Genomic DNA, 72,089 nt, shown 5'->3' with positions numbered 1-72,089 from the left:
TGCATGAACACGGTCATCGGTGCGGTTACTCCTTGGGTCTTACCTCCATTTCTGGCGGACTTTGAGGATGTATTCTCGGAGAAAGGGTGTCAGGAACTACCTCCTCATCGCGAGTATGACTGTTCTGTAAAACTGCTCCCTGAGGCCAAGTTACCTAAAGCTAGGTTGTATAACCTTTCTGGTCCTGAGAGGCAGGCCATGAAGGATTATATTTCAGAAAGTCTGGCTAAGGGGCATATTAGACCTTCATCTTCACCGGTGGCTGCGGGGTTCTTCTTTGTTAAGAAGAAAGATGGAGGCCTACGCCCTTGCCTGGATTTCCGTGAACTTAATCGGATTACGGTCCGAGATCCGTATCCGCTCCCACTTATTCCCGATCTCTTTAATCAGATCGTGGGCGCCAAATGGTTCTCTAAGTTGGATCTCAGGGGGGCGTACAATCTGATTAGGATGAAGGAGGGGGATGAGTGGAAGACGGCGTTTAACACTCCGGAGGGGCATTATGAGAACCTTGTCATGCCATTCGGTCTGACTAATGCCCCGGAGGTGTTCCAACACTTTGTTAATGACATTTTTCGCCGCCTGGTGGGACAGTTTGTTGTCATATATCTGGATGATATCTTAATTTACTCGCCGGATCTGGTGTCTCATCAGGAGCACGTTAGGCAGGTGTTACAGATCTTGCGGGATAATAAACTGTATGCCAAATGGGAAAAGTGTGTGTTCGCCGTACAGGAACTCCAGTTTTTAGGCTTCCTGGTTTCAGCGTCCGGTTTTCGTATGGACCCTGGGAAAGTGCGGGCAGTTCTTGAGTGGGATCGGCCAGAGAATCTTAAGGCACTACAACGTTTCCTGGGGTTTGCTAATTATTACCGGAAGTTTATTCGTAATTTCTCGTCCATGGTTAAGCCTCTCACAGACATGACTAAAAAGGGGACGGATTTTTCTAGGTGGTCTGACAAGGCTTGTCAAGCATTCTCCTCCTTGAAAAAATGTTTTGCCTCGGCACCCATACTCATTCAACCTGATGCGTCACAGCCATTCATTGTAGAGGTAGACGCTTCCGAGGTAGGGGTGGGAGCAGTATTGTCACAAGGTTCGTCCCCTGGTAAGTGGCATCCGTGCGCCTTTTTCTCTAAAAAATTGTCATCCGCTGAGAGGAATTACGATGTCGGCAATAGGGAACTCTTGGCCATTAAGTTAGCTTTTGAGGAGTGGCGCCATTTTTTGGAGGGGGCAGTCCATCCGGTCACCGTCATCACCGATCACAAGAACCTGCTATATCTGGAGTCCGCGAAACGTCTGAATCCCAGACAAGCTAGGTGGTCATTGTTTTTTACCAGGTTTAATTTTGTCGTTACATATCGTCCTGGGTCAAAAAATGTAAGGGCGGATGCCTTATCTCGTAGTTTCCCTGGGGCCGGGAATACGGACGACCCGATTCCTATCCTTCAGGAGGGGGTGGTGGTTTCGGCAGTATGCTCTGAGCTTGAGGAGGAGGTATTGGAGGCTCAGGGGGACGCCCCTGTTGGACCTCCGGGGAGACTGTTTGTTCCAGATCAGTTGCGACAAAAGGTGATCGAGGCACACCATAACTCAGTTTTTGCAGGACACCCGGGGAGTAGAGCAACTGTGGATCTCCTCTCGCGTCGGTTTTGGTGGCCTAACTTACATAAGGAGGTGGTAACTTTTGTCGCGTCCTGTGGGGTTTGTGCGCGCTCTAAGACCTCACATACCCGTCCGTCTGGGGCCCTCTTACCTTTGAAAATCCCGGAGCGTCCTTGGACTCATCTGTCTATGGACTTTATTACGGACCTCCCTCCGTCTTTGGGTAAAACGGTCATACTCGTTGTAGTGGACAGGTTCAGCAAGATGGCACATTTTATCGCTCTTCCGGCTCTCCCTAATGCTAAAACTCTTGCGCAGGTGTTCATTGGGGAGATTGTGAGGCTTCACGGGGTACCCTCCGAGGTGGTGTCTGATCGGGGGTCTCAGTTTGTGTCCAAGTTCTGGAAGGCGTTTTGTGCACGGCGGGGGATGCATTTGTCGTTCTCATCGGCTTTTCATCCTCAGACCAATGGTCAGACGGAACGTATGAACCAGAGCTTGGAGACATATCTCCGGTGTTTTGTGTCAGAGAACCAGGAGGACTGGGCTTCTTTCTTACCTCTGGCAGAGTTTGCTCTTAATAATAGGCGGAGCGAGTCCACTGGTAAGTCCCCGTTTTTTGGGGCATATGGTTTTCACCCCCAGTTTTGTACTTTCAGTAGGGGGGGCTCTTCGGGGGTTCCTGAGGAGGAACGTTTTTCCTCATCACTCGCTTCAGTATGGAGAGGGGTGCTGAAGAATCTGAATACTATGGGGAACCGATACAAACGTATGGCTGATAGGAGGAGAGTGTCTGGTCCGGACCTAAGTGTGAAGGATCGGGTATGGTTGTCTACCAGGAATATAAAACTTAAGGTTCCCTCCTGGAAACTGGGTCCCAGGTTCATCGGGCCGTACAGAATCAGTTCTATTATTAATCCGGTGGCATTCCGTCTTGACCTCCCCCCTACGTTTAAAATTCACAACGTGTTCCACAGATCGTTGCTTAAGAGGTATGTGGCGCCGGTGGTACCGTCACCTTTACCTCCCCCTCCAGTGGTGGTCAATGGTAACTTGGAGTTCCAGGTATCGAGGGTCATCGATTCACGCTTTAATCGCCGGTCCCTTCAGTACCTGGTTCATTGGAAAGGGTATGGTCCTGAGGAGAGGATGTGAGTTCCTGCGTCGGATATTAACGCAGACCGATTAGTTCGGGCCTTCCACACGACTCACCCGGATAAACCTGGCCCTGAGGGTCCGGAGGCCCCTCGTAGAAGGGGGGGTACTGTCACGGGTGTGTTGCCACGAAGATCGTCACGATTACACAGCCTGACTTCTCGCAGCTGACTTTTTGGTGCTTTGTGTTTTTCGGCAGTGAGGGAGTTAATTCTCTCTCTCTCTGTGCTAGACGAGGTCAGCCTCGCCCAGCTGCAATCAATGCTGCTGTAGTGAGACTCCTTCAAATGCCTGCTGGTCTGTTAGGGAAGTGTCGGTGAAAGCATTTCATACAGACTTACAGAGCGGATCGTGGTATTTGGAGTTTCTGAGATAAGTGTATTTGGAGTGTATTTTCCCTTCCTCGCTTTATCATTTTTCTCCTTTCCCGTTGGTGTTCCCTCTGTTGTAGTTGTGTAGTTTTTGTATGCAAGGTGGTTTTGGTTTTTCCCTTGTACTGTCTCGTTCGTCTAAGTACTGTGTGTGGGCATATTATTACTTGTCCCCTTTTGTTGTGATCGGGGTCCTTCTCAGGACTAGATTACTTAGGTGCAGGGATCCTCAGGAGGTAGGGGTTACGCTGGCGGCCTGGACCTCTGTACCTTTAACAGTACCTCCAGGTTGAGGGATTAGTCAGGGCCCCAGCTTAGGGTCAGCTTAGGCCCCCTACCTCCAGTATACAGAGACAGCGTGACACGGACTCAAGGTCCGTGTGAGCAACCTGACATGTGTGTACACCCATTGAATACAATGGGTGTGTGTATGTCATACGTATTTGCGGTCCTTTAAAAACGGGCCTCATATGGACATAGAAAATGGATGTGAGAAGGGGGCCTGAAGCAGTATACCTAGATCCAGGGGTTTCCACCTTACCCTCATTCAGTATTGTCTCCTCAACCACCCCCACAACACTGTTACATCCAGCTTCAAGCATCCCCTATGACTATAAGTATCCTATCTCCAGCTTACAATACTTAAATTATCTCTAAACCCCCAAGGCCAGTATATGAGCATCCAGATCTGCTCTTTTGTACTGGGCTAATCATAGAAGTCACCATCTGGAGATCTGCTCCTCATAGCTGTTTGCTAGGCTTGGTGCTAATGCACTGGGCTGGCAGACGGTCGTGAGACACATTTCATGAGTCCGCAAGCCACATGTGTGCCCTCGAGCCACAGGTTGGGACACCTGCTGTAAAGAGAAAAAAATCCAAAAGCCAGAATTGTAATTTTTCGGCTACAGCAACTCTGTAAAAAAATGCAATAAGCGATCAAAACGTGATATCTACCCCAAATGGCATCAATAAACACGTCAGCTCGCCATGCAAAAATCAAGCTCTCACACAGCAATATTGACGGAAAAATGAAACTGTAACAGGTCTTGGAAAATGGGGACATAATCACATGTTTTTATGAATTTCCAATTTCTTTTTCTTTGAATAAAAAAAATATGCCGGTTGGGATTTGCTGAAAAGTATACAAATAGGGCAACACAAAAAATCAATACACCAGATGTGGACTTCTTATAAGGCTGGTTATTAGTGATGAGCGCGCGTGCTTGTTTAACCCTGTTTGTTAGGCAATCCCTGCATGTGCTGCAGCTATCTAACAGCCGTGACACATGCAGCCGCGGCAGATCAAACATAGATGCCAAGCACGCCGCAAATACTCGGCGAGCACCCGAGGGTGCTCAATTAATAGGTTAAACGAGCACGCTCGCTCATCAGTACTGGTTATCTATTAAGATACTTATGCTCATTTGCTTATTCTGTTTGGTGTCTTGATTTTTTGTGTTTCCCTATTGATTTATTTTCCCTGACGACTCCTGATCATTTCTGCATATACTTATAGGGTCAGGGACTTAATAATTGATGCACACTTTGATGTATAACATCTTTGTCTTTTCAAACATGGGCAGTGAATTGCTGTGTATTTTGTTATATTGACACACATCCAGGATTTTGTGATTACTACTACCTGTGCTGCACTTTAGATTAGGGGTGTAATAGGGTCCTATATATCATATCCTGTCAATATATTATATATTTATTGTGGACCCTTATATATATTGGCTGTTAAATGTGTAATTGGATATACACATTATAATATATGTTTTTGTGAGTTTTTAACCTAATCATTAAAAGTTCTATTTTAGGGGTGTATTTTTTGGTGGTTATTGAATAACGGCCATAACTGGTGTAAAATGCTGGGATCAGATGAGTAATCAATAGGTTTTCTTCAGAAAGTGAACTAAGTCCGCACCTCTGACTTCATGGCGCAGGGGAATACAGATTTGTGCATTGATCCAGTATATTGTACTTATGTGATTGGGCACTCAGATATTGTGTTCTCTCTTATATTCATTTACTCAGCACTTTTCTAGTCTTATGTTATGGTCTCACTTTGTAACTTTTTATTGGTGACTCTGGAATATGACATTCTCACATGTTTAAACATATTTCTAATCTCTGCCCAGGAGCCATCGATGTCCGGATCTACAGCCTCTGATAGCGCGATGGAGTCGCAGGACGATGCCGAGAGCTACATGTCGATGATTTCTGACCTGCTGGACAGCTTTATAGATGGTGTCAGTGCCAGGCTCTTTCATCTATTAGATACAGTATGTTTGATTTCATCCACAAAAACAGATGATTTTCATCTCCATTTTCATCCGTATGGCATTTACATGACCGAATACCATTTCCTATGTTGAAGAATTGTTTGTATCCATAAAAATCTTACACTATTCAGATGATCCGTATTGGATCCAATTTTTTTGCGCACACATAGACTTACATAGGCAAGTCTCATCTGACCTACAGAAGAAACTAACGCATGCTAAGATGTGTTTTTGCATGCAGATTCGGTCCATGAAAAACAAAAAAACCCATGCTCCTATCAACTAATTAAACTGCATTGGTCCTCGTGCCGTCCGTGTGATGTCAGTTATTTCATGGACAGCACTCAGACCGAAAATAAAATTGTGTGAACTTGGCCTTACGTTCAAAGGCGGAGACTGTTTTGCCAGAGTGCTCTGCTAGTTTTGCTGTCAAAATGGCAGAAACTCTGTAGATCGGAGCAAGTCCTTAAAAGGGTTGTCCGGTACTTTTAAAAAAATGCCAGTGTGTTTTAATGATAAATAGAAGCTTCTTTCTAAGTACCTTGTGCTGCTGATGCTGCCTGTGAGCGGCGCTATCGGTGGCCGCTCACAGGCAGCACGTGACACAGGCAGTGTGAGGACCATGAGTGGAGGCAGATCTGCTGTGTTCAAGTCAGTTAGTCAGCGGAAATATCGCATATTTGGTCAGTTAATGAGAGTTAAATCATTATAGTTCACCGAGGTCACTCTGCTCCGTGAGACATGTACACAAAGAAATATTCAGAAAAAGTAAAACTGTATGACTAGCGTATTAAGCAACTGACTAAAAGGGCACAAAATCATAGATATTTGTGTGTCTACAATTTTTGTTAAATGAAGCATAAAACTGCATCAAAACTAGAATATCGAAAAAACACAAATACACAGAGAAAAACCCCAATAATACAGTGCAGATCTGAGAGTGCACTAACATTTTACCTATACAATTTGTAATTTTCCTCTTTTCTTCTATTAGGATCAGGATGCGGTGGGTATGACGATGATGACAGGGTAAGAGCCTCATTGCCACCATAGTCTATATAAGTGCTCCCTTACCTATGGCCCTGCAGGCATCTCTAAGCTAGAAGTCCTAGTATGCAATAATATGAGGAATTTATTAAATAACTGAATCAAAGGGGTTGTTCAGCCCTGATGTAATTTTCGACAGAATACAAGCAGTATGTAATGTTCTACTGATAGGACCACTTGTATGAAAATTGCATACTTTTGGTCACATGGCAACTGCTGGAACCGACAGGCGAAGCCGAATCCTGACAGTGTGTTAGGATACAATGCTTTATGAAAATTCCACCAAGGCTACACAACTCCTTTATGATATTAAAAAAAATAAATACAAACTAATTCTTATCTGTTGTATTGCAGATCATCTACATGAAGCTGGATGATGGCATCAGGATCCCAGAGGATGAGGTAAGTGATGGTGGTGTTTGGCCAGCGTTTATCTTCATACTGAACTGAAAGGACATGATTTACATTAGCATCATGTAGAGGAAGAAAACTGGAATTGTCATTCTGTTTGGTTATAGTAGTTATATACAGATCCCCATCACTTATCACCCCCATCTTTCAGCCAATGCACTTTTTAGCTTCTCTGATTATTACACACAGGGAACGGCTCCAGGTCACATGCCCTGATTGCTTTTGCACCTGTGTTTTTGTCTAGTTTTGTGTGTTTAGCGCCTTTTTGTTTATACCTATTTAATTATTTTATTTGCGCCTTTTTTTAAGTTTATTCTTTATGTGCTTGCCTGGTTGTTTTTATTTTGTTTTCCGCTTTGTGGGCAAAGTCTAGTAATTCCAGATGTTTTATTCTGATTCATCAATTGAAACCATTTTAAAATTTGACACCACTTTACTCCAGTCCAACCCTGCTGTATTTTTCAATAAGCCACTATTGGGGGCAATTTTTGCAATTTTTGGTGCCAAAATTTACCAAACATAGTTCAAGACAGAGAAAGACCATTTTTTACTTAATGCCAAATTCATAAACCTGGTGCACCGTTTTGTCAGCACCCGGCGCACCTCGGTAAGTGCCGGGGCCCTGAGCAGGTGGAGGGGACCATTCGCCGTTGGGCACCCCGGCACGCTATGGGACCCATGAGCGGAGGAGAGTAGTGTCAGCGCCCACTCCCCCCCAACTTGCTCAGGGCCCCGGCAGCCAGTGAAACAATACTTACCTCTCCTCGTGCCTCCGCAGCAGCTCCGGTGTCTTCCGCGTCCTCTGACTGTGACATCTCAGGTCAGAGGGCGCAGTGATGTCTTTACACCGCGCTCTCTCCTGAGCCGTCACAGCGCAGAGCGGGAAGACGTTGGCGATGCTGGAGCCCAGAGCAGCGGCAGCAGGTAAAGAGTGAGGTGAGTATTTGATTTTTCTTTTTTTAATGTATGGGGGCATGGGGCATTATAAGGAAGGGGGGAAAGGTGACATCCTGCATGGGGCATTATAAGGGGGGAAAGTGACATACTGCATGGGGCATTATAAGGGAGGGGGGGTGTGACATCCTGCATGGTGCATTATAAGGGAGAGGAGGTGTGTGTGACATCCTGCATGGGGCATTAAAAGGGGGGAAGGGACATCCTGCGTGGGGCATTATAAGGGAGGGGAGGTGTGTGTGACATCCTGCATGGGGAATTATAAGGGGGGAAGTGACATCCTGAATGGGGCATTATAAAGGGGGGGTGACATCCTGCATAGGGCATTATAAAGGGGGGGTGTGACATCCTGCATGGGGCATTATAAGGGAGGGTGACATCCTGTGTGGGGCATTATAAGGGGGGGAGTTTATCCTGCATGGGGCATTATAAGGAAGGGGGGAAAGATGACAGCCTGCATGGGTCATTATAAGGGGGGAAAGTGACATACTGCATGGGGCATTATAAGGAAGGGGGGGAGAGGTGACATCCTGCATGGGGTATTAAAAGGGGGGGAAGTGACATCCTGCATGGGGCATTAAAAGGGGGGGAATTGACATCCTGCATGGGGCATTATAAGGGAGGTGGGGTGTGACATACTGCATGGGGCGTTAAAAGGGGGGACGTGACATCCTCCATGGGGCATTAAAAGGGGGGGGAGTGACATCCTGCATGGGGCATTATATGGGGGGTTGACATCCTGCATAGGGCATTAAAAGGGGGGAAGTGACATCCTGCATGGGGCATTTTAAGGGGGGGTGACATCCTGCATGGAGTGTTATATGGGGGCCAGTATTCTGTATGGAGCATTATATGGGGGCCAGTATTCTGTATGGAGCATTATATGGGGGCCAATATCCTGCATGGAGCGTTATAAGGGGGTCAGTATTCTCTATGGAGCGTTATATGGGGGCCAGTATCCTGTATGGAGCATTTTATGGGGGCCAGTATTCTGTATGGAGCGTTATATGGGGACCAGTATCCTGTATGGAGCATTTTATGAGGGCCAGTATTCTGTATGGAGCGATTCGCCGGTTTCTGAGCTATTGAGCTATTGTGGAATTTACAATAGATATCGATCATGTAATGTAAGAAGTGAAATCTTTGGCATTGTGCTATATATATATTTCTCTGCGGTATCTATGCATCATGAATTGTGGTATGTGTTAAAGGGTCCCACTGAGACTCTTTTGCCAAGAGCCCACAAAAACCTGGAGCCGGCCCTGCTTTGTAGCTCACACATCCCCAAAACATCATCGATCCACCTGACTGGATGAAAGATGCAAGAGTCTGTCTGGATCCCAGAAACTCACTCAGCTTTTATGCACACACATTGATTACAAGCAAACAGGTCACAGGTGAGGATGTTACCTTTAGCAGCCATTCAAACCCATTTGTGTCAAATTATGTGCATGTTATCAGGCCAAAATCACCTGGGTATGTGAACTTTTGATCAGGGTCATTTGGATGCCTTTGGTTGTCATTAAGATTTAAAAAGAGAAAACACAGTAGTTTGACAATAAATGTTCAGTCCTGTTTTTTTTCTGTATTGTGGTTTGGAGAGGCAAGGTCTCCAGACTGGGAGAGCTTCAGCTCAAGACAGAGCTGAAGGCTTGAACTACAACTTGTGTGGGCAAATCCCATACTCATATGGACTCTGCTATCGTTTATTCTTTTGTTTTGTCGTTTTGCCAGTAAGGCCGTGTTTAGTTTGCTGGAGTGCAGAGCTTTATGCCATTTAATAAAGCCTGCAGAGAAAACTGAGTCTACTTCCAGAAGCGGACGAGCGAGTCGTCTAGGACCTGCGGTCTTGTGACCGCGGGCAGGAAGAGGGATATCGGCGGCAGGGCGCCGCAGCCAGTGCCTGCACATGGGACCCGGCGGCCAGCACTGGATTCTGCAGGGGGCAAGGCGCAGCCCCCACTATGCTCCTCCATAACCCATACCATGGGCCTGTCTCTGCCTCCACCTCCCGGCCACTAACAATCACAGCCCGCCCCATTCCCCGGCAGAGCCCCCTACAATGTGAAGCACTCCTCATGCTATCCCCACCTCACCCTGCAGTTTGCACAGGATCCTGTTGCCCCTTTGCTGGCCAATTTGCCTGCTAGTCATATGCAGGTCATGGCAGCCCTCACAATGACCCCCCCGCTAGCCCCAATCTACCCCCTAGACTCACCCAGGGCCTGCCTAGCGCATTTATCACCAGGGATGCCTCCTCAGCGTCAGGAACTCCAGGAAGGACAACACCGTGCGACCAGGGAGGACGACTGGACGCGGGATGTCCGGCCGGTGTGGCGGGAACGCCCACGCGGCCCGGTGAGTATGACTCTTTGTCGTGTCCGTTTACACCCATACTAATGTCGGAGGGCACGGAGCACAGTCAGAGGGCAGGAGAGGTAGATCAGGTAGTAAGGGTAGGGGGGAACCCGGAAGGGGCAGGTATGCAGAACATGCTGACTATCCTAAAAATTGCATAGCCTCTCTGGAGGCGCACAACCTGCCACCAGCTACAGCGTCAGCCTGGGTCCCATTGGGTGATGAGGTGGTGCGGAGCGAAGGGGTAGGGCAGGGAGAGGGGGATCAGCAGCCAGCGGCGACAAGTATGTCACCGGTAGCAGAGCAGACTACGAAAGAGAAAGGGGATAAGATTCACCTGGATGATATGGGGCGAAGTTTACGTCTGCTACGAGGGTTCCCTGGGGGCACACTTAAAGAAGGAGGTAAAAGAGCAAATTTGAAGGGATGAGTACGTCGAAATTTTTTCCCTACTGCTGAGAAATTTAATTTAGACAAAAATAAGAACCACGATAATAGAAAGGAGGATGAAAAGAAATGGAAGTGGCGATTAATCCCACAAATTCTCGAATTGGTTGCAGGCTTTCTCTATCCTAGCAAGTATCATAGGCGAGAGGGCACGGGAGAACTGCTCGGCACTATTTTGCTACCAAGACGCTATTGGGGAAGCGTATAGAGTGAATGGTGGGCAAACATGGCTGAGATACGACAAACAATTTAGTCAAAGAAAGGCAGAAAAAGAAAGCGAGGTTCGGGCAGCCCTTTCCAAGCAGGGCCGGGTCATCCGGCCACCACGGAAGTAGAGGAAGAGATAGGGGAGAAGGGGGGCAAGCGAGCGGGCAGAGGTCAGGATTATGCTGGTAGTTCAATGAGAGCCAGTGCAAATTCGCCGCCAACTGTAAATACAGGCATGCTTGCTCCTTCTGTAATGGGTCATCACACCGGGCAGATAAATGTTTTAAAAAAGGAAGATGAGGGGGCCACTACCAGCTATTCCCAAAGGGGTGACGCCAGTGAAACTAACAGAAATGCTTACCTTCCGAAATAGGTTCCCAGACAGGAAAATAGCAGAGCTGCTGGCGGCAGGTTTTGAGGTGTGCTTTCAGATCCCCTCCATCACAGTCGAGGTCTCTGTTACCAATAGGATCCTAAAATCAGCCTACCAGTACCCGGTGGTAATGGCGGAAAAGGTAAAAAAGGAGGTTTCGTTTGGAAGAATGGCAGAGCCATTCAAGGAGTTAACATGAAAAAATGTTGTGGTGTCCCCACTCGGGGTTGTCCCCAAAAAAGAACCCAATAAACCAATAAATTTAAATTAATACACCATCTATCGTACCCAAGGTGTAGTTCAGTGAACGACGGTATCGCCGAAGAATTAAGTTCGGTGGTTTATACCTCCTTTGACAAAGCGCTCAAGTGGGTCAAAAAATTAGGGAAGGGTACGCTGATGGCCAAAACAGATACTGAAGGGGCGTTTAGGCTACTGCCGGTACACCCGGATAGTGTTCGATTACTAGGTTGCTTTGGGGAAGGAGCATACTATATAGATCGCTGGTTGCTAGTGTTGAGCATTCCGATACTGAAATATCGGGTATCGGCCTATATTCGCGGTATCGGAATTCCGATACTTAATTCCGATACTTTTGCAATATCGTATACCGGAATCGGAAGTTCCCATAATGCAATGAGCCATTTTCATTTTAATCAGCCAATGAGGATCCTAAGAAGTGTGGGCACATCCTGTTAGGCATGTAGGCATCTTAACTAATGGCATGGCTGTGATTGGCTGCTGAAATGATGTCATGATGCACTATAAAAGCCGCCGCCGCCATTTTGAGCTCACTCTGCTGTGAATTCAGTTAGGGATAGGACGCTGTTGTTCTGAGGGACAGTTTTAGCTACCTATTTGGTCTATTCTGCTTTACCCAAGCTACTTTATAAATCGCTGTGCCTTGCAGTGCTAGTGCACAGTTCTCTGTGCTGTTCACCACTTTCTGCAAGGTCTCTGTGTGTGAGTGCAGCTCACCCTGTAGTGTGTGCTTCAACCACGTCTGGTTGTAGTGCACTCAGTGTGTGTCACTGCCTCATACATTGTCCTTTTTTGCCAATTCATCATTTTTCCTGATATCTCCTATTAGTGTGGTGGTTCCATCCGTATTCAGCTAAATTGGTTCCAAACACACTATATAGGAGTAGATAGAGAAATTTTTTTGGTCTTGCAGCGCTAGTGCACAGTGCTCTGCATCTGTACTGTTCACCGCTGTCTGCAAGGTCTGGTGTGTGAGTGCAGCTCACCCTGTAGTGTGTGCTTCAACCACGTCTGGTTGTAGTGCACTCAGTGTGTGTCACTGCCTCATACATTGTCCTTTTTTGCCAATTCATAATTTTTCCGCATTTCTCCTATTAGTGTGGTGGTTCCATCCGTATTCAGCTAAATTGGTTCCAAACACACTTTATAGGAGTAGTTAGAGGAGCCTCTCTGCAGCATTGGGCCCTGCAGCCCCAGCCAGATTAGTATTAGCCTATTTTTTGCAGCCTCATCTATTGCATTGTAGGTTACCTTCCTACATTGTAATAGCTACAAAAAGTTTGTGATACTATCGTTATTACATCTTTAGGCACATACAGTGTCTTTTTGTGACAAAAAAAACCTAAATAAAGTTCACCAAACACTCCACTTTACAGTTGTGTAGGCCACATTAGCTCATATTAAAGTCTAGTCCACACTTTATAAAATTAGTGTTTCTTATACCTGTTAGCAGCTGTTCAGGAATAAGCACACTAAGCCCTTAGTACTTTTCTGCCTATCTTTATCAGTCTACGAAGATGAAGAAGGCAGGGAGTAAGGCATGTGGTCGTGGGCGTGGGCGTGGACGTGGAGTTTCTGCAGGGAGAGGACGTGAGGATTCTGTGCCTGCAGGGAGAGGACGTGGGGATTCTGTGCCTGCTGCGGGCACCAGTGACTCAGCATCCCCCAGTTTTACCAGGGAACAGTCCTTTATGCGCAGCTTTGTGGGAGCTAGCCGTACCCCACTGCTGCGCGAGGACCAAATTGAAGCCGTTGTCGGATGGATGGCAGCTAACGCATCGACTTCAATTAGTTCCAGATCCTCTCAGGTCCTGAGCACTGAAGAGCACCCATCTGTCTCTTCACCACCTGCCAAATTGCCCAGGCAGTCAGAGAGCCCTGGACAGGAGCCATCTCTACTTCTGTTCTCTGAATCTCTTGGCTTGGAAAGAGGGGGCCAGCCAAGCAGAATTCGAGAATTTGAAGAAGAGGTAGTATGCAGTGATGCGCAACCGTTTTGTCTCTCTGAATCTGAAGAGGCGGGTGGGCCAGTGCCTATGGTCAGCAGCACACCTCAGTACGCATCTGATGATGAGACTCAGGTGCCACTTTCTGGTGTGTACTGTGCTGTCGAGACTACTCAGGAGAAGCAGTTGTTTGAAGAGGGTGGTGTAGATGATGAGGTCCTTGACCCATCATGGCGTGAGGGACAGGAAGGTGGTGGGAGCAGCTCTGAGGAAGAGATTCCCCGAACAGCCCAAAAAGGAGGGAGAGGGAGGGGGCAGACTTGGTTGCCTGTAGCCTCCACTTCGGCACCCATTAGGAGCATGGCTCTTCCAAAATCCAAAGCGGGCGCTCCCAAGACTTGCAGTGCCTGGTCCTTTTTTGACACAGTTGCAGATGACATTTGCTTTGTCAAATGCAAGCTGTGTAATCTGAAGGTGAAAAGAGGGAAAAGTGTCAGCAACCTCAATACCACAAATATGTGGAAACATGTGCGGACCAAGCACATGGTGGAGTTACAAAAACACACTGAAGACCTAGGCCAACCTACAGCGCCACCTACCACCTCTTCAACTCGTGTTGTAGCCTCTTCCTCCAGCTCACACACAGCTGGTTCGGCTTCCTCACAGGATCGCCATGGAAGAATCTCTGGCACTGTTGTACAGAGACACAGTGTAATTCCACCCACAGCACCACTTTCCCAGTCATCCTCACACTCCCAGGCCAGTATGCAGCCATCGTTAGCACAGGCATGGGAGAAAAGGCGCCCATACTCGGCAAACCACCCCCGAGCACAGGCTCTGAATGCTGGCATTGCTAAACTACTGGCCCTTGAAATGCTATCATTCAGGCTGGTGGAGACTGACACATTCCGTAACTTTATGGCATTGGCAGTCCCACAATACAACGTGCCCAGCCGATTTTATTTCAGCAGGCAAGCCGTCCCTGCCTTGCAACATCATGTGGAGGGAAAAATTAAACATGCGCTACAAAATGCCGTCAGTAGCAAGGTCCACCTGACCACCGATGCGTGGACCAGTAAGCATGGACAGGGACGATACCTTTCCCTCACTGCCCATTGGGTAAATGTTGTGGAGCCAGGTACAGATCTTGAGTGTGGCGCTGTACGTGTTCTGCCAACTCCAAGGATTGCAGGAATCCAGTCTGTACACATTGACTCCTCCTCATACTCCAGTTCCTCTGAATCAGCGCTGCAGGAGCCGTCACGGTCTACCTCCACATCGACCCGTGAATGGTTATCTGTTATGGTGACCAATATGAGCACAGCCGTGGCCAAACGTCAACAGGCCGTATTAAAATTAATTTCTTTGGGGAATCGAAGCCACACAGCGCAGGAGCTCTGGAATGCCATCAAGCAGCAGAGCGACGTGTGGTTTGTGCCAGCGAATCTCCAGCCAGGCATGGTAGTGTGTGACAATGGCCGAAATCTGGTGGCAGCTCTGGGCCTAGGCAACCTCACTCACATCCCATGTCTGGCACATATGCTCAACTTGGTCGTGCAGAGTTTTTTGAGGGACTATCCGGATCTTGATGCACTGCTTCACAAGGTCCGCATAGAGTGCGCTCACTTGCGGCGTTCCAGCAATGCAAGATCACGCATTGCAGCTCTGCAGCGCCGATTACGTCTTCCGGAACATCGCATCATATGTGACCTACCCACCAGGTGGAATTCAACGTTACATATGTTGGAGAGGTTGTGTGAGCAGCAGGCAGCAGTAATGGAGTACCAGCTGCAGCAGGCGCAAACAAGTCGCAGTGCGCGCCGTTCACACTTCACCACCACTGAGTGGGCCTCTATGAAGGACATTTGCCACGTTTTGCATGCCTTCGATTATTCCACGCGGATGGTGAGTGCAGATGATGCACTAGTCAGCATGACTATCCCTCATATCTGCCTGCTTGAAAAAACACTGCAAGCACTAAGGGACGAGGTTTTGGAAGAGGTGGAGGATGAGGAGTCACAAATGCCATCTGCTTCTCTACAGTTTGCGCAACGTGGTTCCTCACAAAGGCCTAGGCAGGGGACACTTTGTGAGGAGGATGAGGAGGAGTCAATGGATGAGGAAGACATCTGTCCAGAGGAGGGAGGTACACAATGCTCTAGTAGTCAGTATCTAGAGCGAGGGTGGGGTGATGCAGAGCAGGCAGAGATCACGCCTCAAGCAGGGGACAGCGTTTCTTGGCCAGTTGGCAGTCTGCAGCACTGTCACGCTGTCTCTGTATACTGGAGGTAGGGGGCCTAAGCTGACCCTAAGCTGGGGCCCTGACTAATCCCTCAACCTGGAGGTACTGTTAAAGGTACAGAGGTCCAGGCCGCCAACGTAACCCCTACCTCCTGAGGATCCCTGCACCTAAGTAATCTTGTCCTGAGAAGGACCCCGATCACAACAAAAGGGGACAAGTAATAATATGCCCACACACAGTACTTAGACGAACAAGACAGTACAAGGGAAAAACCAAAACCACCTTGCATACAAAAACTACACAACTACAACAGAGGGAACACCAACTGGAAAGGAGATAAATGATAAAGCGAGGAAGGGAAAAAACACTCCAAATACACTTATCTCTTGTAACGGGTCCGGGAGGCGGAACCTCTGAGCTACTATACAAGGGGGCGGCCCTTGTAAGGGAGCGGGTGGCAGTCTCTGGATGAACGGACAGGGAGATACGGCTAGTGATCAGGGCAGTCTCTGGGTAATGGGTAGGTACGACCTGTGATGGCAGAGCCTCCGGGTAGGCTAGGAGGCAGATGGTAGATGTGTGCTCCCAGGTGAGCAAGCGAGAGTCTCAGGAATAACAGGTGGTCACGGCACGTGACGGCGGAGCCTCCGGGCTGGCAAGCAGGCAGGTAATGGAGAAGCGCTCCCAGGTGAGCGGGCAAGAGTCTGAAGTAGCTGATGGTCACAGCACGTGACAACGGAGCCTCCGGGCTGGCAAGCAGGCAGGTAACGGAGAAGCGCTCCCAGGTGAGCGGGCAAGCTGGTCCATAGACAGACTGACCGGAGTTGTAAGGCAGACCGTCGGACCTCAGGCAAGCAGGCAGGTAGCTGATGTGCGCTCCCAGGTGAGCGGGCAGGCTGGTCCTTTAGACAGACTGACAGGAGTAGTAAGGCAGACCGTCGGACCTCAGACTGGCAGACAGGTAACAAGTATTCAGGCAGGAATCAGGCAGGTAACTGGCAGGTAACTGGCAGGTAACTGGCAACGGGACCTGAGGGCTGAAGCACAGGTGAGACACAGGTGCAAACAACATTGCTCGGGCACCTCCATTTTGGAGGAGGTGCCTTATATATGATGAAGTCCTCCGGCCATTGGCCGGGGACTCCTTAGAACGGCGCGCGCGGCCCCTTTAAGAGGAGGGGAGCGCGCGCGCGCGCGCCCTAAGCACAGGGGCCGGGAAGGAGCGCGCACTGAGAGCAGAGCGGGAGGAGGACGCCGGGAAGGAGCGCACGCTGACAGCAGAGCGGGGGGAGGACACCGGGCACGGAGCAGAGCGGTGAGGGGAGCAGCGTCCCTGCCTAGCAGAGGGCAGGGACGCCGGCACTACAGTACCCCCCCCTTTAGGCCCCCCCTTTTTTAGGCCAGACAGAAATTTAGCTAGGATGAGAGGGGCATGGATGTTCTCCCGGGGCTCCCACGTTCTCTCCTCAGGACCAAACCCCTTCCAATCTACCAGAAAAAAGGTCTTTCCTCTTACCCTTTTGGTGGCAAGAATGTTCTCTACCTCAAACTCGTCCTCAGCAGAAACCGGAGCAGGAGGCGTACCTGTAGACTTGAAAAAAGAATTAAGTACCACGGGTTTGAGGAGAGATACATGGAAGGAGTTAGGGATCCGTAAGTTGGCCGGGAGTTTCAATTTATAGGCCACCGGATTGATCTGACTGATGACCTCCAGTGGACCGATGAACCGAGGCCCTAACTTATAGGAAGGGATCTTGAGCCGGACATATTTGGACGAGAGCCAGACTTTATCCCCAGGACGGAATTGAGGAGGATCCAGACGTTTTTTGTCAGCATGTCTTTTCATACGCTCGGATGACAGAAGGAGTGCGGACCGGGTACTCTCCCATATGGAGGAAAATTTGTTAACAAGAGATTCCGCAGCCGGATTGTCCACCGAGGTGGAGACGGGAAACGGGATCCGAGGGTGCTGACCGTAGACTACAAAAAACGGGGATTTGGAGGAAGATTCGCTCTCGTGATTGTTGTACGAGAATTCGGCCCACGGCAGGAGATCCACCCAGTCAGAATGGTGGGCATTAACGAAGTGCCGGAGGTAACTGGTCAGGTTCTGATTGATCCGCTCCACTTGACCATTAGACTGTGGGTGGTAAGCGGAGGAGAAGTCCAGGGTGACGTCCAGCAATTTACAAGTGGCTCTCCAGAAACGAGAAGTGAACTGTACCCCTCGATCCGACACGATGTGACGGGGCAGGCCATGAAGACGGAAGATGTGGCGGATAAAGTCTTTAGCCAGCTCGGGTGCAGACGGAAGGCCTGGCAGGGAAATGAAGTGAGCCATTTTGGAAAAGCGGTCAGCGACCACCCAAATGACCGTACAACCGGCTGAGACGGGTAGATCAGTAATGAAGTCCATCGCTATATGCTGCCAGGGGGCAGCAGGTACTGGCAGAGGAAGAAGGCGGCCGGCCGGCAGGTGTCTCGGAACTTTGTTGCGGGCGCAGGACACACAGGCAGAAACAAAGTCTATTACATCCTTGTGCAGGTTAGGCCACCAGTAGTGCCGGGTAATAAGCTGGAGGGTCTTTTTCTGACCGGCGTGGCCAGCTAGTTTAGACGAATGACCCCAGTGTAGGATCTTCTCCCGATCAGGTACTGATACGAATGTCTTACCGGGAGGGAGACGATTTAGACTCACGGGAGCCACCTGCATTACTCTGGCGGGATCGATGATGTGTTTCGGATCTTCCTCGAGATCAGACACCAGAAAGGATCGAGACAAGGCGTCCGCCTTGACGTTTTTGCGAAAATGAAGGAAAAAATCAAAACGAGCAAAAAACAAGGACCACCGGGCTTGGCGCGGGTTAAGTCTCTGGGCATGCTGGAGGTAAGCCAAGTTCTTGTGGTCAGTGTAAATTATTACCGGGTGAAGAGCCCCCTCAAGCAGGTAACGCCACTCCTCCAATGCCAGTTTGATGGCCAATAACTCTCGATCTCCTATGGAATAATTGCGCTCCGAGGAGGAGAAGAGTTTGGAGAAGAAGCCGCAAGTTACCATTCTCCCGGAAGAAGATTTTTGAGTAAGTACCGCTCCGGCTCCAGAGGAGGAGGCGTCCACTTCCAGGAAAAACTGCTTGTTGCCGTCCGGGCGATGCAGCACCGGGGCGGAAGAGAAGGCCTGTTTTAAGGAAAGAGAGGCTTCCTCTGCTTCGGGCGGCCACTCTTTGGGATTAGTACCCTTACGGGTGAGCGCGGAAATTGGGGCAGTCCGAGAAGAGAAGTGTGGTATGAAGAGGCGGTAGTAGTTGGCGAAGCCCAGGAACCGCTGAATGGCCTTCAACCCCTCCGGTCGGGGCCATTTCTCGATGGCAGACAGTTTCTCTGGATCCATTCGTAGGCCGGTCTGAGAAATAATGTAGCCCAAAAACGGAAGCGAGGTCTGCTCAAAGAGGCACTTCTCGTATTTAGCGAAGAGGTGATTCTGCCTGAGCCTGAGCAGGACTTGACGAACGTCCCTCCGGTGAGTCTGGAGATCCGGAGAGAAGACCAAGATGTCGTCCAGGTACACCACTACGCAGGAGTAGAGAAGGTCCCGGAAGATGTCATTGACCAACTCTTGAAAGACGGCAGGAGCGTTACAGAGACCAAAGGGCATTACCAGGTATTCATAGTGGCCGTCCCTGGTGTTGAAGGCCGTCTTCCATTCATCCCCCTGACGGATACAAACCAGGTTGTATGCCCCACGAAGGTCCAGTTTGGTGAAGATCCTAGCCCCCCTCAGACGATCAAATAATTCTGGAATGAGCGGAAGGGGGTACTTATTCTTCACCGTGATCTGGTTTAGGCCTCTATAGTCTATACAGGGACGGAGAGAGCCGTCCTTCTTTTTGACGAAAAAGAAGCCTGCTCCCGCCGGGGAGGTAGATTTCCGGATGAATCCCCTGGCCAGATTCTCCTCAATATATTCGGACATCGACCGGGTCTCAGCAGCGGATAATGGATAAATACGCCCACGGGGAGGAGTAGTACCGGGTAACAGGTCGATGGGGCAGTCGTATGGTCTATGAGGAGGTAATGTCTCTGCCTCCTTTTTATTAAAGACATCAGCATAAGACCAATAAGGAATCGGAAGTCCAGGTAGATTAGCTGGGGTAGGAGAGGGACGGACGGGATGGACGGGAACCAGGCAGGTTTTATGACAGTCTTGTCCCCAGCGAAGGACCTCTCCGGTTTGCCAGTCAAGCACGGGTGCATGTCACTGGAGCCAAGGCAAACCTAGCAAGAGGGCGTGAGAGAGTCCAGGCAGAACATGGAAGGAGATACTTTCAGAATGCAGCATTCCCACCTGCAGAGTAATGGATTCGGTGATGAGTTGGATGGGGCGAGGTAAGAGCCCCCCATCCACGGCAGCAACAGACAAGGGTACAGCCAGAGGTTTGGTGGGGATGCGGTATTTTTCTACCAGGGACTGTGAAATAAGATTCCCAGCTGCTCCAGAGTCAAGTTGGGCTAGTTCGAAATAACGGTTCTCCCCGTAGACGATAGAAACTGACAACAGCAGGGATGGAGAGGATTTATTCTTGTCTAGGTGGACCTCTCTGAGCGAACCTAGACACAGGCGTTTCCCGACCTCTCCGGGCAGGCACGGATCCGGTGCTCCTTACTGCCACAGTAGAAGCAGCTCCCCTCGGCACGGCGTGAGTCCTGACGGGTTTTGACCATCTTGGTCTGGTCGACCTGCATAGGCTCAGGAGAGTGTACCTGGGGAGAGACGGAGGAAATGACGGGTTTCTGAAAAGTAGGAGCTAAACGTGGAATCCTCCTCTCACGGGTGACCTCTTTGGCACGCTCCTGGAACCGTAGGTCAATCCGGGTGGCAAGAGTTATTAGATCATCGAGAGTGGTAGGAATGTCCCGACCAGCAAGTTCATCTTTAATACGGCCAGACAGACCCTCCCAGAAGACGGATACCAGAGCGTCGTTATCCCAGGCCAGCTCCGAGGCAAGGGTACGGAACCGTATGGCATATTGGCCCACGGTGAGACCTTCCTGACGGAGGCGTAGCAGCGAGGATGCGGATGAGGTCTTCCGTCCGGGTTCGTCGAAGACTTTCCGGAAAGCCGAGAGAAAAGCAGGCAAGTTGGACACCAGGGGGTCTCCTCTCTCCCATAGAGGATTTAGCCAGGCCAGGGCCTCCCCGGTGAGATGGGACATGATAAAGGCAATTTTGGCCCGGTCGGAGTTAAACTGATGAGACAAAAGTTCAAAGTGCAGGGTGCACTGATTTATGAAGCCCCGAGCCTGGGCGGAGTCGCCTCCGAAGCGAGGAGGTGCAGACAGCCGGGATCCGGGGTAGGATACCATGGTATTAGTGGGTAGCGGAGCTGCCGGGTTGCGAGTCATGGTACTGGCAGTGGTTGCAGGTGGAGCAGACAGAGTGTCCAGGCGAGAATTAACATTCCGTAGGTGACCCAGGATGGACTCCTGTTGGGACCTCTGACGGGACAGTTCATGACACAGGTCCGAGAGCGAGGGAGCTTGGGTGCCACCGGGTTCCATGGCCCGAGCAAACTGTAACGGGTCCGGGAGGCGGAACCTCTGAGCTACTATACAAGGGGGCGGCCCTTGTAAGGGAGCAGGTGGCAGTCTCTGGATGAACGGACAGGGAGATACGGCTAGTGATCAGGGCAGTCTCTGGGTAATGGGTAGGTACGACCTGTGATGGCAGAGCCTCCGGGTAGGCTAGGAGGCAGATGGTAGATGTGTGCTCCCAGGTGAGCAAGCGAGAGTCTCAGGAATAACAGGTGGTCACGGCACGTGACGGCGGAGCCTCCGGGCTGGCAAGCAGGCAGGTAATGGAGAAGCGCTCCCAGGTGAGCGGGCAAGAGTCTGAAGTAGCTGATGGTCACAGCACGTGACAACGGAGCCTCCGGGCTGGCAAGCAGGCAGGTAACGGAGAAGCGCTCCCAGGTGAGCGGGCAAGCTGGTCCATAGACAGACTGACCGGAGTTGTAAGGCAGACCGCCGGACCTCAGGCAAGCAGGCAGGTAGCTGATGTGCGCTCCCAGGTGAGCGGGCAGGCTGGTCCTTTAGACAGACTGACAGGAGTAGTAAGGCAGACCGTCGGACCTCAGACTGGCAGACAGGTAACAAGTATTCAGGCAGGAATCAGGCAGGTAACTGGCAGGTAACTGGCAGGTAACTGGCAACGGGACCTGAGGGCTGAAGCACAGGTGAGACACAGGTGCAAACAACATTGCTCGGGCACCTCCATTTTGGAGGAGGTGCCTTATATATGATGAAGTCCTCCGGCCATTGGCCGGGGACTCCTTAGGACGGCGCGCGCGGCCCCTTTAAGAGGAGGGGAGCGCGCGCGCACGCGCCCTAAGCACAGGGGCCGGGAAGGAGCGCGCACTGAGAGCAGAGCGGGAGGAGGACGCCGGGAAGGAGCGCACGCTGACAGCAGAGCGGGGGGAGGACACCGGGCATGGAGCAGAGCGGTGAGGGGAGCAGCGTCCCTGCCTAGCAGAGGGCAGGGACGCCGGCACTACATCTCTGAAACTCCAAAAACCACGATCCGCTCTGTTAGTCTGCATGAAATGCTTTCACCGACACTTCCCTAACAGACCAGCAGGCATTTGAAGGAGTCTCACTACAGCAGCATTGATTGCAGCTGGGCGAGGCTGGACCTCGTCTAGCACAGAGAGAGAGAGAATTAACTCCCTCACTGCCGAAAAACACAAAGCACCAAAAAGTCAGCTGCGAGAAGTCAGGCTGTGTAATCGTGACGATCTTCGTGACGACACACCCGTGACAGTACCCCCCCTTCTACGAGGGGCCTCCGGACCCTCAGGGCCAGGTTTATCCGGGTGAGTCGTGTGGAAGGCCCGAACTAATCGGTCTGCGTTAATATCCGACGCAGGAACCCACATCCTCTCCTCAGGACCATACCCTTTCCAATGAACCAGGTACTGAAGGGACCGGCGATTAAAGCGTGAATCGATGACCCTCGATACCTGGAACTCCAAGTTACCCTTGACCACCACTGGAGGGGGAGGTAAAGGTGACGGTACCACCGGCGCCACATACCTCTTAAGCAACGATCTGTGGAACACGTTGTGAATTTTAAACGTAGGGGGGAGGTCAAGACGGAATGCCACCGGATTAATAATAGAACTGATTCTGTACAGCCCGATGAACCTGGGACCCAGTTTCCAGGAGGGAACCTTAAGTTTTATATTCCTGGTAGACAACCATACCCGATCGTTCACACTTAGGTCCGGACCAGACACTCTCCTCCTATCAGCCATACGTTTGTATCGGTTCCCCATAGTATTCAGATTCTTCAGCACCCCTCTCCATACTGAAGCGAGTGATGAGGAAAATCGTTCCTCCTCAGGAACCCCCGAAGAGCCCCCCCTACTGAAAGAACAAAACTGGGGGTGAAAACCATATGCCCCAAAAAACGGGGACTTACCAGTGGACTCGCTCCGCCTATTATTAAGAGCAAACTCTGCCAGAGGTAAGAAAGAAGCCCAGTCCTCCTGGTTCTCTGACACAAAACACCGGAGATATGTCTCCAAGCTCTGGTTCATACGTTCCGTCTGACCATTGGTCTGAGGATGAAAAGCCGATGAGAACGACAAATGCATCCCCCGCCGTGCACAAAACGCCTTCCAGAACTTGGACACAAACTGAGACCCCCGATCAGACACCACATCAGAGGGTACCCCGTGAAGCCTCACAATCTCCCCAATGAACACCTGCGCAAGAGTTTTAGCATTAGGGAGAGCCAGAAGAGCGATAAAATGTGCCATCTTGCTGAACCTGTCCACTACAACGAGTATGACCGTTTTACCCGAAGATGGAGGGAGGTCCGTAATAAAGTCCATAGACAGATGAGTCCAAGGACGCTCCGGGATCTTCAAAGGTAAGAGGGCCCCAGACGGACGGGTATGTGAGGTCTTAGAGCGCGCACAAACCCCACAGGACGAGACAAAAGTTACCACCTCCTTATGTAAGTTAGGCCACCAAAACCGACGCGAGAGGAGATCCACAGTTGCTCTACTCCCCGAGTGTCCTGCAAAAACTGAGTTATGGTGTGCCTCGATCACCTTTTGTCGCAACTGATCTGGAACAAACAGTCTCCCCAGAGGTCCAACAGGGGCGTCCCCCTGAGCCTCCAATACCTCCTCCTCCAGCTCAGAGCATACTGCCGAAACCACCACCCCCTCCTGAAGGATAGGAACCGGGTCGTCCGTATTCCCGGCCCCAGGGAAACTACGAGATAAGGCATCCGCCTTTACATTTTTTGACCCAGGACGATATGTAACGACAAAATTAAACCTGGTAAAAAACAATGACCACCTAGCTTGTCTGGGATTCAGACGTTTCGCGGACTCCAGATATAGCAGGTTCTTGTGATCGGTGATGACGGTGACCGGATGGACTGCCCCCTCCAAAAAATGGCGCCACTCCTCAAAAGCTAACTTAATGGCCAAGAGTTCCCTATTGCCGACATCGTAATTCCTCTCAGCGGACGACAATTTTTTAGAGAAAAAGGCGCACGGATGCCACTTACCAGGGGACGAACCTTGTGACAATACTGCTCCCACCCCTACCTCGGAAGCGTCTACCTCTACAATGAATGGCTGTGACGCATCAGGTTGAATGAGTATGGGTGCCGATGCAAAACATTTTTTCAAGGAGGAGAATGCTTGACAAGCCTTGTGTTATGCACACGCCCGGGCTAGAGCGGCGTGTGCATGTGATTGGTAGTGATTCCACTGGACCGTGCCGGAGAGTGAATACCTGGAGGGGCGTAACTAAGTATCTGCCCGATCCGACCAAGGTGGCACGACGGCATACGACGCCAGAGCACCAAGGAGGAACCGAGCAGAGGGACCAGGTGCTACTCCAGGACAGACCCCGGACACGGCTGTTGACCCACACAGGGGAATACAGGAACTGACTGGTAGACTGGCAGGCAGGCGGGTATGCAGGCAGGCGGGTATGCAGGCAGGCGGGTATGCAGGCAGGCGGGTATGCAGGCCGGGGGGTAAAGGTAAGCACAGCTAGAGTGCAGACAGGGAGGCACTAGCAAGTAGGAACACAGGCGGGATAGGACCCAGTACACACCGGGATTCAGGAACAATACAGGCAAAGGGGTACAGGCAAGCACAACAGGCAGGAGATAGGTACGAGTTCAGACTCTGTAGAAAAAGGAAGGGAACGGGCATAGAGGCAAAGCAGGTAAAGGATAGGAGAGAGTTCAGACTGGAACTGAGTGTACGGAGGAGACCGACACTGCAGCGGGATACAGGAGCGGGTCTGGGAAAACTGCCCCCAGAGAGGCGGAACGAACAGGCAAGGAGCGTGTTCAGACAGGACAGACTAAAGAACACAGAAAGGACTCAGTTCAGACTCGGGAACTAATACCGTAAAGCAGGAGACATACAGGACACAGTTCAGACACGGGAGCTGACACCGCAAGGCAGGAGACATACAGGACTTAGTTCAGACACGGGAGCTGACACCGCAAGGCAGGAGACATACAGGACACAGTTCAGACACGGGAGCTGACACCGCAAGGCAGGAGACATACAGGACACAGTTCAGACACGGGAGCTGACACCGCAAGGCAGGAGACATACAGGACACAGTTCAGACACGGGAGCTGACACCGCAAGGCAGGAAACATACAGGACTAAGTTCAGACAGGCCTGGAAATAAGCCTCCAGGAAAGGCGGACAGGGAAACAAAGACGGGACCTGGCACCTTCAGAGTGCAAGCACACACTGAAAGAAACACATATGCTCAGGCAGGGATAGAAGGGAGCTGCTGAGCTATATACCAAGTGACAGACAGCGATAGGCTGAGGACGCACAAGGGGTGTGACCCACAGCAGGTACAAACAGCAGGAAGTGATCGGGCGCCGCCCTAAAGCAGCAGAAACAGACACAGACACAAACAGACAACATGGAGGGAAGCCAGAGAGACATTCTGGACAGGAGATCAAGTGCGCCCTCTTGCACAGTGGGAGATGGACCACCATGCAAGGACGCCGCCAGGTATGTTACAGTACCTCCCCCCTTACGCCCCCTCTTCTTCAGGCCTGCCAGAATCTTCCGCAGGGAGTTCGAGGACCAGTCGTTCACTGGGTTGGAGGGGAACAGAGACTTGAGAGTAATCTCTGCTTCGAGGTACATCTTGTCAAGCTCACAGGAAGAAATAGACGGGTTATCAGGTACATAATGAGGAAAAGTCACTGTCTCTTTGTTATCTGGTGGTACCCCGGAGGATTCAGGAAACAACTGGAGGTCCTCCGCCGGGTCAGAAGAGTACTGAGGCTCAGAGAAAACATCTGCTTCAGAGTACACTAGGTCGGACTGACTGGAGGAAGCAGGCGAGGTATCAGGTACAGGAAATAGGAAAGTCTCTGTCCATTCACCACCAGGTGGCACCCCGAAGGGTTCTAAACACAACTGGAGGTCCTCCGCCTGGTCGGAGGGGTGTAGAGACTCGGGAGTAACTTCTGCTTCGGAGAACACTAGGTCGGACTCACTGGAGGAAGCAGGCGAGGTATCAGGTACAGGAAATAGGAAAGTCTCTGTCCATTCACCACCAGGTGGCACCCCGAAGGGTTCTAAACACAACTGGAGGTCCTCCGCCTGGTCGGAGGGGTGTAGAGACTCGGGAGTAACTTCTGCTTCGGAGAACACTAGGTCGGACTCACTGGAGGAAGCAGGCGAGGTATCGGGTACCGAGTATAGGAAAGTCTCTGTCCATTCACCACCAGGTGGCACCCCGAAGGGTTCTAAACACAACTGGAGGTCCTCCGCCTGGTCGGAGGGGTGTAGAGACTCGGGAGTAACCTCTGCTTCGGAGTACACTAGGTTGGACTCACTGGAGGAAGCAGGCGAGGTATCGGGTACCGAGTATAGGAAAGTCTCTGTCCATTCACCACCAGGTGGCACCCCGAAGGGTTCTGAACACAACTGGAGGACCTCCGCCTGGTTGGAGGGGTGTAGAGACTCGGGAGTAACCTCTGCTTCGGAGTACACTAGGTTGGACTCACTGGACGAAGCGAGCGAGGTATCAGGTCCAGGATATAGGAAAGTCTCTGTCCATTCACCACCAGGTGGCACCCCGAAGGGTTCTGAACACAACTGGAGGTCCTCTGCCTGGTCGGAGGGGTGTAGAGACTCGGGAGTAACCTCTGCTTCGGAGTACACTAGGTTGGACTCACTGGACGAAGCGAGTGAGGTATCAGATCCAGGATATAGGAAAGTCTCTGTCCATTCACCACCAGGTGGCACCCCGAAGGGTTCAGAACACAACTGGAGGTCCTCCGCCTGGTCGGAGGGGTGTAGAGACTCGGGAGTAACCTCTGCTTCGGAGTACACTAGGTTGGACTCACTGGACGAAGCGAGCGAGGTATCAGGTACAGAGTATAGGAGAGTCTCTGTCCTTTCGCTACCAGGTAGCACCCCGAAGGGTTCAGGAGGTCTCAGGGAGGACAGACCCTGGCGTGACTGCTTGCCTCTAAGTCTAGCACGTCTGGACTGCCTCTTGAGGTTGGAAGAAGTATTCCGGAAAGCGTAGTCACCCTGTGAGGATTCTGGGTGGGCCGTAGTCTCATTGGGCTGGAGAACTATTGCGCTACCCACACACATTACCTGACGGGGCTGCTCCGGGATATTGGGAAGTGAAGCTTCAGCAGGGGCTTCAGAGTTAGGGTCCTCGAAGACCATACGAAAGGCCACCAGGAAGGCCTGCAGGTCAAGGATGACAGGATCCCATGCTTCCCATAGGGGGGTGACCCATTTCAAGGCATCACCCGCTAGGTAGTCAATCATAAAGGACACTTTAGGCCAATCGGAAGGAAAATAGAGAGGGTAGGCCTTAAAGTGTAGCATGCATTGCTCCACAAATGCACGACACTGTCTTGGATCCCCATAGTAACGTGGCGGATCCGCAGGAACGAGGGCTGATAGATCCATCTGGACGGGTGCGTAATTCGCCTGGAACTCAGCTAAAGGAAAAAAAAATTTATTTATTTATTTTAATGCATATATCCGCTGGAAAACTTCTCAGAGGGTGAAGGCCGTGGGGCTCAACGGGAACCATGGCCTGAGCATGCTGTTATGCACACGCCCGGGCTAGAGCGGCGTGTGCATGTGATTGGTAGTGATTCCACTGGACCGTGCCGGAGAGTGAATACCTGGAGGGGCGTAACTAAGTATCTGCCCGATCCGACCAAGGTGGCACGACGGCATACGACGCCAGAGCACCAAGGAGGAACCGAGCAGAGGGACCAGGTGCTACTCCAGGACAGACCCCGGACACGGCTGTTGACCCACACAGGGGAATACAGGAACTGACTGGTAGACTGGCAGGCAGGCGGGTATGCAGGCAGGCGGGTATGCAGGCAGGCGGGTATGCAGGCAGGCGGGTATGCAGGCCGGGGGGTAAAGGTAAGCACAGCTAGAGTGCAGACAGGGAGGCACTAGCAAGTAGGAACACAGGCGGGATAGGACCCAGTACACACCGGGATTCAGGAACAATACAGGCAAAGGGGTACAGGCAAGCACAACAGGCAGGAGATAGGTACGAGTTCAGACTCTGTAGAAAAAGGAAGGGAACGGGCATAGAGGCAAAGCAGGTAAAGGATAGGAGAGAGTTCAGACTGGAACTGAGTGTACGGAGGAGACCGACACTGCAGCGGGATACAGGAGCGGGTCTGGGAAAACTGCCCCCAGAGAGGCGGAACGAACAGGCAAGGAGCGTGTTCAGACAGGACAGACTAAAGAACACAGAAAGGACTCAGTTCAGACTCGGGAACTAATACCGTAAAGCAGGAGACATACAGGACACAGTTCAGACACGGGAGCTGACACCGCAAGGCAGGAGACATACAGGACTTAGTTCAGACACGGGAGCTGACACCGCAAGGCAGGAGACATACAGGACACAGTTCAGACACGGGAGCTGACACCGCAAGGCAGGAGACATACAGGACACAGTTCAGACACGGGAGCTGACACCGCAAGGCAGGAGACATACAGGACACAGTTCAGACACGGGAGCTGACACCGCAAGGCAGGAAACATACAGGACTAAGTTCAGACAGGCCTGGAAATAAGCCTCCAGGAAAGGCGGACAGGGAAACAAAGACGGGACCTGGCACCTTCAGAGTGCAAGCACACACTGAAAGAAACACATATGCTCAGGCAGGGATAGAAGGGAGCTGCTGAGCTATATACCAAGTGACAGACAGCGATAGGCTGAGGACGCACAAGGGGTGTGACCCACAGCAGGTACAAACAGCAGGAAGTGATCGGGCGCCGCCCTAAAGCAGCAGAAACAGACACAGACACAAACAGACAACATGGAGGGAAGCCAGAGAGACATTCTGGACAGGAGATCAAGTGCGCCCTCTTGCACAGTGGGAGATGGACCACCATGCAAGGACGCCGCCAGGTATGTTACACCTTGTCAGACCACCTAGAAAAATCCGTCCCCTTTTTAGTCATGTCTGTGAGAGGCTTAACCATGGACGAGAAATTACGAATGAACTTCCGGTAATAATTAGCAAACCCCAGGAAACGTTGTAGTGCCTTAAGATTCTCTGGCCGATCCCACTCAAGAACTGCCCGCACTTTCCCAGGGTCCATACGAAAACCGGACGCTGAAACCAGGAAGCCTAAAAACTGGAGTTCCTGTACGGCGAACACACACTTTTCCCATTTGGCATATAGTTTATTATCCCGCAAGATCTGTAACACCTGCCTAACGTGCTCCTGATGAGACACCAGATCCGGCGAGTAAATTAAGATATCATCCAGATATATGACAACAAACTGTCCCACCAGGCGGCGAAAAATGTCATTAACAAAGTGTTGGAACACCGCCGGGGCATTAGTCAGACCGAATGGCATGACAAGGTTCTCATAATGCCCCTCCGGAGTGTTAAACGCCGTCTTCCACTCATCCCCCTCCTTCATCCTAATCAGATTGTACGCCCCCCTGAGATCCAACTTAGAGAACCATTTGGCGCCCACGATCTGATTAAAGAGATCGGGAATAAGTGGGAGCGGATACGGATCTCGGACCGTAATCCGATTAAGTTCACGGAAATCCAGGCAAGGGCGTAGGCCTCCATCTTTCTACTTAACAAAGAAGAACCCCGCAGCCACCGGTGAAGATGAAGGTCTAATATGCCCCTTAGCCAGACTTTCTGAAATATAATCCTTCATGGCCTGCCTCTCAGGACCAGAAAGGTTATACAACCTAGCTTTAGGTAACTTGGCCTCAGGGAGCAGTTTTACAGAACAGTCATACTCGCGATGAGGAGGTAGTTCCTGACACCCTTTCTCAGAGAATACATCCTCAAAGTCCGCCAGAAATGGAGGTAAGACCCAAGGAGTAACCGCACCGATGACCGTGTTCATGCAGTTTTTATTACAGAATTTACTCCATTGGCTTATCTCTCTGGTTTGCCAATTAATAACCGGGTTATGCTTAGTTAACCAAGGAAGGCCCAACACTATAGGAGTGGGAAGACCCTCCAACACGTAGCAAGACAACAGTTCTTTATGTATCGCCCCCACTTGAAGTTTTACGTCATGCACAGCTTGCAAAAAACTTCCCTGACCGAGAGGCTTGGCATCGATCGAGAATATGGGGATGGGTTTAGCCAACTCACTCAATCGCATACCTTGAACCCGGGCAAACCGAGCATCAACCAGATTAGCCCCGGCCCCACTATCCAGAAGAACAGATATCCTCTCAGTTCTCGTACCCACCACCACCTCCGCCGGTACGAGAAACTGAGACGAACCTAGGGACGAAATACCTACTCCCAGATTGCCGTCCACCACACAACCTGGGATCAACAGTTTTCCGATGACTCTTCACTCTGCAAGGAACGGGATGGACACCCCCCAATAAAATGTCCCTTTCTCCCGCAGAAGAAACACCTTCCTGTCTTATGGCGCACCACCGGTCCCCTCCCCCGAAATGATGTCCCTCCTAATTGCATAGGCTCCTCTGGACTGACCAGGGGAACCACCATATGAGGGGACCTTGTAGGAGGTGGAGTCATCACAGGGGGTAGAGTTATCCCGCACCTCTCCCGAAGCCGTCTGTCAACGCGAATAGCAAGGGCCATAACGGCTTCCAGTGACGCGGGAGAGTCATACTGTGCCAACACATCCTGTAATTTGTCAGATTAACCTTGACAAAACTGGCTCCTAAGAGCCGGGTCATTCCACTGGGTGTCCGTGGCCCACCTACGGAACTCCGAACAGAATTCCTCCGCCGGACGATCTCCCTGCTGGATCCTACGTAACTTAGACTCAGCAAGGGAGATCCGATCTGGGTCATCATATACGAGTCCCAGAGCAGCGAAAAACCTATCCACTGACTGGAGAGCCGGGGAGCCCGGGGGAAGAGAGAACGCCCAAGATTGTGGGTCCCCTTGTAGGAGCGAGATGACAATTCCCACCCTTTGTTCTTCACTCCCCGATGACCGAGGCCGCAGCCGAAAGTACAACTTGCATGCCTCCCGGAAAACATAAAACTTGTCCCGCCCCCCAGTGAACCTGTCAGGGAGAGCTACTTTAGGTTCTGGTCTGGCTTGCTCCTGAGGATACAAAACCTTGGACCTAACGTCCGCCAGCTCCATGGACAAACTCTGCAACTGCCGAGCTAGACCGGCTACTGGATCCATGGTAGCTGGAGAAAAACTAAGGGGTCGGTGAAAATGTCACGCTGTCTCTGTATACTGGAGGTAGGGGGCCTAAGCTGACCCTAAGCTGGGGCCCTGACTAATCCCTCAACCTGGAGGTACTGTTAAAGGTACAGAGGTCCAGGCCGCCAACGTAACCCCTACCTCCTGAGGATCCCTGCACCTAAGTAATCTAGTCCTGAGAAGGACCCCGATCACAACAAAAGGGGACAAGTAATAATATGCCCACACACAGTACTTAGACGAACGAGACAGTACAAGGGAAAAACCCAAACCACCTTGCATACAAAAACTACACAACTACAACAGAGGGAACACCAACGGGAAAGGAGATAAATGATAAAGCGAGGAAGGGAAAAAACACTCCAAATACACTTATCTCTGAAACTCCAAAAACCACGATCCGCTCAGTTAGTCTGCATGAAATGCTTTCATCGACACTTCCCTAACAGACCAGCAGGCATTTGAAGGAGTCTCACTACAGCAGCATTGATTGCAGCTGGGCGAGGCTGGACCTCGTCTAGCACAGAGAGAGAGAATTAACTCCCTCACTGCCGAAAAACACAAAGCACCAAAAAGTCAGCTGCGAGAAGTCAGGCTGTGTAATCGTGACGATCTTCGTGGCGACACACCCGTGACAAGCACATGGTTGATTTCATGCTGCAGTGCCTGAGAAACGACCGCCGCATCGCCCACATTCTCAACACGGCTGATTATTGGGTGTCCACCCTCCTAGATCCTCGCTACCGGGACAACTTACAAAGCCTCATAACACCGTTGAACCGGGAGTGTAAAATGCGGGAGTACCAAGACGCACTGGTGCATTCCATCATGTTCTCCATTCCAACCGAGAGCAGTGCTGCTAGTGCTTTACAAAGCAGCTCAGTGCGTCGAGGCAGTGGAGGAAGCTCTGCACAAAGAGGGAGCAGAAGCAGCGCCTCAGCACAAGGCAAGACCAGTAAGGCCGAAATGTGGCAAAGTTTTGTGTCCCCGCCGCCACAAATGTCTACACCATCACAGACGGCTCCAGTCAGCAGGAGGCAACGTTTCCGTCAGATGGTGACAGACTACATGTCTTGCCCTCTTTGTGTACTCCCAGACGGCTCTTCTCCCTTCAAGTTTTGGGTCTGTAAGCTGGATACATGGCCAGAGCTTAGTCAGTATGCATTGGTGGTACTAGCTTGCCCTGCTGCTAGTGTATTATCGGAACGCGTCTTTAGTGCCGCAGGTGGTGTACTAACAGACCGTCGCATGCGACTATCCTCCGATAACGTTGACCGGCTTACTTTTCTCAAAATGAACAAGGCCTGGATCTCTCATGAATTTGCCAGTCCTCTTCCAGAATAAATAATTGGTTGGCAACAGTATCCAGGTCTCCTGTTCTGTTCATGTTTCTACCACCTGAACTGTAATCCCTGAGCTCCAACACCGCCAGTTGGCGCTTGGAAGTGCCATCTGCACAGTCAACACTTGCTGCCGTGTTATTGGGGTTCAGTAACGTCAGCTGTTCCCCTGCTGTGCGGACGGCAATTTCTCCTGCTCTGTCCACATCCACTGTACTACTGATTTAAAACCTCCTCCAAATACACCTCTGGTTCCTCTGTTTTCAGTATTATCCCTGAGCTCCAACACCGCCAGTTGGCGCTCGGAAGTGCCGTCTGAACAGTCAACACTTGCTGCCATGTTATAGGGGTTCAGTAATGTCAGCTGTTCCCCTGCTGTGCGGACGGCAATTTCTCCTGCTCTGTCCACATTCTCACTACTACAGATTTTAAAGTTGCTCCAATTACACCTCTGGCTCCTCTGTTTTCAGTATTATCCCTGAGCTCCAACACCGCCAGTTGGCGCTTGGAAGTGCCGTCTGCACAGTCAACACTTGCTGCCATGTTATAGGGGTTCAGTAACGTCAGCTGTTCCCCTGCTGTGCGGACGGCAATTTCTCCTGCTCTGTCCACATTCTCACTACTACAGATTTTAAAGTTGCTCCAATTACACCTCTGGCTCCTCTGTTTTCAGTATTATCCCTGAGCTCCAACACCGCCAGTTGGCGCTCGGAAGTGCCGTCTGCACAGTCAACACTTGCTGCCGTGTTATTGGGGTTCAGTAACGTCAGCTGTTCCCCTGCTGTGCGGACGGCAATTTCTCCTGCTCTGTCCACATTCTCACTACTACAGATTTTAAAGTTGCTCCAATTACACCTCTGGCTCCTCTGTTTTCAGTATTATCCCTGAGCTCCAACACCGCCAGTTGGTGCTCGGAAGTGCCGTCTGCACAGTCAACACTTGCTGCCGTGTTATTGAGGTTCAGTAACGTCAGCTGTTCCCCTGCTGTGCGGACGGCAATTTCTCCTGCTCTGTCCACATTCTCACTACTACAGATTTTAAAGTTGCTCCAATTACACCTCTGGCTCCTCTGTTTTTAGTATTTACCCTGGGCTCCAATACCGCTAGTTGCTGCTCAGAAGTGCCGTCTGCACAGTCAACGCTTGCTCCAGTGTTATTGGGGTTCAGTAACGTCAGCTGTTCCCCTGCTGTGTGTCCGGCAAATTCTCCTGCTTTGTCCACATCCACTGTACTACTGATTTAAAACTTGCTCCAATTACACCTCTGGCTCCACTCTGTTTTTAGTATTTACCCTGGGTTCCAGCACCGCCAGCTGGTTCTCGGCAGTGCCTTTGGATTAGGTGCCTTCTTCTCGGTATCCAAGTTCCACCAACGTCTGCTGGTCCTTGGTAGTGCTTTCTGGCACAGGTACCTCCTGCTTAGTAACCGAGTTCCAGTACCGTCAGCTGGTCTTCGGCAGTTCCATTGGCTCTTGTACCTTCTGCTACCCATCCGGGTTCCAGTACCGTCAGCTGGTCCTCGGTAGTTCCATTTGCTCTTGTACCTTCTACTACCCATCCGGGTTCCAGTACCGTCAGCTGGTTCTCGGCAGTGCCTTTGGATTAGGTGCCTCCTTCTCGGTATCCAAGTTCCACCAACGTCTGCTGGTCCTTGGTAGTGCTTTCTGGCACAGGTACCTCCTGCTTAGTAACTGAGTTCCAGTACCGTCAGCTGGTCTTCGGCAGTTCCATTGGCTCTTGTACCTTCTGCTACCCATCCGGGTTCCAGTACCGTCAGCTGGTCCTCGGTAGTTCCATTTGCTCTTGTACCTTCTATTACCCATCCGGGTTCCAGTACCGTCAGCTGGTTCTCGGCAGTGCCTTTGGATTAGGTGCCTCCTTCTCGGTATCCAAGTTCCACCAACGTCTGCTGGTCCTTGGTAGTGCTTTCTGGCACAGGTACCTCCTGCTTAGTAACCGAGTTCCAGTACCGTCAGCTGGTCTTCGGCAGTTCCATTGGCTCTTGTACCTTCTGCTACCCATCCGGGTTCCAGTACCGTCAGCTGGTCCTCGGTAGTTCCATTTGCTCTTGTACCTTCTACTACCCATCCGGGTTCCAGTACTGTCAGCTGGTTCTCGGCAGTGACTTTGGCATGGGTACTCCCTCCTGCCCAGCCTGGTTCCAGCACGCCAGCTGTTTCCGGGTAGTGTCAACGTCACTTTGCCTCCAATGCGTTGTCCTGTCGTATTACGGTCGGGTTAGCCGACTCTATGGTGCCTGCAGTTTAGGTGACTCCTATGTGGGCTGCGGGATCTGGCAATGAAGGCTGGTTCCATAGTGCCAATAGGACAAGCACCCCCTGTAGGACTGTGGGTTTTGGTAACTGCGGCCGGCTCGCGGCCTTGAACTTTTTTTTACATGGGTACCTTCTGCTACCCATCCGGGTTCCAGTACCGTCAGCTGGTTCTCGGCAGTGCCTTTGGATTAGGTGCCTCCTTCTCGGTATCCAAGTTCCATCAACGTCTGCTGGTCCTTGGTAGTGCTTTCTGGCACAGGTACCTCCTGCTTAGTAACCGAGTTCCAGTACCGTCAGCTGGTCTTCGGCAGTTCCATTGGCTCTTGTACCTTCTGCTACCCATCCGGGTTCCAGTACCGTCAGCTGGTTATCGGCAGTGACTTTGGCATGGGTACTCCCTCCTGCCCAGCCTGGTTCCAGCACGCCAGCTGTTTCCGGGTAGTGTCAACGTCACTTTGCCTCCAATGCGTTGTCCTGTCGTGTTGCGGTCGGGTTAGCCGACTCTATGGTGCCTGCAGTTTAGGTGACTCCTATGTGGGCTGCGGGATCTGGCAATGAAGGCTGGTTCCATAGTGCCAATAGGACAAGCACCCCCTGTAGGACTGTGGGTTGTGGTAACTGCGGCCGGTTCGCGGCCTTGAATTTTTTTTTACATGGGTACCTTCTGCTACCCATCCGGGTTCCAGTACCGTCAGCTGGTTCTCGGCAGTGCCTTTGGATTAGGTGCCTCCTTCTCGGTATCCAAGTTCCACCAATGTCTGCTGGTCCTTGGTAGTGCTTTCTGGCACAGGTACCTCCTGCTTAGTAACCGAGTTCCAGTACCGTCAGCTGGTCTTCGGCAGTTCCATTGGCTCTTGTACCTTCTGCTACCCATCCGGGTTCCAGTACCGTCAGCTGGTCCTCGGTAGTTCCATTTGCTCTTGTACCTTCTACTACCCATCCGGGTTCCAGTACCGTCAACTGGTTCTCGACAGTGCCTTTGGATTAGGTGCCTCCTTCTCGGTATCCAAGTTCCACCAACGTCTGCTGGTCCTTGGTAGTGCTTTCTGGCACAGGTACCTCCTGCTTAGTAACCGAGTTCCAGTACCGTCAGCTGGTCTTCGGCAGTTCCATTGGCTCTTGTACCTTCTGCTACCCATCCGGGTTCCAGTACCGTCAGCTGGTCCTCGGTAGTTCCTCAGCTTTCTTGTACCTTCTGCTACATTTCCAAGTTCAAGCTTTTTGAAATGGTTCTTGGTAATCACTCTAGATCTCCCTGACGAGGACCCTGAAGACGAGGACCCTGAAGACCAACCCTAAGAAGACGAGGACCCCGAAGACGACGACCCTGAAGACGAGGACCCTGAAGACCACCCCGAAGAAGACGAGGACCCTGAAGACCACCCCGAAGAAGTCGAGGACCCCGAAGATGAGGACCCAGAAGACCAACCCGAAGAAGACGAGGACCCCGAAGACGAGGACCCCCGAAGACGACGACCCTGAAGACCACCCCGAAGAAGACCAAGAAGATGACCCTGAAGAAGTTGACCAAGAGGACAAAGAAGAGAAGACAAGCACCAAGATACAGAAGAACAAGAGACAGAAAACCAAGAAGCAGAAATACAAGAAGCTGCAGAACAAAAAGCGGAAGAACATTAAGCATAAGACTAAAAATCAGAGCAAAAGATAATATCTAAATTATAAGCAGAAGATGACTAAGCAGTGTATGGGGGTGAGTCCGTTCCTCCTCGTGGTGCCCCTGGAAAAGACCTGCTGCTGCAGGCCAAACTGAACGCGGACAAATCCTGTTGTAAATCTTTTGTGACGGGCAGAACGAAAGGTGTAATGTCCAACCTTTTATAGATAACAACTAGAGGAATGCCTGCCACAAATAAGAATATGATGAAGAAGAAGAAGATGAAGAAGATGAAGAAGTAGAATATGATGAATGTAAAAAAAAAGAATAATACGAAGAAGGTGAAGAAGAAGAAGATGAAGAAGGTGAAGAAGAAGTGGATGAAAAAGATGCTGAGGATGATGAAGGAGAAAGTGTGGGAGAAGTAAAAAAGAAGGTGAAGCGCATGGAAGTAGTGAAACATAAATATCTGACAAAATATAAAAATACTTAACATAGTCAATATTTCCGTAACTCAGAACGTCTTAAAAAAAAAAATTAATTCCTGCTGTTCCATTTGATTGGGCTAAACCTCTATGCCTTTATTGTCTCCGCCACCTCCCCCAATACATTCTACATTATTCTTAGTTGTTTTCCTTCATGTAGAATTAACCTACAAGGAAAGAAAGGGTTTATTTTCATTCCGATATTTCTGTCCCATTGACTTGCATTGGTTTCCGGTATCGGAATCGGCGATATCCGATACTTTTTCGGTATCGGTCCGATCCAATCCGATCCGATATTTCCCGATATCGGAAGGTATCGCTCAACACTAGCCAAGAATAAAGCTGCTGAAAGAAAAAGGAAGGATATAAATAACCTGCGCGTTACGCCAAGTGATTATGGCTTCATCAGGGGTATGAACATCAACTCAGACATGAACTTGCTTTCTTGTAATTTCCTTCTGTGTTCTTTTCCCAATAGGCTTAAGCAGGTGGCGCCCAAACTACAAGTGAAGAACATAGGAAAAGTTAGAACCAGATATACATTCATATATACACTGGGAAAATCGTGAAGGATCAGTCAACGATTCAATTAGTTAAAACACTTCTACCCAATAAGGGTATGTGCCCACGATGCAGAAATGAAGCAGAAAATTTCTGCAGCGTTTCTGCATCTCCCTTGCCAGAAAAAATGCATGCAGATTGTGCATTTGACTCGCCCCCTGGGCCGAGGGACACCCGGAACCGGGCTTCTGGGGGTTGTAGTCTCCGTGGCGGTGACCCGGGCCCGTGGCTCAGTGTGGTCAGGCCAATGGCGGTCTTTTGTGGGGGCTTTTATGGGATAATGTCCGACTACGCCACCCGTGGATTGCGGTCAGTGCGAACCGCCGCTGCAAGGCAGACCGCTGGGGCTGATGGTGTATGCAGCTGAGGTAGTGTGACTCCCGACGGGAAGAGTGAAGCCCCAGGGCAGTGTAGTAGACGGTGGGGGTTATGGTGCACGGGCGTCCCAGTACCAGTAGTGCTGCATACGGTGAGAAAGCACAGAGACAAGGCGTTGCAGTTCAAGCTTTTTACTCACAGTTCTCATCCAGTTCACTTGTGCACAGGTAGCACCGCCCGAGCCGTGCTGCTTCCACCAGGCAGGGGGCTCGGTCAACCCCCAGGTAATTCCAGAGTGTGGCACAGGACTCCCTTCTATCCTTTCGTCAGCCGTGCCCCACCAATGACACTACTTTTGTCCAGCTGCCTCTGATCTTCTCCTGGGAGGGCTGGGTACCCACTTCCCTGACCCTATGTGGTGTGCCTTTCTAGTAGGTGTAGTAAGGGGTCGCACCACTAAATGATTGCGACCACCGGTTCTTGGTTAAGAATTAGTCGCCTCCACCAACTTGGGATCCGGTACCCTGTTCTGCCAACCCGTCACCTGTAATCTCCTGGGTCCTTAGGGTTCCTTCTGCCTTCGTGTCTCTGGGCCTCTCTTGGTGTTCTGTTCCTTCTTACTTTCCTTTCTGTTCCTTTCTGTTTCTGTCCTTTCTTCTAGCTCTGGCCTTCACTCTAGGCCTGCCTCGTGGAGCTGGGCCCAGACTGAGCCACAGCTCCCTGTCAGCCCTCCTGGTTGAACTCCTTTTCTCTTCTCCTCCTGACTGAACTGACTCTACTCGACTAAGATGAAGACACCTTATATACCTACCTCTCTGTGTATGAGCCCAGGTGACTTCCAACCAATGGGCTCCTACCTATGCCCAGAAACCGTCCCCCCCTGCTCCTACATCACTGGGTGTGCTTCCCCCTCCCCACTCCAGCCAGGGACATGATTTGTCGTGCCTGCATTACTGTACTAATGGGAGCACCGTTGAGCTGTCCCTCGGAAATGGGGTGTGTGTGATGCATGCAGCTAACCGAGCCCCGATAGCATCACTTGGAAAGTGCTTGACAACTAGGTCACACTATATAAATCCATGCAAACAGCATGGATTTATATAGTGTGACTGTAAAAAATAAAGCTATACTTACCGATCCCCTGCCGCATGTGCTGCCGCGTGTGTTGTCGCGGTCCTTCCGGGTTGCCGGCATATCGCGAGACAGTCTGCGGTCACATGATCGCGACGTCATCTCAGGTCCTGGAAGATAAGCGCTGCCGGCCGGCCCGCGAGAAGGTAAATATAAACTTTATTTATTATTTTATTCTTTTTTTCACAGGTACAATGATACCCAGGTCTGGATGAGAGTCTTCTCTCCTCCAGAACTGGGTACCATCCGCACATAGAAACGCATATAATCCACATGTACAAACGTATAGACACGGATTATATGCGTCTCAATGCAAGTCAATGGCGGCAATTCCGCTGCGCTTCCGCAAAATTAATGAACATGCTGCGGATTTTTGAGCGCCGCAGAAACGCTGCGGAATAATCCGCAGCATGTGCATTGACATTGCGGAATGCCATTGAGGACCATGTGGTGCAGATTACCAAGCGTTTTTAATGAGTTTCCACTGCGGAAATTCCGCAGTGGAAACGCATGAAAAACGCATCGTGGGCACGCAGCCGAAAGGTCTAGATTTTAGAGTATGTGGGTTGCCTTAAAAGGGTTATATAGCATCTATAAGAACTATGTTTTTTTTACTATGTAGTATCAACAGTGTAAAAAATTGGTTTCGATGACGAATGCTTCAGCAAAGGCACATGCTTGACAGCTGCTCCATTCATTCCCTAGGTAGCTGCTCGGCTTTTTCCGGTAGACTCCCAGCGGTCATGCATCTGACCTGCGGCACATATTTTGTAACAGGGATAAAAGTTCTCCATTGGGGATAAAAATTCCCCGTTCTGCCAATTGGTGCATGTTGCATCTTTGTGGACTTAAAGATATATTTTGTGCATTTTGGTTTCATTAAATATATTGCACCATTTGGCTTTTACAGACTATTTGCTTCCCTGCACATTCAACTTTGATGTGGTCAGTGGTCTTAAACCAGCTGAGATGAGGTCAGAAAAAGACATAAAAAAAGGTACTCTCCTTCTCTTGTTATAACAGTTCTCTCCTATTGAACTGTTATAATAAGCTCACTGATGGATTCTTAGACAGTGCAAGATAGAGACTACAAAAGGCAAACGGTGCAAAATTTTTAATCAAATCCAATTCCAAAAAATTATTTTTAGCTAAAAATGCATGCATTTAAGTATTTAAAAAAATTGTCTTTATTGATGGACAACCCCTATAGAGCAATTAGGGTCTATATCTGTAGCTAGTGCCGAAAACATTAGGAACCATATTTCAAATAAATGGGGTTGTCCGTGCTTTTATACTTTCTTATCACTGGTCAGTAATAGACCATGTTATACAGTCAAGGACCATGTTATACAGTTGACTTAGTCTTATGGCCACGTCACACGATAGATAATTGCTGCCAAGTATATAATGTTAAAAGGGGTTATCTAGGACTATTACATTTTTTTAACTATTGACCTAAGAACTAACAGGTAGGTAGTTGCTAACTACCAGTCTGTTGTGCCCTGCACCGATCTCTGCTGACACAGAGCGGTCACAGCAATTCAGCGGCTTCTGCTAATATCATGTCTACAGAGCAGCGGCTTCTCTTCTGCTCTGGTCTCTTGATGGATCGTGACTGCTGACGTCATGCTGATTGGCAGCCGACTCACAAGTTGCCTAACGTCGGTAGCCACGCCCCATCAACAGAGCAGCCTGGAAGAAGAAGAGCTGCTCTGTTGACTTGGAGCAGCTGAATCGCCGGCGACAGTGGTCGGTGACCTCTCCGAGCCGGCACCGGATACAACAGGCAGATAGTTGCCACTGTTAGTAACAACCTGCCTGTTAGTTTTTAGGCTTATAGTAAAAAGATAAAATAGTCCTGGATAAACCGTTTAAAGATCCAGCAACAAACCTTCCATTCACGATCTTTCATAAGCCTGATTTTTGGTTGGTCAGTCATGTAAGATTTACAAACAGTACCATTGGGGCTTCAGGACTGGAGAACGGAGACTCCTCATGAGATCTATTTTCTTTATTGACAGCGTCATCACCATTTCTGTGCGCAAACTTCTGCTTCAAGGCTTTGGCTATAATGGCTGCAGGGTCTGTGGGATCATTAAGTGAACATCTCTTCTTGTCTTTCCTGGTTTAGGGTTTCCCACCAGGGGATCTAAAGCGAAAAATCGGTGAAAATAAACATCACTGCCATTCTGTAATTGACAGGCTATAACTTAGCTCTTCATACAAACTACTTTTCATTCATTGCTGCTATGTCTAATAAGATTTTTTTTACAGACTTTTTCTAAAAAAATGAATCAATCACCTGCTATCCATTTTCTGAAAAGACTTGTCTAAGATCCTATTAGTGGGGCTAATACAGCATATTTATAATTAGGGACAGACTACTCTGAAATGTTAAACCTAATATAATTATTGAAATCATGTTTGCATAAGTTAATTTTAACTTTGCAAGTTATCACCTATCTGTGAAGCCCAGCTGTGCTTGGTATCACAGACCCAGGAGGGTGTATTGAAGGATTCCTCCACAAGAGGCCCCCATAACCATTCACACATCTCCACCTTCCACCTCAGACCACCAGAGGGAGCTCCTTAGGGAGATATATAAGGGAAGGTGGAGCCAGGCAGCAGTTAGTCTAGACTGGAGACGACAGAAAGCAAACCTGTTGTGAGAGTTCCTGCAGTGCAAAAGCCTGAGAGAGGTCAGTCTGCAGTGGAGCACATTCTAGACTCACGTGTAGCTCAGTGAGGTGAGCTTTAGGTGTGCCGGCGCCATAAGATCGGTGAAACGCGGCACGCTGCCGTTAGTGTGAGTAGCCTATTGAGGGTCCGAGTAGGCCGAAGGCGAAGAGTAGAGAGTTAGTTCATAGGGGGCAGAGGAGCTTAACTAGCTCACCCCGAAGAAGAAGTAGTTACCGGACACCGGGTCCGAAGCTTGCCAGGATCTCCACGACCCAGTAAGATAAACTGGAATCCCTGGAGAACTACAGGTCCCAGGATCGCTAAAGTGCTGATACGTACCAGAGCCAGGAGACACATAGGCCCCGTAGGTTGGGAGCGTGCACTCCAAGAGAAGGCCCTACCACAAGGTCAGCCAGCGCAGGACAGAGACAAAGTTAGGCCTAGCTCCAGGCAGGTCAGAAACTTACTACGCAGAAGCCAGAACCAGGAGGCCCTAAACCTGCTCATTGGGGAGGATCCGGACATACACCCTTCACCCTACAGTGCTCCGGGCAGTGCCTGAAATTCCACCAGTAAAAGGTACTGAAGTGACTATTGTGTCCGTCCCTGTTCTTGATCTGGCCCGGCGGAGTCTCTTTGTCCTGCATCCCCGTTCCTATACTGCCCTGAGGCCCAGCTCTACCTGTGGGGAGCTATACCATCAAGCTGCCTTATCACCAGCCTCAGTGGACTGCGCAGCGCTGGTGATCCTCACCAGAAGCCACAGGTGGCGTCACGAACTCTTTCTTTTACAAGACCAACCCTTTTAAAAGAGAGGCTCAGAGTACGGGCCCGGGAGCCGACCACCGCGACATCCCTAAAGGCCCGGGTACCGAGTCATCCCCATTCCCCTGGGCTAGTCATCTCTTTCCTGGCGTCACAAACAGGATCACGTGCCCACTGCAATGACACCGTGTTTTGCCCGTTGCCACCGGGTACTGTGCGCCTTTATTTTGAACTGTGTACGAAAAGTTGTGGTGAAGATAGCCGCCATTGTTGGGCCGTTGAGCGAGAAGAAGGGCGTAACCGCGGGAAAATAAGGGGCGTACCTGCAAAAGAGCACGAAGTCCCGGACACACCCCACGCCTTGATGTCAAATCAGGAAGCGCCAGGTCCTGTACGGAGCGTCGCTGAACGCTCTGACGTAGGATGCAAGCGACGCAAGGTCCTGAAGACAACCGTCACCTGCGGAGCTGCAGCCTACCGGAAGAAAAACCAGAAGGTAGGCCACGGTTAACTAGGGGGGCGCTAAGATGTCCGTCGAACAGCAGAACGCCGACCTACCGGTCAACGTCCCCGATAATGGGCAGGCCGAAGCCGCCGCTCCACCAGCAGCGCCTGTAACACCTGTTATTCCTATGACTTTACCGTACATTCCTGGAGAAAAGTGGCTCCGCCAGTACAACGGCAAACCAGATACCCTGTCTGGATTTAAGCGGAAGATATGTGGTATTTTGGACATGTACTCTATGACCGGCAAACAAAGAGCTGCCGTTGTATTAGGACAGCTGACTGGTGCTGCGGAGCGGGAAGTGGAAACATGGTCGGCCGCAGACCGGGGATAGTGTCCGCAATATTCCAAAAACTACATACTGTCTTTGAGGACCTTACTGAGGCGGACCTCCGGATGAGGTTCTACAGCTGCTCCCAACAACCAGAGGACTATGTTCGTGACTACGCCTGGCATCTTCAAGGGGCCCTGCGGGCTCTGAACCAGGTTAGTCCGACCAGCTTTGAGAATGAGAACAAAATGCTGAAGGAACAGTTTGTCCGGGGACTGAAGTCTCCAGAGGAGAGCAGGACTGTGCGTTGGTGGTCCCTGGATCATCCAGATGCCACCTTTGACAATCTAAAGGACATGGCTATAAAAGGACTACAGCCCCTGGAGACAAATGCCATCCAATGTTACCAGGGTGGGGCAACCCCAGAGCCTGCAACGCCCACCTTTTCTCCAGTGACTGCTGAAGCTAAGGTTCCAACAACGTCCCCTAAAGACCTGGACAGTCTGCGCTCAGAGGTGCGTCAGTTGAGTAAAACCCTGACCACCGTGCTGAGTGCCCTGCAGCTGTGGACGGAGCCTGAGGGAGGAGGGAAGATCCTGCTAGCTGATAGCCCTGAGGATGTCCCCTGGATGCGGAGGAGGAGGAGGCCAACACCACCCTCGCCGAGGACCAGTGACCAACGCCGTCCACCAAGGGAACCGATCTGTTACCGATGCCATAAGACCGGACACATCGCCCTGAATTGTCCCTTAAACGAGAAAACCCTGGGTCCGAAGGCCGCCACCCAGGAGTAGACTCACCAGGTCCATCAGACTGGTACAACAGGTTCGTCGGAGGAAGACCTTTCCTGTCCATTGTATTGGACGGGATCCCGATGCATGCCCTGCTGGACACAGGATCTCAGGTAACCATCATACCTGAAGTCCTCTACAAGAGGTACTGGTCCATGGACGATCTGCGTCCGCCAGCTCCAAATTTGTCTGTATATGCATCAAATGGACTCCCCCTTAACCTACTCGGGGTTAAGAATGTGACTGTAAGGTGGGGAGAGTGGAGCTGAAGGACCAGGGACTTATTGTAGTGAAGACTAACCCTGATGACAGCAACCCATATATGGTACTAGGCACTAATGTTGTTGGTAACTGTTTGGGAGAGGTTGTGTTCTTGCTCCAAGAGATCGCTGACACTGCCAGACCGAGACAGAGGAGGGCGCTGCAGAGAGAGATCCGCGTCTTGATGTATCAACAGCAAGTACAATTAACAGATGGTGAAATCGGTAACGTGAGGGTAACAGACCCTATACCCATTGTTGTTCCCCCAATGAGTGAAATGCTCATCTGGTGTAGAGCTGCCATAGGTCTTAGAGGACAGAGCTACCAGGCGGTAGTAGAACCCCCTTGCTCTGAGCACAGACCCACGCTCTTAACCGCCAGGGGGGTGGTAGATGTACGTAATGGGAGGGTGCCTGTCCGTCTTCTTAACCTAGGGGAAGATGAGGTCAAACTGCCACGTTATGCCACTGTTGCTAAACTACATGCTGTCAACAACAACTGTATCCATGTGGCGGAGTCCTTAACTTCACCAGAAGAAGTGGAAGATAATGACCCTGCAACCCAGGTGGAGGATTGGTGTCAACAGCTCCATGTTGGGACAGACACCACTCCTGCCCATCAAAAACAGGGTGTACACCGGGTGGTTCAAGAATACTCGCAGGTGTTCAGTAAACATCCACTTGACTTTGGGAGGGTTAAGGGGGTTCAACATCATATCTCCACAGGCAACCATTCCCCAATTAAAGAACGTTATAGGCCTATACCCCCAGCTCACTACCAGAAGGCAAAAGAAATGCTGCATGACATGAGGAAGGCGGGAGTAATTAGGGATAGTTGTAGTCCCTGGGCGGCTCCCCTAGTGCTGGTTAGGAAAAAGGATGGGAGCATGAGAATGTGTGTAGATTACCGTCAAGTAAATCGCATTACACATAAAGATGCATACCCTTTACCACGCATAGAAGAGTCCCTAGCTGCCTTAAAGTCTGCAAATTACTTTTCTACCCTTGACCTCACTAGTGGTTACTGGCAGGTCGCTGTGGCTGAGGAGAATCGGGAGAAGACGGCCTTCACCACCCCGATGGGACTCTGCGAGTTCAACAGCATGCCGTTTTGACTCTAAAATGCCCCCGGAATGTTCCAGAGACTGATGGAGTGCTGCCTGGGACACCGCATCTTCGAGACTGTGTTACTTTACCTGGATGACGTAATTGTGTACTCCAGAACGTACGAGGACCACCTGAAACACCTGGCAGAGGTATTTGAGTCACTGTCCCGGTACGGGATGAAGTTGAAGCCCTCAAAGTGCCACCTGCTCAAGAGAAAGGTACAGTACCTGGGGCACATTGTCAGTCCGGAAGGGGTAGCACCAGACCCGGAGAAAGTTACTGCCATCCAGAAGTGGCCGGAGCCGAAGAACCTCAAGGAGGTGCGTCAGTTCTTGGGACTAGTCGGATACTACCGGAGGTTTGTAAAGGACTACACTAAGAAGGCAGCTCCTCTGCAAGACCTCCTGGTAGGGCAGTCCCCCAAAAGCAAAAACCCTCCATTCCACTGGGGTAAAGAACAGGCTGAATCATTTCAAGAGATGAAGGAGATCCTGACAGGTGATGAGATCCTAGCCTACCCTGACTACAGCCAAACATTCCTGCTGTATACAGATGCCAGCAATGAAGGCCTGGGCACTGTCTTAAGTCAGAAGCAGAATGGCCAGGAGAAAGTCATCGCGTATGCAAGCAGGAAGCTCCGCCCGACCGAGAGGAACCCAGAGAACTATAGCAGCTTCAAGTTGGAGTTCCTGGCCTTGGTCTGGGCCATCACAGAAAAGTTCAAGCACTACCTAGCCTCCAGCAAGTTTACTGCCTACACTGACAATACCCCCTTAACTCATCTTCAAACAGCCAAGCTGGGAGCCATGGAATAGCGATGGATGGCTCGGCTGTCAAACTACCAATTCACCATAAAGTACCGGGCGGGCCGCAAGAACGCCAACGCCGATGCCCTGTCCAGGATGCCTCACCAGTCAGACACAGAAGAAGAAGTGGATGACCTGGAAGAGGTTGAACTACCTGCCTTCCACCGGAATGGGATGGCCCACGAGCTACGAGCCTCCAGGAAGCAACGCGGTAAGACGTTAAACCCCTTGCCTCACCACAGCTGGAAAGAGACCCAGGACAGCGACCCGGTTGTCAGCCGTATCAAGGAGCTGATAACCCAAGAAGGTTCCTCCCTGGAGAAGGATGCGGCTCTCCAAGCAAAGCAGCTGTGGAATGAGAGAAGCCGGCTGTTTATCTACCGTGAGAAGTTGTGCCGGAGGTACGTCAATCCCAAAACCCTCGAGATGGTGTGGCAGATAGTGGTCCCCAAGACGGACATCCAGATGGTGTTGGAGGCCTACCACGATCAGGCGGGGCACTTTGGCTAGAAAAAGCTAGAGACCCTGTTGAAGTGTCGATTCTACTGGGTGGGGATGCGCAGCTTCATTGAGAGGTGGTGCAGAGACTGTGGACCCTGTAGCCTCAGAAGAAAAGACTACAGCAGCCAGAAGGCACCCCTGCAACCCATCAAGACGACTCGCCCTCTGGAGATCGTGGCCCTGGACCATGTCAAGTTGTCACCCAGTCAGTCAGGATACTCCTATGCCCTGATCATGGTGGATCACTACTCCAGGGTCCTGGTGGTCTCCCCTATCAAAGACCTGACAGCAGAGACAGCAGCTAAGACGTTCCAGGCGTACTTCTGCAGGTCCCATGGATAGCCTGGACAGGTACTGACTGACCAAGGCACGGCCTTTGAGGCTGAATTGTTCAAAGAGTTCTGCCATCTGTACGGGTATAAAAAGATCAGGACTACACCGTACCACCCCCAAACTAACGGTCTCTGTGAAAAGATGAATAACATCATCATCGATCTACTGAAGACCATACCACTAGAAGAGAGAAGCCAGTGGCCAGACCTACTACCTGACCTAGTGGATCTGTATAATCACATACCAGTAAGTTCCACCAATTGCACTCCGGCATATCTCATGCGTGCAAGACCAGGGAAGTTGCCCATGGACCTGAAGCTTGGTGTGGTAGAACCTGAAGCTGATGTGACCACTGAGGACTGGGACACGACCAGACAGGAGCAGTACAGGAGAGTCCAAGCCTGTGTCGAAGACAGTCTCACTCGGGTGAGGGATAAACAAGAGGCACAATACAACAGAAGTGCACCAGCAGAACCCTTCACACCAGGAGAAGTGGTATTGAAAAGGAAGCGGAGGAAACACAAGCTTGATGACCAGTGGGAGAGAGAACCCTACACTGTGTTGAATTCAAGGTTTGACAACAGGAAGACGTGTTTGATCAGCAAAGATGGAGGAAGAACAACTGCGACAATATCTAGGGACCACCTGAAGTTGTGTCCACATCTACTAAAGACTCAGGAAGAAGTGTCTTTCACAACCCAGGAAGAACCTAAAGAAACAGTGATACACACTGACCTTGGAGACTTCCCAGCGGATTGGCCTCAAATAGGAGGTGCAGTAATCATTCCAGTACTCCAATTCTATGAACAGCCAGAAAACCCTCCACAGCAAGTTGAACCTGTAAGTGCTGCAGAAGAGCCAGCTCAAGAAGTATCCCCGGATGAAGGATCCCCGGCAGGAGCGGAGCAAGAGGGCCCAGCCAATGGTAGACTTGCCAGTCCAAGAGAGAGGTTAAGGCAATTTTACAACATGGTTACATGTAAAACTGGTAGGGTAACTGGGATACAGATACTGACACTCCACTAACCACAGCACTATGCAGATCAGTACGCAGCACAAGAGGTAAACCTCCTGCTAGGTACACTGAGTAAAGTAGCAAAATTTCAGAGAATGTAGATAGTTACCCCTGGGGTATTGAGTATTAAATTGTAATGTATTGCATAACTGTTTGTTTTCATGCATGCTTATCAATTTGTGCTTTTTCCTATTAATTCTTTATTTGCATAATGAACTGCATGGCTGAGGACTGTGTGCAGCCCAAAAACTCTTATTGTATATAATTGCGCTCCCTGGAGTGCCCCTTTCAGGTGACCTCAGAAGGAAAACCTATCTGGAGTGGCTCTTTTGGAGGTGCAACTCGGATCTTCATGCCCTGCAGCCACCCCAGGGCCTGCGTAGAGGGTTTAGGACAGGTCCCTCAAAACTACCAAAGTACTCTACCTTGTGAGATGGACATCCTGTATGGGAACCTCACCATAGGAGACTTGGATTCTGAGGACACTCTGTATTTGTATTGTTTCTGCAACGTTTAAGATCCGTGCCTCCCATAAAGGGAAGAGTGTTCTAGTATTGCTTATGTTTCCTATTGTTACTGTTGTTATAAAATGTACTTCAGCCCGGGAGTGCTGAGTTTAACTAGGGGGGGGAATGTGAAGCCCAGCTGTGCTTGGTATCACAGACCCAGGAGGGTGTACTGAAGGATTCCTCCACAAGAGGCCCCCATAACCATTCACACATCTCCAACTTCCACCTCAGACCACCAGAGGGAGCTCCTTAGGGAGATATATAAGGGAAGGTGGAGCCAGGCAGCAGTTAGTCTAGACTGGAGACGACAGAAAGCAAACCTGTTGTGAGAGTTCCTGCAGTGCAAAAGCCTGAAAGAGGTCAGTCTGCAGTGGAGCACGTTCTAGACTCACGTGTAGCTCAGTGAGGTGAGCTGTAGGTGTGTCGGCGCCATAAGATCGGTGAAACACGGCACGCTGCCGTTAGTGTGAGTAGCCTATTGAGGGTCCGAGTAGGCCGAAGGCGAAGAGTAGAGAGTTAGTTCATAGGGGGCAAAGGAGCTTAACTAGCTCACCCCGAAGAAGAAGTAGTTACTGGACCCCGGGTCCGAAGCTTGCCGGGATCTCCACGACCCAGTAAGATAAACTGGAATCCCTGGAGAACTACAGGTCCCAGGATCGCTAAAGTGCTGATACGTACCAGAGCCAGGAGACACATAGGCCCCGTAGGTCGTGAGCGTGCTCTCCAAGAGAAGGCCCTACCACAAGGTCAGCCAGCGCAGGACAGAGGCAAAGTTAGGCCTAGCTCCAGGCAGGTCAGAAACTTACTACGCAGAAGCCAGAACCAGGAGGCCCAAAACCTGCTCATTGGGGAGGATCCGGACATACAACCTTCACCCTACAGTGCTCCTGGGAGTGCCTGAAATTCCACCAGTAAAAGGTACTGAAGTGACTATTGTGTCCATCCCTGTTCTTGATCTGGCCCGGCGGAGTCTCTTTGTCCTGCATCCCCGTTCCTATACTGCCCTGAGGCCCAGCTCTACCTGTGGGGAGCTATACCATCATGCTGCCTTATCACCTGCCTCAGTGGACTGCGCAGCACTGGTGATCCTCACCAGAAGCCACAGGTGGCGTCACAAACTCTTTCTTTTACAACACCAACCCTTTTAAAAGAGAGGCCCAGAGTACGGGCCCGGGAGCCGACCACCGTGACATCCCTAAAGGCCAGGCTAAAGGCCCGGGTACCGAGTCATCCCCATTCCCCTGGGCTAGTCATATCCACAGGATAAGCCTGCTGATCGCAGGAGGTCCGCATGGAAGACCCCCACCATGAATGGGGCTTGGAAGAGGCACATTATATTTGAGCCTTCTCAAGCATTCACGCCACTGCTACATTCATTATATGTGGGACTTCCAGAGAAGGGTACAGCATTGTTAACCCCATTCATGACCTTGCAATTTTCTGTTTTTGCCCTTTCATTTTTTTCTACTCATTCCCAGAGCCAAGTTTTTTATTTTTTGTCAATATACAGTACAGACCAAAAGATTGACACACCTTCTCATTTAAAGATTTTTCTGTTTTTTCATGACTATGAAAATTGTACATTCACACTGAAGGCATCAAAACTATGAATTAACACATGTGAAATTATATACCTAACAAAAAAGTGTGAACCAACTGAAAATATGTCTTATATTCTAGGTTCTTCAAAGTAGCCACCTTTTGCTTTGATGACTGCTCTGCAAACTCTTGGCATTCTCTTGATGAGCTTCAAGAGGTAGTCACCGTCAATGGTTTTCACTTCACAGGTGTGCCCTGTCAGGTTTAATCAGTGGGATTTCTTGCCTTATAAATGGGGTTGGGACCATCAGTTGTGTTGTGAAGAAGTCTGGTGGATACATAGCTGATAGTCCTACTGAATAGACTGTTAGAATTTTTATTATGGCAAGAAAAAAGCAGCTAAGTAAAGAAAAACGAGTGGCCATCATTACTTTAAGAAATGAAGGTCAGTCAGTCCGAAAAATTGGGCAAACTTTGAAAGTGTCCCCAAGTGCAGTTGCAAAAACCATCAATCGCTACAAAGAAACTGGCTCGCATGAGGACTTCCCCAGGAAAGGAAGACCAAGAGTCACCTATGCTTCTGAGGATAAGTTTATCCGAGTCACCAGCCTCAGAAATCACAGGTTAACAGCAGCTCAGATTAGAGACCCGGTCAATGCCACACAGAGTTCTAGCAGCAGACACTTCTCTTCAACAACTGTTAAGAGGAGACTTTGGGCAGCAGGCCTTCATGGTAAAATAGCTGCTAGGAAATCACTGCTAAGGACAGGCAACAAGCAGAAGAGACTTGTTTGGGCTAAAGAACACAAGGAATGGACATTAGACCAGTGGAAATCTGAGCTTTGGTCTGATGAGTCCAAATTTGAGATCTTTGGTTCCAACCACCGTGTTTTTGTGCGACGCAGAAAAGGTGAAAGAATGGACTCTACATGCCTGGTTCCCACCGTGAAGCATGGATGAGGAGGTGTGATGGTGTGGGGGTGCTTTGCTGGTGACACTGTTGGGGATTTATTCAAAATTGAAGGCATACTGAACAAGCATGGCTATCACAGCATCTTACAGCGGCATGCTATTCCATCTGGTTTGCGTTTAGTTGGACCATCATTTATTTTTCAACATGACGATGAACCCAAACACACCTCCAGGCTGTGTAAGGGCTATTTGACCAAGAAGGAGAGTGATGGGGTGCTACACCAGATGACCTGGCCTCCACAGTCACCAGACTTGAACCCAATCAAGATGGTTTGGGGTGAGCTGGACCGCAGAGTGAAGGCAAAAGGGCCAACAAGTGCTAATCATCTCTGGGAATTCCTTCAAGATTGTTGGAAGACCATTTCCGGTGACTACCTCTTGAAGCTCATCAAGAGAATGCCAAGAGTGTGCAAAGCAGTTATCAAAGCAAAAGGTGGCTACTTTGAAAAACCTAGAATATAAGACATATTTTCAGTTGTTTCACACTTTTTTGTTAAGTATATAATTCCACATGTGTTAATTCATAGTTTTGATGTCTTCAGTGTGAATGTACAATTTTCATAGTCATGAAAATACAGAAAAATCTTTAAATGAGAAGGTGTGTCCAAACTTTTGGTCTGTACGGTACCTTTTTTTTTTGCGGGACAAGTTGTTCTTTTGATTGACACCATTTATTTTACCATATCGTGTACTGGAAAACGGGAAAAAAATTCCAAGTGCGGTGAAATTGCAAAAAAGTGCATTTCCACAATTGTAATTTTTTTATTTTATTTACCATGTTCACTAAATGCTAAAGCTGACCAGCCATTATGATTCCCAGGTCAGTACGAGTTCATAGATACCAAACATGTATTGGTTCTTTTATATGTGAGTGGTGAAAAAAAAAATCAGAAGTTTGTAAAAAAAAAAATTAAAAAAAATCGCTTATGTCGCCATTTTCCGAGACCCGTAGCATCTCCATTTTTCGGGATCTAGGGCCAGGTTAGGGCTTATTTTTTGCGCCCTCAGCGGACGTTTTTATTTATATAATTTTGAGGTAGATACAATGTTTTGATCGCCTGTTATGTTTGCGGAGGCAAAAAAAGAAAAACATAATTCTGGAGTTTAGATTTTTTTTGTCGTTACGCCGTTTACCGATCTGATTAATTTACTTTATATTTTGATAGATCGGAGATTTCTGAATACAGCGATACCAAATATGCGTATATTTTTTTAATGGTTTTATTTTCAATAGGGCAAAAGGGCGTGATTTAAACCTTTATGTTTTTTAAAACTTTTTTTACTTTTTACTGGCAGCAATAGTCCTCTTAGGAGACTTGAAGCTGCAATCATCTGATTACCTGTGCTACACATAGCAGGGCTTCAGCACTGCTATGTATAGCAGAAATCACAATCTCCTATGAATGCCGGCCACAGGGGATCTACAATGACAGCCAGGGGTCTTCTGCAGACCCCCGGCTGTCATGACAACACATTGGCACCCCGCAATCACATGACAGGGACGCCTATGGGTGTGTCTTGTGACGAGCTTCTGGCAGGTGTGTATTAAATGCCACTGCTAGTGATTGACAGCGGTATTTAACTGGTTAACAGCTGCGGGTGGATCTCGGATCCGCCTGCGGCTGTTAAAGGCACATGACAGCTCATGAGATCAGCAGTCATGTGCAGGGAAAGATGCAGGCTCAGTGACAGATTTTTTTTTTTTTTACAGTTTTCTCCTTCATTCTATTTCACGCATGTCTGTAATAAAAAATATATATTTAAAGAAAATCTATAAAATGACCTTTCGACCGCCCGAAGCTTGATGGAATTCATGCCTTTTAACACATCCATCATACTGGGGAGCTGATCCACACTGCCTTTCTCTGAAGCCTCACTTTCCGTCGGGCTGCATTTGTGAGAAGCTTTACGTTCTCTTATAATATCAAGTGCAGATTTTAGTTGGGAAGATGGGACTGGGGGTGGTGGAGGAGGAGGAGGAGGAGGAGGAGGAGGGGGCAGCGGAGCTACTGGGGTTGTAAATTGCAAAAACTGTGCGGAAAGTGGTGGAGAAGCTGAAGATGGGGGTGAGAGGGCATTACCTGGGCAGCTAAATGAGCACATTGATTCTGTATCTGAGAAACAAAAACGAGATCAAATCATACCAAATACATAGCAAAAGCTTGACCTATTTAACCCATTAAGTGATTTATAAGGATTACAAAAACAATGGCTTACGAGACTGTGCGGCTTGTGACGGTTGTAGGGCAACAATGGCAGCAATCTGTACTCTCTGCTGCAGCAGCTCATCTTCCAAAGCTGAAAGGCATGATCGTCTGCAGGAAGGAGACTCTTTTCACACACTCTCTTGGCCAACATCATAGTCAGAAATCCTGAGTCTGAATTATTCGGGTCCATTGACTTGTTGGATGGAAGATCGTGTCTGATGTTACTAAAGGGAATCTGTCACCAGGTTTATGCTACCTCATCTGAGAGCAGCATGATGTGGGGGCCGAGACCCCGAATCCAGTGATGTTACTGGGCTCCTTGCTGTAGTTTTGATAAATCATTGTGACGCGCCCCCTGGGCCATGTTGTGCTGCGTTGCGCATGCGGGGGATACCCGGAGCCGGATCTGACAGGGGTAGTAGTCCTCGTGGCGGTGACCCGGTCCGTGCCCAGAGTGGTCAAACTAAGAGGCAGTGCGCGGCATTAAGATGTTATAGAGTTCGACTACGCCACCCGTTGATTGCAGCTATGAAGCCGCCGCTGCAGGGCAGACCGCTGAGGCCGGTGGTGTGGTTGTGCAGCGTGGATGGTATAACCCCCAACGGGAGAGGTATAGCCTCAGGGCAGCTGGTGAAGCAGGGAATGATGATAGTGGTAGTGGTGTGACAAGGAAGCTCAGAGACGTGCATTGCAGTTTTCACAGCTTTACTCACAGTTGGTATTCAGATCACTTCGGCCAAGAGTGACCACCCGAGCCGTGCTGCGTCCACCAGGTGCGGGACTCGGCCAACTCCCAGGCAGTTCCAGAGCGTGGTCCTGAGCTCCCCTCTCTTCCTTCCTACTGGCCGTCCCCACCAGGGATCCACCTTTGTCCAGCTCCCTCGGGCCTTCTGGTGGTGAAACCTTTCCCGGCTTCCCTGACCCTATACGTGGTATGCCTTCCTGGTGGATATGGCGAGGGGTCGCGCCAAAACTTGTCCACGACCTCTGGTTCCTGGCTGAGGATAATTGGCCTCCACCAGTTTGGGATCCGGTACCCTGTTCTGCCAACCCTTCACCCGTTAACTCGTGGGATCTCAGGGTTCCCTCTTCTCTTGCATCTCTGGGCCTCTCCTGGTGTTTCTGTTCCTCCTTCTTCTCCTTTCTCTCTCTCTCTGCTTCAGGCCTCCTCTCCAGGCCTGGCTCTGGAGCTGGGCCCAGACTGAGCCACAGCTCCCTGTCAGCCCTCTCTGGCTGAGCTCCTCTCTGCACAGAGCAGACCAAAAAGACCTTGTCCTAAGATGGTGCCCACCTTATATACTCCCTCTGACACCTGAGCCCAGGTGACAAGCACCCAATGGGCTCCTACCTATGCCCAGAGTCCCTCCCCTATCTGCTCCTACACCACTAGGATGTTCCTCCCCCCTCCCCACTCCAGCCGGGGACAGAAGCTGTCGTACCTGCACATCTATCTGGTGGGAGTACCGTTGGTCTGTCCCCCGGAAATGGGGTGAGTGTGGTGCATGCAGCTAACTGAGCCCAGTTCCACACTCCATCCTTACCCGGGAGTGGAATACCACACCTCTGGATCGAGGTGCAATACCCCTGTAGCAGCCGAGTCCTCGGGGTGCTACAATTGTGTTATCTGCTGCAGCTCTGCTAGTCCTCTCAATGATCAGCTCCTGCTATGCAGTCCTTAATATTCATGAGCTCAGGCTAACCATGTCCCTCTCCACTGTCAGCGTTGTCTATGCACAGTGTAGACAGAAAGCTGTAAATCAGTGGTGCAGGCAGGGCTGTGGAGTCGGTAAGCCAAACCTCCGACTCCTCAATTTCCATGACACCGACTCCAACTCTGACTCCAACACCCTCATACATGGCTCATGTTTAAGAGATAAATTTACTGTAGCACAGATTCATCTCAGCTAAAAGTCTAGACCCTTAGATCAAGAATAGGACAGACATTTATAGGACATTTCATAACTTTCCCAAATCCTTATGAAATAATATTCTCCACAAACTGCATTGAACTACTACACCCAATTTGTTATATATTTTAGGAGTCGGAGTCGGTCCATTTTATCACGACTCCGACTCCACAGCTCTGGGTGCAGGTGGGGTTAGACTGAGCTCATACAATATGGGAGAAGACAATCAGAGCTCACCAGAAGTAAGAAGTATCTTGGTATATTTATTTGTCTTATTAGTCACACCAAACGAAGCAGCACAATAACAGGAAATGGTCGGCACCTGCATGCACCCACGCTCTCCTGTAACAGGTCAGCTGCTATTTTTTAGCCAACAAAAATACCAAGACCCTTATGGTGAGTGTCATCTTTCTTCTCCCATATTGTATTACTGGGCCATTTACTATTGTCACTGAGCATCATCTATGTAATTACCTGACAGAGGCCATAATGATAATTGATCAGTGTCATATATACTCAAGCCGTTACAGTAGTAGCCTAACCAGTGTCTACACATACTTACATATATATATTGTAAGGCAGTGCTAGTCATCACGCTGGGGGACCCTCGCTTCACCGGGTCAATTAAAGCACACATGCAACGTTTTCCAGTAACATGAAATCCAGCAGTTTATTACACTTCATAACTGCTTATCACACAGTCCATCTCAGTGGCTCACTGGCATGTTTACACACATAACATCCAAGAGCCTTTCAAGTGGCAGACAGGCCCACTTGGCTCCAGTTACAGCCTTCAGCCAAGTAACCATATCAATGTCCATATAACGCACCACTTTTACCTTTTGCCGGGTCTAGCGGATTCCATCAGATTTGTTCTGCCACAGCTGTGGCTTTAAGGCTTCCCAAGCCCTGATCTCAATACTATGGAAAATTTATGGGCAAAGCTGAAAAGGCAGGTGCAGGCAAAGCGACCTACAAACCTTGATCAGTTACACCAGTTTTGTCAGGAGCAGTGATGAGTGAGCATGCTCGCTACTGCTCGGTGCTCGCCCGAGCATCTCGGCAGTTTTGTCTGCTGTTGCTGTTAGATATTTCTAGAAATAGGCCCAGGTCTCAGGGGCCAGGAATAATTTTTTGGGGCATCTTAATCCTCATTATTTGCTTAAAAAGCAATCCAGAGAACACCGTTGTTCTGCGCCATTTGCGTGCTGGCACTGCAGAATACAGCCAGTTCCTTTCCATATTACAGCGCTAAAAATCCAGCTATTTAAAACTGTGGTTTGTCCGTCACACGGATCACATATAATTGTGCTGACAATACTGCCATTTCTGGCCTCCATTAAAATTTTGTTTCAGTGTGTCAGGGAAGAAATTGACAACAGTTTGCTGTTCAAAATAGTTAACTACATGCCAGGTATTTAAAACTGTGTTTTCTCCGTCACACGGATCACATATACGTTTTCAGACAATACTGCCATTTCTGGCCTCCATTAAAAATTTGTTTCAGTCTGTCAGTGAAGCAATTTACAACAGTTTGCTGTTAAAAATAGTTACCTACAGGCCAGGTATTTAAAACTGTGGTTTCTCCGTCACACGGATTACATAAAACTTCGCTCCAAATTCAGCCATTTGTAGTGAGTGTGGAAGTGTGGCGCCCCTGAGGGTTCAGTCGCCACAGCGGTACTGCACTTCACCCAGAGGTATGGCATCTCCTTCTCTCAGGTAAGGATGGAGTGCTGCCCGGGACCCTAACACCTGCACCCAACACTACACTACTCCAGACCATCTGGAAGGGCAATATGCACTGCTTTCTGCTGCCCCTGGCTGGAGTGGGGGGGGACCAAACTGATGGGGAACCATGTAGTGGGTGTGGGTGGAGGACGCAGATCAGGGGAGCACTTGAAGAAGAGGCATATATATATAGGGAAGCCATATTTTTAGAGAGTTGAACGAAGAGAGAGGGAGTGTGAGGACGTCGGGAGCGGAGGCTTTTCAGGAGCTCCACTCGGGAGGCAGGTCTGGCCTGTCATGGCCAAGACTGAGAGAGGAGTGGGAGCAAGAGAGAAAGGCTCCAGGAGCAAAAGGGGTCCCACTGGGTACGGTGAGTGCCGGACCGTCACCCGTATGCCCGAATCTGCCAGGCGGTAGAGGGATCAGGCCACAAGAAGGAAACCGGTCCCTGGGCTAGCCAAGTTACTTTAAGTCTCAGCTAGAAAACCGGAGGCTTCTGCACTTTCTAGGTGCAGTTGCCACATCCGCACCTAAGCCACCGAAAAGGGCATCAAGTAAGGTCCGGGAAGTTCAAGTTGCCAGAGGGATCCCAAGGTACCTGATCGGTACTTTGTGTGGCGGGGAACAGGGCAGGAGGGAGAGACCCAGCACGGGAAGTCGGCTAAGAAAGGAACATACAGAAAGGGGTCCCATTAAGTGCCCTTGAGATACTTGAGGGAGTGCTGGACCCCTGCCTGGTGAACGCAGCGCGACGTGGGAGGCTGTCACCTGTACAGGCAACCTGAGGAACTTGATAACTGTGAGTAAACTCGGACGACTGCACCCCACTGTCTCAATCAGTTATTGCTGCTATGTTATCGCTCCTGCACTACAACGCCCAGCTTTACCATCTGCACCTACACTGCCGTGGAGCTGAGCTCTGCCTGTGGAGAGCCGCACCAACCCAGCTGCCCTAACATCTGCTCCAGAGGTCTGCAGCAGCGCTGGTACTCATTACCAGGAACCACAAGTGACGTCACGAGACCAAACTATTATTCATCCCTTCAAGCAACAACCCCCTTTTTAAAGAGTGACTCCAGTGTACGGGCCTGTGTGTCGACTGCCGTGACATCCCAAGAAGGTAAAGGCCCGGGTACCGAGTCCCCCATATCCCCCTGGGTGAGTCAGAAGATATTGTCCTACATTTAAAATGGACAAGGCACTTGGCAAGGGACAGGGAACTGGACATGATGGTGATGATGCATGCAGACGCTGAAGCCGAGGCCGTGGGCAAGCTGAAATTGTGCCACAACAAACACCCACATCTTCTCGCCTGACCTTCTCGTCCCAATTCTTAGGGGACCGCAGCACACCACTATTGAACCAAGAGCAGTGTCAAAAGGTTGTTTGTTGGATAGCGGATAATGCTTCCAGTCACTTTGCCACCACCACCACCACCCTGTCTTCCACACGGCCAACTCTCAGTAGCCGTGAGTCTGGACTGCATATTCCTCACCCTAATCCTCCTTCCTCCCACCATGCCGAGTGCCCAGAGACAACTGATCCCACACTTGGAGACTCCGAAGAGCTGTTCACTTTTCCATTTAAAGATTCGGGCCTCTCGCCCGGTCCACTTGAAGCAGGGCAAGAGGAGATCGGATGTAGCGATGCCCAAATGTTTGAGCAGCCATGGGGATGGTGGGAAAGTGTCACAAGAGGTGGATGATGATGAGACACAACTGACAGAAAGTTAAGAAGAAGACCAGGGTGCAGAAGTGGAACACGAGGTGGTGGATGATATAGTAACTGACCCTAGCTGGTAGGAGGACATGCAGAGTGAGGACAGCAGCACACAGGGGGAGGGAGGCAGAGCACCCCAACAGGCAGGAAGAAGCAGTGTGGTGGCCACAGACAGAAGGCAGGCAACCGTGCCCCGTAACACCAACACGAAGGAAGTTGCCAGTACAACTGTTAGGTCTTCCTGAGTCTGGTTGTTTTTTAAACACTCTGCCGATAACCCCAAAAAGGCCATTTGCACCACCTGCCAGGCCAGCATCAGCAGGGGTAGCAAAACTAGTAAGCCTATCTGCCTAACATATAATACATGGTCAGCAAATCCCTATAGTAGAAGTAAAACCAAAAAGATCTATTTTGGAGAGAGAAATTCGAATGTGAAAGAGAAAAGATTTTTTTCCCCCCTATACAGGTAATGATTTTAGTCTACTTATAAGTACTCTCCAAACAGACACACATGAGGGATTTAAATGATAAATATATACTGTACTTTATTGAAAAAATATTAATATCATAAAAATTACAATAGTGAAGGACAAAATGAGGGCAACAAGGGAAGGGGGGAGAAGACAGCTAGAGAGTAGTGGAGTAGGGTGGATAATGTAGCAAAGAGACTAACACCCCAAAATGTAAATATGCTGCCAATGGATGAAAATCCTAACACTGACCATATCTGGTGATAATGGTTACAAATCCTATGAGGGAAGCTGAGAAAATATCTAGCATAAGACTGATAGCCCTGTATATAAAATACATACAGGTAGATACCAGAGCGGTTACATGCAATCAAATGAGCAATAAATCATAATAGTTACGCTATGAAATGTACGTGTCAGTAAATCATGAATACAGGCATTAAGCTTCCATTACCTTGAGTCATGTCAATGGGATCCAAGGCAGCGTGGGAGAGAATGCTGGGGGTGTAAAGCAGCCTCGACGCGCGTTTTTCCCGGAAGTGGCTTCGTCAGGAGGCGTGGTTATCATGAGGAGAGGGGACACCTTATGTACCAGAATGTACCAATCGGAATTCGGTACGTTGTAATGTCCCGCCCCTGGCGATGACGCGGACGCCCGCGCGTCACACGCGGCCAGGAAGGGGCTGGAGTACCTCCCACATTACACAGCAACGCAGCCCGTCGGAGACGCCGCCGGGACGGAGGCATATGCACACAGAGACAGGTGTGTTAAGGTTCAGAGGGCGCATCAGAAAGCCTGAATGAGCAGGCAACAGGCTGTGGGAGGCTCAGCACCACGCAAACACACAGAGTGGCCACCTCACTGCGTCGCAAAGTGCTGGGCGTCCATCAGCGCTAAAGCAACAGTCATGAGCAGCCCTGAATGGTAGGGGGGGGCATATTAATATCTCTGTATAGGGGGGAAAAAAATCTTTTCTCCTTAACATTCAAATTTCTCTCTCCAAAATAGATCTTTTTGGTTTTGTAGCATAACTAGAAGCCTGACCATCACCAGCATGTTCAGGCACATAGCAGCAAAGCACCCCACTAAGTGAGCCGAACACCAGGGTCTAGAAACAGTGTCTGCGGGTGACACCACTGCTTCTTCCGCTGTTGTGCATGCACCCCAATCCCCTCTCCATGGCGCATGCCAAGATGCCTCCTGCCCTGCACCTGTCGTTGCACACTCTCAAGTAGCAGCATCAGGAAGCACGTCCACGTCCTTGTTCAAACACAGCATTCAGTAGTCCATACCCCAGTGCTTGGAACGTAAGCGCAAATATGCAGCCAATGCCCCACAGGCCACACTAGTAAATTCCAACATTTCACGACTGCTTGCGCTTGAAATGTTGCCTTTTAGGCTCGTGGAGATGGAAGCATTCCGCAACCTGATGGCGGCAGCCATTCCTCGGTACTCGGTGCCCAATCGCCACTATTTCTCCCGGTGTGCTGTCCCCGCATTACACAAGCACGTGTCCCAAAACATTAGCCGTGCCTTCAACAACGCAGTTACTGGGAAAGTCCACCTAACCACAGACACGTGGACAAGTGCTTGTGGGCAGGGACGGTATATCTCGCTGATGGCACACTGGGTAAACATAGTGGAAGCCGGGACGCAGTCGGATCTTGGAATTTAACACGTCCTCCCGATGTCAAGGATCGCGGGCCCTAGATCAATCAGGGTTGCCCCAACAGTCTACAGCTCCTGCACCTCCTCCTCTTCAGCCTCCATCTCTGAAATGACTACATCAGTCACAAGCTGGAAGCACTGCAGCACTGCCTCGGCCAAGCGGCAACAGGCTGTGCCAAAGCTAATATGCGTAGGTGACAAACCCCACAATGCTGAAGAGTTGTGGACAGCTCTGAAAGAGCAGGCAGATCTGTGGCTCACACCACTGAACCTACAGCCAAGCATGGTCTTGTGACAATGGCCGGAACCTGATGGCGCTCTGAGGCGAGGCGAGCTCACACACGTACCATGCCTGGCCCATGTGCTTAATCTCGTGGTTCAGCGATTTCTCAAATCCTACCCGGAGCTGCCGGATCTGCTTGTCAAAATACGCCACCTGTGTGCCCATTTTAGAAAGTCAGCTACAGCTTCCGCTGCACTTGACGTGCTTCAGCAGCGTTTGCAGCTTCCGGCTCACAGACTGCTGTGTGATGTCCCCACGCATTGGAACTCAACACTGCAGATGTTGGGAAGGATTTGTGAGCAGAAGAGGGCAGATATTGAGTACCAGCATCAACAAGGCCATCGGTATTCAGTTCAGACTCCACACATAAGACCTCAGGAGTGGACATGGATGTCAGACATATGTACCATCCTCCAAAACTTTGAGGACTTCACCAAGATGGTGAGCGGCGATGACGCCATAATTAGTGTAACATACCTGGTGGTGGGCTTGCATGCTGCACCATCTCTCACTGTGCAAGATCGCAAACTCAATCTTCAGTCCAGTCTGCTAGCCTGGCTTCTATTCATGCTGTCTGTTTGTCTCTGTTCTGACTGCTTAGGGCGGCGGCCCGGTTACTTCCTGTTTCTTGTAGCTGCTGTGGGCACACCTCTAATGCGTCCTCAGCCTATTGCTGTCTGTCACTGGATATTTAAACCAGCTTCACCTGGAAGCTGGTGCCTGAGCAACTCTATCATTCAGTGTGCTCCTTGACTCTGAATGTGCCAGGTCCTGTTCTGTTTCTCTTGCCTGTCTGTCCACCTTCCTGGAGACTGTATTTCCAGGCCTGTCTGAACACGCTCCTAGCCTGTTCGTCCCGCCTTCTAGGGGCCGCATACCTAGATCTGTTATCTGTGTTTTCTTGCCTGTCTGTCCGCCTTCCTGGAGGCTGTATTTCCAGGCCAGTCTGAACTCGCTCCTATCCTGTTCGTTCCGCCTTTTCTGGGGGCCGCATACCCAGACTCGCTCCTGTATCTCGCTGCAGTGTCAGTTCCTGTCTGAACACTCAGTTCCTGTCTAAACACTCTCCTAGCCTGTTACCTGTCTTTATGTCCATACCTTCCCTTTTTCTGCAGAGTCTGAACCTGCACCTAACTCTTACTCATTGTCGCTGTACTTCCGTTTGTGAGTTTAGAGTACACTCGCTACTTCATTGCAAGTATCTTGTGTGTATCTGGTTCTGCCTTTCTCTTCCAGTCTGTTCCGTGTGAACAGTGCCCTGTCTGCTCTGCTCTGCCTTTGCTCACCGCTCCAGCGGTTTATCTCTGCTGTGCCTTGTTCACCGCTCCAGTGGTTCCTGCCCGCTCTGCCTTGCTCACCGCTCTGGCGGTTTCTGCCCACTCTGCCTTGCTCACCACTCCGGCGGTTCCTGCCTGCTCTGCCTTGCTCACCGCTCCGGCGGTTCCTGCCTGCTCCGTCTTGTTTACCGCTCCGGCGGTTCCTGCCTGCTCTGCCTTGCTCACTGCTCCAGCGGTTCCTGCCTGCTCTGCCTTGCTCACCGCTCCGGCGGTTCCTGCCTGCTCTGCCTTGCTCACAGCTCTGGCGGTTTCTGCCCGCTCTGTCTTGCTCCCCGCTCCAGCGGTTTCTGCCCGCTCTGTCTTGCTCACCGCTCCGGCGGTTTCTGCCCACTCTGCCTTGCTCACCGCTCCGGCGGTTCCTGCCTGCTCTGCCTTGCTCACCGCTCCGGCGGTTCCTGCCTGCTCCGTCTTGTTTACCGCTCCGGCGGTTCCTGCCTGCTCTGCCTTGCTCACTGCTCCAGCGGTTCCTGCCTGCTCTGCCTTGCTCACCGCTCCGGCGGTTCCTGCCTGCTCTGCCTTGCTCACCGCTCTGGCGGTTTCTGCCCGCTCTGTCTTGCTCCCCGCTCCAGCGGTTTCTGCCCGCTCTGTCTTGCTCACCGCTCCGGTGGTTTCTCCCTGCTCTGTCTTGCTCACCACTCTGGCAGTTTCTCCTTGCTCTGTCTTGCTCACCGCTCCGGCGGTTCCTGCCTGCTCTGCCTTGCTCACCGCTCAGGCGGCTCCTGTCTGCTCCGCCTTGCTCACTGCTTCGGCGGTACCTCTCTGCTCCGCCTTGCCCACCTCTCCGGCGGTTCCTCTCTGCTCTGCTTGTCTACCGCATCTTCAGTTCTGTTCCTGAATCCCAGTCTGTACTGGACCCTATCCAGCCTGTGCTCCAACCTGCTAGTACCTCCCCGTCTGTACGCCAGCCGTACTTGTCAGTACCCTCCTGTCTGCATACCAGCCGTGCCTGCCAGTATCCTCCTGTCTGCACTCCAGCAGTGCCTGCCAATACCCACCTGTCTGTATGCCAGCCTAACCTGCCTGTTCCTGTATTCCCCGGTGTGGGCGTAAACAGCCGTGTCAGGGGTCTGACCTGGAGTCACGCCTGGTCCCTCTTCTCGGTTCCTCTCTGGCGCATGGCATCGTAGCCGTCGTGCGACCTTGGTCGGATCGGGTTGATACTTAGTTACGCCCCTCCAGGCACTCTCCGGTTCATGGCACAGTGGAATCATTAAATCACGCACACGCCAGTCAGCCCGGGCGTGTGCATAACAATTAGCATCACCATCCCGCTTCTCTGTCTTCTGAAACGCTCTTTTCTCACAATCAAAGAGGATGCATTGCAGGTGGAGCACGATGAGATGAAGCAAGGAACCATACAGGGTGATTACACACAGCCAAGCCTCAACTCATCCCAATGTGGATTGGGTGACAATGAGGAAGAGGAGGAGGAAGAACAGGAGCTAGTTTCATGAGCTATAGACGGTACTACCTGCATAACTGTCATCCCATCTGTTCAGTGTGGATGGCCAGAGGACAGAGAGGAGGAGGAAGAGGAGAGCATGGTCAGTCATCCTCTTGCCTGTTAGCAGTCTGGCACGTATGGCTAAGTTTATGTTACGCTGCCTTTCCCATGACCCTCGCGTTTTCAAAATTTTGGGCGACAGTCATTACTTGTTGGTGACACTTCTAGACCCACGCTACAAGGAGAACTTTATATCTCTTATTTCTGAGGCTGACTGGTCTACAAAAATGGGGCAGTACCAGAAGGCCCTTGCTGCGGAACTATTAAAAAAATTCCCATCTGAAAACGCTGGTGGCAGAGGTCACAGTTCGTTGGACAACCAAGGAGTACAGGCAAGAGAAACACAACTTCAATCCAGCAGAGGCAGGGGAACACTGTCAAAGTTCTGGGAGAATTTTCTCAGCCCCTCCCATCGCACAGGCCCTGAGGCGCGGGGTACTCTCACAAGGAGTGCAAAGTTTGGGAAGATGCTGAGGGAGTACCTTGCCGACCGTACCAACTTCCTCCGTGATTCCTCTGTGCCTTATAATTATTGGGTATCCAAGCTGGATACGTGGAATGAACTGGCTCTCTATGCCTTGGAGGTCCTGGCCTGCCCTGCTGCCAGCGTTTTATCAGAGCGGGTTTTTAGTGCCGCTGGTGGAATTATAACTGATAAGTGCATCCGCCTGTCAACTGAAAATGCTGACAGGCTGACTCATAAAAATGAACAAGGGTTGGATTGGGCAAGACTTCTCAATGATAGCAGCGTAACATAAACTCAAATCCAGTGTCTTTTTTTGGGAGGTGTATTCCCATGCACCTCTTCACACCCACACATGGGTATACGCTTCCTGATTTTGTCTATTTGCTCTTGTCCTCCTCCTTCTCCTCATCCTCATCCTCCACCACCATATCACCAGGTAATTTTTTTAAAGGGTGTTTATGATGCATGTAGTTTTTATACAGTATGTTCATGTATACCCCCTAGGGGTAAATGTTTGTCAGCCCATACACTTAGGGCATGGGCATTACAAGTATAGGAGGCCCGCTCCTTTCTAATGAGGACATTTTTTATGAGGCCCTCCTCCATGTGTCTTCCAAGGGGTATTGGAGTGCCTCCTAGTTTTTAGCAGCCCTTGCATTCACTGCATAGGCAAACACAATGGGAGGCCCACTTTCTAATAATGGGAACATTTTTTTTCAAGAGGCCCACCTCTACGTCTCTTCCAAGGGGCATTGGGGTGCCTCCAAATTTTTGGTAACCCTTGCATTCACTACATAGGCAAACATAATGGGAGACCTACTTCCTAATAATGGGAACATTGTTTTCAGGAGGCCCTCTGACCTCCACGTCTCTTCCAAGGGGCATTGGAGTGCCTCCAAATTTTTGGCAACCCTTGCTTTCACTGCATAGGCAAACACAATGGGAGACCTACTTCCTAATAATGGGAACATTGTTTTCAGGAGGCCCTCCTCTAAGTCTCTTCAAGGGGGTATTGGGGTGCGTCCAAATTTTGGGCAGCCCTGCCACTCACTGCATACGCAATAACAGTATAAGAGACCCACTCTTTAGTAATGGGAACAATAAAACATAGCCGGCTGATGGCTCTCTAAGAATAATGAGGGCCGACTGCTGGCCCTTTAAGAATAGTAAAGGCCGCCTGATGGCCCTATAAAATAGGCTTTGTGACTTTCAGAGTCCCTCCTTCATAAATGAAACACGATGTGTCTGATCATGTCTCACACACCACATGGCCAGATAAGGTTGTAAAATGTTAAAATGACATTTCCTGGTGAATGCATTTGCCACGGTTGAAAGCAATGCAAAAGTGCAAAAACGCATCAAAAACGCTAAGTGTGAACATAGCCCAAGGTGTGGAGGAGTATTTTTGTTTTTGGCTATTCATTTTTCTTTATATACAGTACAAGTCATTACAATGGAAAGCATGTTCCTTAACATATTTCCCAGGAAAATCCATTTTGGTTTTGTTTTTGTATGTTTTATTGTGAGTCTGTAAAAGTGGTGTAATACCTCTGATAACGTTGGTGACAGCAGTGACCTGGGAGTCAGAAATGCTTCCAGGGGTCTTCTGCATGCTGTTCCCATGTCATTTGAGCACTGTTCCCATCGATTTGGGCAATTTTTAGGCCCTCTGCAGACTGCCGGGGGGAGGCGCCTGAAAAATGCTCGAGTTTCCCATAGACTTACATTGGGCTCGTTGCTGTGGTCGAGCACCCGAGTATTCCAATGTGCTCGACCCGAGCAACGAGCACCCGAGCATTTTAGTGCTCGCCCATCACTAGTCAGGAGGAATGGGCCCAAATTCCGACCAACTATTGTGAGGAGCTTGTGGAAAGATATCCCAAATGTTTGACCCAAGTCATTCAGTTTAAGGGTAATGGTACCAAATTTTAATGAAATGTATGTAAACTTTTGATTTTGCAGCAAGTAGTAAAAATGCCTTAAAACATTCTCTCTCTCTCATTATTCTGTCATTTGGCAAATATTAAAAATTATGGTAATCCTAATGGACCTAAAATGGGAAAGGTTTATTCTGATTTCATGTCAGATATTGAGAAAAACATGCATATGTGTCTTTTTATATAGTGTATGTGTAAGGGGGAAGACTGGGGTGTAAGTACTTTCAGAGCAAGGGATCCGGAACTGCCGGGGCCGTACCTCGTGTTGCAGGGGGAAGACAGACTGCAAGCAGAGGAGTCATGTGACAGGGAAGCTGGGGGTGTGTCGAGAAAGAGAGCTGGGAGGTCTGGTGACAGAGGGACTCCTGGTGTGACGAGAGAGAGGGAGAGACGAGGACGTTTGCGTGGGAAAGCAGAGCTGAGTCCTGCGGAGCAGAGCAGTGTGAGAGGGTCCAGGCTCCTGGCTACAGGACTTGGAGCAAGGGATCCGAGTGCAGTGGACCGGAGGAGTCAATCTAACTGTAGGGAGAAGAGACGCAGGGTCCGTGGAGCTGAGCACGTGAGGTGCCGTGTTATGGACTATGGGCTCAGCGGGTAAAACCGGAGACCGCCCGCTGCCGCTAGAAGACGGAGCATTGTTTGGGCGGGGACGCCTGAAGACAGCGTCACCAGCACCAGCTGGCAACTGCCTTGTAGAGGATACAAGTCAGCTAAATGAAAAAACTGTCATTTGTTACTGGTTTGACTCTGCTACATCTAGTTAAACTGTAAACTGTCAGTTACAGACTAATATCTGCTATTTCCCCATATTTTCCCCTGTTACTCCTTTTTATTCTTGATGCTTATGAGTGGCTTGCACCGTGCAGTGAACCCTCTGTATTTACTTTCACGCAGTCTTCTCTTTATGGTAGATTTGGATATTGATACGCCTACCTCCTGGAGAGTGTTGTTCACTTGGTTGGCTATTGTGAAGGGGTTTCTCTTCACCATGGAGATTATTCTGCGATCATCCACCACTGTTGTCTTCCGTGGGCGCCCAGGTCTTTTTGCATTGATGAGTTCACCAGTGCTTTCTTTCTTTCTCAGGATGTACCAAACTGTAGATTTTGCCACTCCTAATATTGTAGCAATTTCTCGGATGGGTTTTTTCTGTTTTTGCAGCTTAAGGATGGCTTGTTTCACCTGCATGGAGAGCTCCTTTGACCACATGTTTACGTCACAGCAAAACCTTCCAAATGCAAGCACCACACCTCAAATCAACTCCAGGCCTTTTATCTGCTTAATTGAGAATGACATAACGAAGGGATTGCCCACACCTGTCCATGAAATAGCCTTGGAGTCAATTGTCCAATTACTTTTGGTCCCTTTAAAAACAGGGTGGCACATGTTAAGGAGCTGAAACGCCTAAACTTTTCATCCAATTTTAATGTGGATACCCTCAAATGAAAGCTGAAAGTCTGAACTTCAACTGTATCTGAATTGCTTTGATTAAAATTCATTGTGGTAATGTCTAGAACCAAAATTAGAAAAATGTTGTCTCTGTCCAAATATATATGGACCTAACTGTATATTCAGGTATTTAAGTGCTTTATACAGCTTCAATTTTCCAAAGACTTCAAGCGGTTAACAGAAGTGGGCTCACCATTCTTCAGGCATTTTCAGTTATTGAATGAAGTTAAAAAGAAATAGCCAGAAAATCTCAGTAAAAAAAAATGTTAGTGGCCAAAAACATCTAATAAGCAATCAGGAAGTGACCAAAAGACTCTAAATACAGTTCAGGGAAAAAAAGTCAGCGTGCCCTTGAGCATCTTCCTTCTGACAAACTTGATAATGTCGCCCGCCTCGAAAAGACATCATATGCACATATCCTAATGGTGGTTTTGATCCTCTATTTTGTATGTTACTAGATATACAGTGGGGGAAATGAGTATTTGATACACTGTCAATTTTGCAAGTTTTCCCACCTACAAAAAATGGAGAGGCCTGTAATTTTTATCGCAGGTACACTTCACCTGTGAGACAAAGAATCTAAAAAAAATCCAGAAAATCACATTGTATGATTTTTACATAAATAAATTGGATTTTATTGCATGAAATAAGTATTTGATTACCTTCCAACCAACAAGAATTCTGGCTCTCACAGACCGGTTAGTTTTTATTTAAGAAGCCCTCCTACTTTGCACTCATTACCTGTATTAATTGCATGTGTTTGAACTCATTACCTGTATAAAAGACACCTATCCACACACTCAATCAATTACACTCCAATCTCTCCACCATGGCAAAGACCAAAGAGCTGTCTAAGGACACCAGGGACAAAATTGTAGACCTACAAAAGGCTGGGATGGGCTACAGGACAATAAGCAAGCAGCTTGTTGAGAAGGCAACAATTGTTGGCTCAATTATTAGAAAATGTCAGAAACATAAGATGGCTGTCAATCTTCCTCAGTCTGGGGCTCCATGCAAGATCTCACCTCATGGGTAAGGATGATACTGAAAAAGGTTAGGAATCAGCCCAGAACTACACGGGAGGACCTGGTCAATGAACTGAAGAGAGCTTGGACCAAAGTCTCCAACATTACCGTTAGTAACACACTACGCCATCATAGATTAAAATCCTGCAGGGCATGAAAGGTCCCCCTGCTCACACAGGCACATGTCCAAGCCCGTTTGAAGTTCGCTAATGACCTTGTGGATGATCCAGAGGAGGCATTGGAGAAGGTCATGTGGTCAGATGAGACCAAAATAGAACTTTTTAGTATCAACTCCATTCGCCGTGTTTGGGGAAGAAGAAGGATGAGTAGAATCCCAGGAACACCGGCCCAACCGTGAAGCATGGTGGGGGAAACATCCTACTTTGAGGGTGCTTTTCTGCAAAGAGGACAGGATAACTGCACTGTATTGAAGGGAGGATGGATGGGGTCATTATTGCGAGATTTTGGCCAACAACGTCCTTCCCTCAGTAAGAGCATTGAAGATGTAATTGCTGTGTCGGGGTAAAAGAGAATATATATTTTTGTAACTTTTATACTTTTGTAACTTTTATACGCTTTTTTGCTAATGTACTAACCACCATTTTGTGTCTTATAACAATAAGCTTTCCTTGCTACGTATTACTTAAATCGAAACTTAAACTAAGACAGTTCCAGTGTTGCCAAGACTTATTTCAGAGAAACGAAACAAGATTATAAGCTGACGGCTGCAATATCTGCCCAGAGACTGAGATAAGGAGATGTGGACCAATCAGGAGTGGCCAGACACTGGACTTTCATGGCTTACCCCGCCCCGGACAACCCCTTTTCCCTCCCCATTATGTAGTGTATTTAGGTTTGTGTATGTAGGAATAAACACAGAACATTGCTGAGAGCGTTGTCTGTAGTAGTCTTTTGAGCGTGCTCTGAGTTTGAACCAGCTTGTTGTCTGACTCATTCTTTGAATGGTTGACCCATGCTCATAGCCTTAATTTGGAGTGACTGGAGGACGAGTGGAATGTCATCACGACCCCCACAAATGGCGCTCAACGTGCGGCGTGGCTAGCGGTACGCCGCCCTCCCGGACCCATATTGCTGACTTCCCTGGTGGTGACCGCGGTGGATGAATTTGAGGCCTGATCAACCTCCATCGAACACGGTAAGTTGAGATATATATAATATATGTGTTTCACTTGCCTGTGTGTCAGCCGCAGCGGTTTCTGTGGGGCTGTCAGGTTGGATCTGGGTGGGTGACCGGTCGAGTGGTGAGACCTCAGGCGTCCCGCACCACGTCCTGAACCAGCAAGTGTTAAAACGAGTGACGTCGCATGCCTGCGCGTGCTCGTGTGAACACCACCTCCTCCTCCCCCGGTCACTGTACTTTTCTTAGATAGCTGCCTCCCGTGACTGATAATCGAGGTTTCAAAGCATTCCTGAATTGTAGTGTAAGGGAGAAAGAATCTGTGACGAATTGAGGTGTACTCTTCGTCTTATACAGAGAAACCTCATAAGGAGGTGTTCTGCTGTCAGAATCTGTTACGAATTGAGGTGTACTCTTCGTCTTATACAGAGAAACCTCATAAGGAGGTGTTCTGCTGTCAGGGTCCATGACAGATTGAGGTGTACTCTTCGTCTTATACAGAGAAACCTCATAAGGAGGTGTTCTGCTGTCAGGATCTGTGACGAATTGAGGTGTACTCTTCGTCTTATACAGAGAAACCTCATAAGGAGGTGTTCTGCTGTCAGGATCTGTGACGAATTGAGGTGTACTCTTCGTCTTATACAGAGAAACCTCATAAGGAGGGGTTCTGCTGTCAGGATCTGTGACGAATTGAGGTGTACTCTTCGTCTTATACAGAGAAACCTCATAAGGAGGGGTTCTGCTGTCAGTCAGGGTGCCGTGGTGAGTCGTACTGTAAAGTCGCCATTCAAGGTTAGGAAAAAGGGATAGATGAGGGGTCTCTCTGTCTTATCAGTGTATTGAGGAGTACTCTACACTGACGGGTGGCGACCTGTCGGCTGCACCAGTGATCTGAGTCGCGACAGATCATTGCATTCTATAAGAAAATGTTGCGTATATTCAAATTTGAAAGATCTCGTAAGTTGCGGAATGCTGCTGTGGGAGTTAAGCCAATTAGTGGAGTTACGGGAAGGCAAGAAGGCAAGAAGAATGTTAGGAATTTGTATAACATGATAAGCTTATCCAGTACAGGCAGGCTTTAGTTTTCAGTGTAGAAAGAATGTGTTACACAGAAATTGGGAAAGCTGGGTGAGGACTTCTGCACCAGGCTCAGACACATCTTAGAGTAGATGGTGCAGGGGGGAACAGAGAATGCCGAGCCTTTGTTCGGATACATGAAAGCTGCAGAATGTGATTTGTTATGTGACCCTAAATTGGCCGTAACCCCGTTGATGCCTGTCACTACACCTTTCCCTGCCCCCAAGAACAATCCCACCCCCACTCCCCCCTCCTTCCTCCAACGGCCATCTTACTACACCTTTCCCTGCCCCCAAGAACAATCCCACTTCCACTCTAACTCCTCCCTCCCACGGCCATCTTGCTACACCTCTTACTTGTTGTGGGAGGCCCGGAAAGCCCCAATCCGGCCTATATCCACTACTAGATCCGTCCGGTGCATATTACCAGCCACCAGCACAGGTGGAAAAGCCCGCAGTCCCAGAGCACCCATCTGAAGTTAATGTGACACCCTCTGCTCCAGTCCACGATGCTGAGACGCTTCCCCTGTTTCCTATGGGAGTCACCCACAACCCTGGGGATATCCTCCTCAACTCCCCAGAATTTCAGGCCAGACTGCTCTCCCTCCGCCAACATACTGTTACTCAAGACGATACGGAGCCAAATGAGGCATGGGCTCAAGATACTCCAGCCCCCCCTCCTTTACCCCATACGTCTCCTATGGCATCCTCCACCCCACATTCATTGCCCATACTCCGACCCTTGCTCCAAGCAACTGCTGAAAGAGCACCACCCCCCCAGCCCCTCAGAAGTCTGGGACCCCTGCCGCTCCCGGAACCTAGTAGACCCATCAGGACGCCCCGTCACTCTGTCAATAGGCTATGGTGACATCCTTACACATCGGGTGGGGGCCATAATCAACCCTGCAAACACCCGTATGAGCCATGTTGGAGGATTGGCTCGTAAAATTGCCCTTGCTGCTGGTTCTACTCTG

At 49.9% G+C, this 72,089-nt stretch overlaps 1 pseudogene; it reads right to left on the bottom strand.

Moving 5' to 3' along the window:
* Positions 1–37,559: 37,559 nt before the first annotated feature.
* On the bottom strand, positions 37,560–53,746 carry LOC141207890 (mitochondrial fission regulator 2-like; annotated as a pseudogene).
* Between the last annotated feature and the right edge of the window lie 18,343 nt (positions 53,747–72,089).

Source organism: Phyllobates terribilis, unplaced genomic scaffold (genome assembly GCF_046119375.1).
Source record: "Phyllobates terribilis strain yellow unplaced genomic scaffold, ASM4611937v1 Scaffold_164__1_contigs__length_4228542, whole genome shotgun sequence".
In the NCBI taxonomy this organism is placed as follows: domain Eukaryota; kingdom Metazoa; phylum Chordata; class Amphibia; order Anura; family Dendrobatidae; genus Phyllobates; species Phyllobates terribilis.
Note: the sequence above shows the minus strand (reverse complement) of the source record. Positions and strands in the feature narration are given on the sequence as shown.